The sequence below is a fragment of the Balaenoptera ricei genome, chromosome 6, assembly GCF_028023285.1.
Source record: "Balaenoptera ricei isolate mBalRic1 chromosome 6, mBalRic1.hap2, whole genome shotgun sequence".
Lineage (NCBI taxonomy): Eukaryota > Metazoa > Chordata > Mammalia > Artiodactyla > Balaenopteridae > Balaenoptera > Balaenoptera ricei.
In genome coordinates this window covers 115,346,690-115,404,367 of record NC_082644.1, presented here as the reverse complement: position 1 = coordinate 115,404,367, position 57,678 = coordinate 115,346,690, and the positions used below count along the sequence as shown (strand labels likewise).

At 51.5% G+C, this 57,678-nt stretch overlaps 3 protein-coding genes across 6 annotated transcripts; 2 read left to right on the top strand and 1 right to left on the bottom strand.

The window, feature by feature from the left end:
• Positions 1-574: 574 nt before the first annotated feature.
• On the top strand, positions 575-5,759 carry PTGES2 (prostaglandin E synthase 2). The gene is made up of 7 exons (XM_059925716.1): positions 575-1,068; positions 2,253-2,450; positions 3,135-3,193; positions 3,565-3,714; positions 3,983-4,183; positions 4,504-4,621; positions 5,091-5,759. Exons 1-7 carry the CDS (start codon positions 799-801, stop codon positions 5,211-5,213), a joined length of 1,119 nt encoding a protein of 372 aa, XP_059781699.1. The 5' UTR covers positions 575-798; the 3' UTR covers positions 5,214-5,759.
• An 8,463-nt stretch (positions 5,760-14,222) lies between these two features.
• SLC25A25 (solute carrier family 25 member 25) lies at positions 14,223-48,204 on the bottom strand. Of its 3 annotated transcripts, none has more exons than XM_059925713.1 (10): positions 47,859-48,204; positions 22,242-22,368; positions 22,063-22,150; positions 20,969-21,080; positions 19,596-19,754; positions 17,826-17,978; positions 17,378-17,485; positions 17,111-17,278; positions 16,390-16,540; positions 14,223-16,278 (listed from the first exon to the last, which is right to left on the bottom strand). In XM_059925713.1, exons 1-10 carry the CDS (start codon positions 48,111-48,113, stop codon positions 16,094-16,096), a joined length of 1,506 nt encoding a protein of 501 aa, XP_059781696.1. In that variant the 5' UTR covers positions 48,114-48,204; the 3' UTR covers positions 14,223-16,093. The 3 variants fall into 3 exon arrangements, with proteins under 3 accessions (XP_059781696.1, XP_059781697.1, XP_059781698.1); XM_059925714.1 differs by lacking the exon at positions 47,859-48,204 and adding an exon at positions 24,999-25,272; XM_059925715.1 differs by lacking the exon at positions 47,859-48,204 and adding an exon at positions 23,568-23,693.
• A 1,053-nt stretch (positions 48,205-49,257) lies between these two features.
• On the top strand, positions 49,258-53,797 carry NAIF1 (nuclear apoptosis inducing factor 1). Of its 2 annotated transcripts, XR_009503897.1 has the most exons (3): positions 49,258-49,821; positions 51,473-51,998; positions 53,218-53,797. XR_009503897.1 is itself a non-coding variant. In XM_059926583.1 (2 exons), exons 1-2 carry the CDS (start codon positions 49,311-49,313, stop codon positions 51,943-51,945), a joined length of 984 nt encoding a protein of 327 aa, XP_059782566.1. In that variant the 5' UTR covers positions 49,258-49,310; the 3' UTR covers positions 51,946-53,797. The 2 variants fall into 2 exon arrangements, 1 of the variants encoding a protein (XP_059782566.1); XM_059926583.1 differs by having other exon boundaries at positions 51,473-53,797.
• Positions 53,798-57,678: the final 3,881 nt, after the last annotated feature.

Genomic DNA, 57,678 nt, shown 5'->3' with positions numbered 1-57,678 from the left:
CCGCCCACAATCTGTCCAGCCTTCAGATCCCCGCCCACTCTTCGAGCTCCACCCTTCTCCCGGCCGCCGGGAGAGGCCATCCCGGGGCTGCCCGCCGAGAAGCCTAGGTAGTTGAGCCTCGGGCCCTCAGTTTGGGCAAAGGAGCCCAACAGAGGGGCGGGAGAGCTTGGAATCCCCACGCCGCCCCATCCTGCCGCTGGGGACCTGCGGGTCGGCGACTCGGCGCCTTCGGGTGGGCGAAATAAATCTGAGACACGTGGTTTCTAAGGCCCCCTGTGTGTGTGGAAAATTTTATGGTTCGGGCCACAGAAGAAACGGTGCAGCGGTGCGGGAGGGCAGAAAAAGCCCGATTCGAGGACACCCACCTACTGTGGGTCGGGCTGGGCGGTTTCTGCGCCTCTCATGGACCCGATGCCGTGACGCTTTCCCTGATAGTCTGAAGGGTTCACTCTCTTTCGATTGGGTGCGTATTACGGATTACGCTGACGGCCACATGGCGAGCTACGTGGCCGAGTTCCTGCGTTCGTCTCCGGGTCACCACCGAGACCAGTTACATCCACACTTTAGAAGCCGGGGCATTTAGCAGACGTCCCCAGGTGTGTTTCTTCGGCTCTGACGGATGTGTGGAACTGGGCTCCGAGGACTCACGCCCAGTCCCACGAGAGCTGGCCCTCCCCACTCGGCATCACTGTCACTCCTGGCAACCTGCGGGGCGCCGGAGACCTGCTCCTTTAAGAGGAGCCTGAGCCTGGGCCATCTTTGTTTCTCGCGCCCTCCCGCTGCGCCGGCGGAGCAAACATGGCCCACGCTGTGCGGGCGCTGTGGCCCGGCGGGCGCGCTCTGACCTGGAGGCTGGGCGGTCGCCCCGCGCTGGGACTCCCCGCACAGAGCCGGGCCGGCTTAACCGGGGCGGCGGGAGGTCCGGGCCCCGCCGCCACCACCCGCAAGGGTTGCCCACGGCTCCTGGGGGCGGCGGCGCTGGCCCTGGGAGGAGCCCTGGGGCTGTACCACACTGCGCGGTGGCACCTGCGCGCCCAGAACCTCCGTGCCGACCTCTCAGCCGCGCAGGTAAGCCCGGGTCGGACCAAGCCTTGGGTAGGGGCGCTCGGGTCAGCGCCGAACTTCGGGACTTCTGGGAACCGGCGGTGTCAGGAATCGCCTCCTCCGTCCGCTCTTGACCTTGGACCAGTGACTTGGTTTTAAGCCCCCGAGCCCTCAGCGTCCTCATCTGTGAAATGGGGCGCTACTGATGCCTGCTGACTAGAATTCTCGTTGTTTCAAAGTCGTTTTCCTAACGTGTTTTAAGATTTTTTGATGGAAAGATTTGGAGATCACTGAAGAGGGAAAGCCTCTTGTACAGTGGATGGCTTTACAAACATTTTATCGTGTCCTTCCCACTGTCTCCAAATCCCGAGGTTGTGTATTTATTAGTGCTATTATTAGTGTTTTTACGGAACTGATGACCCTTAGACTCCAGGCCCTGAGACACGGAGGAACAAGGGTATGTCCCCCAAGCCGGGTGGTGGCCCAGCTGCCCTTGCGATGCTTTGTACACAGCACCAGCACCACCCCCCCACACACACCCACAGGCGCCCCCTTCCTGAACCCATGGGAACAGGAACGGTAGATGGGGAGTGGAATTCTGTGTCTCCCTGCCCGCCCACCTCCATGTCCCAGCCTCAGTCTCTCATCTCTGAACAATGGGGGAGCAGTAGTGCAGCTGTGGCTTTCAAACATGAATATGCTGCAAGCTCACGTGAGGCTCTCCTGCCCTATGCAGGCCAGTGGCCCAGATATAACGCTCCCCTCTTGTAGATTTGAGGTAGACCCCGCTCGGAAACGCTGGGCTCTGCCTCCACACCCCTTGAAGGGGTCGGGGTGGGCACTCCCAAGTTGAAACAGTTGCATCTGGGGGGGCACACCTGGCGCTGTCTGAAGTTCCCTTGGGACAGGAAGGAGAGGAGAGATGTCTGTCTAGCGTTGGACAGAGATGAGAAGATTCCTCCTACACAGAACAGACTTTCTACCTGGGGAGCCCACTGGATGGGCGCTTGGCTGTCCACTGCAGGAGCCTGTTCCCCACCTCCCTTCACCTCCCTTTCTCCCTGTCACCCACCCCCCATTCCTCCTGAAGTTCTCAGGTCATCCTAGAAAACTCTCCTGGGAAACTTTCGCTTGGGGGTGGGGCCTGGACCTGGGGGCGGGGCCTGGGCGCCAGGCCTCAGAAGCGCCCTCCTCTGCTCCTCATCCAGCTCTCCCTGTCCAGCCGCCTGCAGCTGACTCTGTACCAGTACAAAACGTGTCCCTTCTGCAGCAAGGTCCGCGCCTTTCTCGACTTCCACGCCCTGCCCTACCAGGTGGTGGAGGTGAACCCTGTGCGCAGGGCCGAGATCAAGTTCTCCTCCTACAGGAAGGTGCCCATCCTGTTGGCCCAGGAAGGAGACAGCTTGGTGAGCCTTGGGGAGCTCACCCCCTGCCCCATTGTCCAGGCTTGTCCTGGAATACCCCTGAGTTGGGCCCTGCTCTGCAGCCCTGGACGGAACTTGGGCTCTCCGGGCCTCGGCTGAGGATTATGAACCCGTGAGTCTAAGGGAGACAGAGGACCACAGAGCTTAACAGCATGGGTTCTGAAGTCAGGGTGGTCTGGGTTCACGGTGGGGCTCTGTCACTCACTGGCTGTGTGACTTGGGGCCAGTCACTTAGCCCCTCTGGGTTTGCTTCATTAATCAGCAGAGAACCATACTCTCCAGGGTGTAGGGCTTGGCTCCTAGTACGTAGCTTCTGAGTCTTCCCGGCTCCTCAGTGCCCAGGAGGCCAAGCGGGTGAGTGGGCAGGGCTCAGATCCTGGGTCCTCCCCACATTCTCCTCCCCATTAGCCACACTTGGGTCTCCCTTACTCAGGACAGGCTTCCCTGAGGGTGGGGAGTGGGTCCTGGGGGAAGGGAAAGCTCAGTGGGCATCGATTTTAGGGGTGAACCTCCAGGGACAGACAAACAATGCCCAGGTTCCACCCGACCAGTTTCTGCAGAGTGCTTGGGTGTCAGGATTAAGAGCCCCTGGTGATCCTGCCACTGGCCAGTCAGCCAGTACCCCCCGCCCCCCACAATCTTGATCTAAACCATCCTCTTCTCCAGCAACAACTGAACGACTCCTCTGTCATCATCAGTGCCCTCAAGACCTACCTGGTGTCGGGGTAAGGAGCCCCTGAGGCCCAGGCTGGCACTGCATCTCATCCCGTCTCCTATCTCAGGGAGGCCTCCCCTAGGTTCCTGCATGGGAGTGGGGTGGGGCTGCTGCTGAGATTTCCAGAATGGGCCACGGGCATCACTCTGAGACTCTCCCTTCTTCCGCACATCTCCCTCTGTTGGGGAAGTGCTTCTGGTATCTGCCCCAAGTCCCTCTTGCTGCAGGACCTCCTGTGTCACCCACAAGAGGGTGGGAAAGCTTTTGTGGGTCAGTCCTGGGGCTGGATCAGGCTGGGGTAGATATTCATCCCGAGGAGGTGAGGGCTTAGTCTCCTGGAGGAAGAGGGAGTCAGGGTGAGGCTCTGGATATCTCCCAAAGGCAGCCCCTCGAAGACATCATCACCTACTATCCACCCATGAAGGCTGTGAACGACCAGGGCAAGGAGGTGACCGAATTCTGCAACAAGTACTGGCTCATGCTGGATGAGAAGGAGGCCCAGTGGATGTATGGTGGGAAGGAGGCCAGGACGTGAGTGGGGCCGGGGCCGGCCCTGGGGATGTGGGGAGGGGCTGGCCTTCCCCAGAGGGGACCAGGCTGAGCGAGATGCTGTGAGCGGGGAGCAGCATGGGAGACCACGAGGGCTGGGGCTGAGCCACGGGCGTGACTGACTCTCCTTGAGGACCTCCTGCTCCCGTCTGTACGCTGGGCTGTCTAGATAGTGCATCTGCTCCCCCGCCTCCCAGGCCCTGGCTCAGGAAGCCCACCTGGGCTGCCTTCTGTCCCCCCTTTCCCCCAGGGAGGAGATGAAGTGGCGGCAGTGGGCAGACGACTGGCTGGTGCACCTCATCTCCCCCAATGTGTACCGCACGCCGACCGAAGCCTTGGCCTCCTTTGACTACATTGTCAAGGAGGGCAATTTCGGGACCGTGGAGGGCGCCATGGCCAAGTACATGGGCGCAGCTGCCATGTACCTCATCAGCAAGCGGCTCAAGAGCAGGTGATGGTGCACACGTGTGTGCGTGTGCGCGCATGTGCGCGTGCACCTGGGGGCCTGCCATCCCCAAGTCCCCAGCATTAGCCAAGCTGAGACTCAAACCCAGAACCCCTGATTGCCTCCCCCAACCCAGGGGAAGCAGGGCTGGCCTGGGAGTCCAGAGCTGGGTCCCTGCCTTGTACCTTCCTCTGTTTCCCTCTCCATGGTTGGGTCTCTTGTCCCGCTCCACCCCCCGAAGTAGCCTTGGCCCCCGGGCCTTCTCGCTCTCCCCACCTGTGCCAGGGTTTGGAGTTCCCCTGATGGACTTCCCCATTCCTACCCAGGCACCACCTCCAGGACGACGTGCGTGAGGATCTCTACGAGGCTGCCAACAAGTGGGTGGCAGCTGTGGGCAAAGACCGGCCCTTCATGGGGGGCCAGAAGCCGAACCTGGCTGATCTGGTGAGTGTGGTGGTGTCAGAGGGTGCACAGACCAGAGGGTGTGTCCTTGGGGTGGGGGAGGCCCAGGCAGGCAACACCTACGTCTCACAGCTCCGCCATCCCAGAGGCATCTGCCTCCACCGGTTGTCAAGGGCTTAAGGAAAACCAGTGCTTCAGGCTTCTACCCAGAAAAATTCCTGGGACAGTGTCTTGTTGGCCTGACTTCAATGCCAATCCCTGAAGCAGTCCTACAGCCAGGGTAGAATATATTGATTGCAAGGCTCTGGTCTTGGAGCGAGTGGTGGGGTCCCCTCTTCCCGAATCCTGCAGCCAACCCACACACTTCATTCAAAGCCCTGCGTGCAAAATTGGCCCATTAGTGGGTCACGGGGCTCCCAGAAAGGGGAGGTGATGGGCCCAGGGCACACACCTGGCAGAGGGCGGGGCAGGTGTGGACACCCCCTCTGTACCCGCCCCCCCCCTCCCCCAGGCAGTGTACGGTGTGCTGCGTGTGATGGAGGGTCTGGAGGCCTTCGACGACCTGATGCGTCACACTCACATCCAGCCCTGGTACCTGCGGGTGGAGAAGGCCATCGCTGAGGCCCCCCAGTGAACTGAGCACCCCTGCCGGGAGGAGGGAGGGAACAGTGGAAGACACCGGCTGTGGGGGACCAGGGCCGCTGGGCCAGCACCTGCTGATGCTGTGATACAGTGCCGCAGGGGACAGGATCATTCGACCTCTTGCCCACCCCACCCTAACTGCCCCCTCGCTTCTAACACTGGACGTCTGCTGGAGCCCTGGGGCGCTGGGGGACAAAGCCCAGGCTCAGTTTCCATTCACAAATGTACCCCCGCCCCCCGGGGCATGGAAAGCTACCTCCCTCACCAGCTGGACCCCCTCCTGGGCTTCCCTGCTCTTTAGCCTTCTCTGGGGCTCTGAAGACTGCCCTGTCTGCACCCCGTGGGTGGGAATCAGGTTGGGCTCCTGCCCTGGGCAAGGGAAGTGGGGACCGTCCGGTTTGGGGAGGCCCCATCCCTGGCTCCCCCTGGTTCCTGCTCTTCCCAGGTGTCCCCAGGACTGTGTGTCATGTTCACAATAAAGAAAAGGTTTGCTGCTCCCCGCGTGGCGGCACCATAGTGGAGGTCCGCAGCCAGTAAATACCGTTTTTCCTGTGCTTACTAGGTGTCAGGCCTGGGTGAAAGGCTCAGTGGGCTTTGTGTCCCATAACCCCTGGGACACGGCCATGGGATGTGCAGCAGGGAGGTGCAGAGATGGCCCAGGGTGCAGGTGCAGTTCTGCTCCCCACTGACCGTGGGGCTCTGGGCAGGGGCACCCCTCTCGGCCCGAGTCTCCTCATCTGTCAAATGGGCACAATGATGGTCCCCACCTCAAGGGGAAGTTGTGAGGCCTTGATGACAGGATACAGGTCAAGTGTGCAGAAGGGTGCCTGGCTCAGCAGGGGCCGGGGTTGTTCCAGTCCTGCTCTGGAGACCAGGAGACGAGGGTCCAGAGGACACAGTGCCTTCCGGGGGCCCCTCTGGCAGCAGACAGCCACCCAGGGCTTCAGATCCCAGGCCTGGCACTTCATGGTGGGAGGGGGGGGATGCTGGGACAGGGGTCTATAGAGAGAAGCGGCTCTGGGAACGAGGCAGGGCTGTGGGGTCCCTGTTCCCCTAGTTTCAGCAGATGAGGGGCACACTGGTCTGCCGAGGTGGCCCTGCAGAGGCCGGGCAGGCAGCCAGTGAGCTGAATTCTACCTCCCGGGCCCTCCCTATTGTGCAGTGACTGGGCAACCCTCTCAGAGCCTCTCAGGAGAGTTTAAATTTTTTCTTTGTTAATTTTTTTTAAAAAAAATTATTTATTTTATCTATTTATTTTGGCTGCGTTGGGTCTTCGTTGCTGCGCGCAGGCTTTTCTCTAGTTGCGGCGAGCGGGGGCCACTCTTCGTTGTGATGTGCAGGCTTCTCATTGCGGTGGCTTCTCTTGTTGCGGAGCATGGGCTCTAGGCCCGCAGGGTTCAGTAGTTGTGGCACGCGGGCTCAGTAGTTGTGGCTCGCGGGCTCTAGAGCGCAGGATCAATAGTTGTGGCGTACGGGCTTAGTTGTTCCACGGCACGTGGGACCTTCCCGGATCAGGGCTCAAACCCGTGTCCCCTGCATTGGCAGGCGGATTCTTAACCACTGTGCCGCCAGGGAAGCCCTGTTAATTTTTTTAAAACATAAAAACAATTCATGGTCTTTGGGGACTTCCCTGGCAGTCCAGTGGTTAAGACTCCGTGCTCCTAATGCAGGGGGCACGGGTTCGATCCCTGGTCGGGGAACTAAGATCTCACAAGTTGCACGGTGCGGCCAAAAAAAAGAAAAAAATTCATGGTCTTTGTATTAGCAAACATTCACATAAGGTAGAAGTGACAAACACTCTGGAGGCAGACAGTGTCATTTTGGGAGCAGTGGCCTCGGCTTCTGCAGGGCTGTCTGCCACCTGCTTGTTTTTGTTCCCATGGCGAGCATCTGTCCTTGTCACCGTGTCACACTGGCTGGGTCTTCATGGCTGCAGAGTGCTCCTTCCTCTGGGAGGAAGGAGAGAAGCTGAGGCCTGAGGCCACACCAGTCTGTGGGATGAGGAGCCGTGGAAGCTGCCTCCATGGGGCCAACAGGTGTTGAGGTCTCCCGAGTCACCGCTGTATCCAGGATGCAGTTCCCCTTCACTGATCAGCCTTTAAGTCCCAAGGCGCCTTTGCTCCAGGGACCTGCGATGGCCTGTGGACCCCAGAGCCTCCCTCAGCAGGGCAGGAACTAGGCCAGGAGCGCCACGGGGCTGCATCCCTGCCCCCCTCCCCACTTTCCCCGCTCTTCACAGATGGCCTTTTCCTTGTCACCCCCCGGGGTTACTTGGTGCTTTTCCAGCTGCTCAAGGAGGCCGACTCGCCTTTCTCTGTCTCAATCCCAAATTCCCCAAAGGGAGCATTTGATGTGACCTGCTTGGGATAAGGCGTCCACCTTCAGTCCATGGCACCGTGGCCCGGGGAGGCTCTCACGTCCCACAGCCCCACCCTGTGCTCCCTGCCCTTTCTGCTCCTACTGCTAAATCCAGTGATCGTGTCTCCCAGCCTCGGCTTCCTCTTGAGGCCTGGTCTGGCTAAGGAGACGCCAGGGGCAGGCCAGACCCCAGCTACTCATCACCACCCATCTCCTTGTTTTCACAGAGATGTTTTCTTCTGCCTTTGCATTTCTCAGAGGAGGCTGTGGTTGATGGCAGAGCCATGCTGGGGATAGGGGCCTGACTCCTGACTGGGGCTTTATCCCTGGGGCTGCGACAGGCAGAGAGGAGCCTGCCCACACCCTCCTCACCTCCACTAAATGGTCACCTTGATGAAAAGTCACCTTGATGAAAAGGACTGTGCTAACTAGACCCATTCTCTGTGACGGGCTGGAGAATGGCCAGTCAGTGCAAGGCCACCACGGGGCACTGAGTCCTGCTTCTGTCACGGAGTATTTCCCCCAGAGGTGACAACCTTGCCTCAGTTACCTTTTCCCATAACCAGCAGAGGGCGGTAGAGGATGCAAAAGCCCTGTAGGGGACGGCAACAAGACCTGGTGCTGCCACCTTGTGGCCAATTCTGGGATCGCATCTTTGGGCCATCTTCATTTTCCAGGGACTCTATTTGCCCATCTGTAAAATGGGTTTAGCATGCAAAGTGCTGAAGATGGGTAGGTAGGAAAAGTCACACCTTTCAGGGGAAAAGGCCGCAAGCTAGGAACCCTTGCCCCATCTTGGTAATGCTCGGGTCATGGCATGTGCCTGTGGGCATTGGTAGCAGCAGAAGGCCTGAGTTGGGAACTCTGCAATTGTTTGCTGTGACCTTGGGCAAACCCCATCCTTGCCCACCCATGGGCAAGCTCTCGGAGGTCAGTTACCCTTCATGGGGTTGTTGAAATCAGGGATGGGAAGGTTGCACAAAGTTGATGTGCATTGTTGATGTGTGAGGGGTGTTTTTCTGCAGCCGGTGGGGTCTGCTGTCTCTTCTCAGAACACACTCCCTGCTGTTTCCTGCTGGGCTCCTGGAGTTCACGGCCAAGTGCTCCAGGAAGTAAGAAAGGAAGAGAGTCGTGAGAATGGCGAGATCCCTCCTCCCTGGGAGTCAGGGAGGGCTCCCTGGGGAGAGCAAGCCACAGCAGGGGCTTTAAGGATTAGGATTCTGGTTTACTTTTTTTGTTAGATTATTAAATTTAAAATTTTCATTTTGATTATGCAAGTAATTGTTCATTGGCATAAATAGAGCTTGCGGATAAGCAAAAAGATGATACCAATTATTCACAGACCCATCACTGAGATTTAAAAATTTAAATATCAAAAAATTAAAAAGTTTTGAGACTTCCCTGGCAGTCCAGTGGTTAAGACTCCGCGCTCTCAATGCAGGGGGCACAGGTTCGATCCCTGGTCAGGGAACTAAGATCCCACAAGCTGCGCGGCACAGCCAAAAAAAAAAATTTTTTTTTTGGAGAATAGCCTTCTAGTTATTTTTTATGTAGTCTGCATATAGTGTGTATGTGTGTGTATATATATATATATATATATATATATATATATATATACACACACACATAAAATATGTTTATATATATAATTTATATTTTATGTACAATATTTATATCTAACAGTTAAATGGGGCCTATTTTGTGGCAAGCACCATTTTAAACACTTTACACATATTACCTCATTTTATCCTGTCAACATCCCTATGAGGTAAGTACAAATTTTCCCATTTTACAGATGAGGAAGCTGAGGCATCAGAAAGGTTAAGTGAATTGCCTGGTGTCATACAGTAAATGGCACAGGCAGGATTTGAATCGAGATCTCCTGGCTCCAGAGTCGATGATCTTAATCACAATGTCACATTACTTCTCTCTCTCTAGATACATATTTTTTAAAATAAAAATTCAGATCACACAGTAGCTCCTCAATCACATTCCAGATCAGTAACTGTTATCCCTCACCATTTCTAATGACTGTTCCACAGTATGCCATGCTCCACTGGATGACTCTTCCCTAATTTTTTTAACCAGTCCAATGGGAAGGATGTGGATGGGCAGAAGTGTCTAATGGGAAACAGGGCTGGTAGTGGGGGGACAGTGTGGTGTGGGCTGAATAATGGCCCCCAAATATATCCAGGTCCTAATCCCTGGAACCTGGGAATGTTACCTTACGTGGTAAAGACACTCTGTAGGTGTGATTAAATTAATGATTTTGAGATGGAGAGATTTTCCTGGATTATCCAGATGAGCCCTAAATGTAATCACAGTCTCTTTATAAGAGGGAGGCTGAGGGAGGTTTGACTAAAGAAGAGGAGATGTGAGAACAGAAGTGAGAGGTTGGAATGATGCCAGGAAGAGGTCGAAAGCCAAGGAAAGCAGCCGGCCTCCAGAAGCCAGAAGAGGCAAGGAAATGAATTCTCCTTGAGAGCTTCTGGAAGGAACCAGCCCTGTGGGACACCTTGATTTCGGCTCATTGAGATTGATTTTGGATTTCTGGCCTCTAGAACTGTAAGGGAATAAATTTGTGTGTGTGTGTGTGTGTGTGTGTGTGTGTGTTTGGCTGTGCCACGCAGCATGCGGGATCTTAGTTCCCTGACCAGGGATCGAACCCGTGTCCCCTGCAGTGGAAGCACAGAGTCTTAACCACTGGACCACCAGGGAAGTCCTGCTTTTGTGTTGCTTTAAGATGCCACGTTTGTGATGATTTGTAGCAGCAGCCATAGGACATTAATACAAATGGTACAGACCAGTGTAGTCAGGGAAGAGAAGCGGCTACAGGGAGCCAGGTGACCCGGGACAAGTCCCTTGCCCTGTGTCAGTTTCCTCCTCCCTAAAATGAGGGGCAGGGGTTGGGCTCTTTGGTGTAGCAGGGGGCCCCCACCCTGGCAGGCGTGGGTGGAGCCAGCTCATGGGGCTTTCACAACTGCCGTGGGGAGATAATGTTTGGTCCTCGGCCACAGGGACCCTGCTGAGCAGCGATAGCAAATGGCCCGAAAAGACTGTTCCTTTGTGCCGCTCCCCCGCCAGCCTCTGTGTTATGGGACGCTGACAGCAGGAGAGGCCTAGGCTTGCCTGGCCCCTGGGGGCTGGGGTGGGCCTCTGGCCTTCTTGTTTCCTTCCTGCACTCCTGCATCACTCCCCTCCTGCTGGCCTTCCCACCCAGCGCTGGCCAGCCTCTCCAGCCACTATAGCTGGGACTCGCTGGTCTGCTTCTGCTTCTTGGCCCTGGAGGGCAGGGACCAAGGTCCACGCCTGGGCAGAGGGGCCCGGCAGGCAGGCTGTTCCTCTTCTCACCCTTCCCCTACATTCCAACCCGCCCAGACCAGCGAGATGGGGACTGGGGGCAGCCTGGCCAGAGCTGAGGTTGAGAACAGGGCTTCAGAGTCAGCAAAACTGGTTTGAATCCCGGCTCAACATGTGCCCTCTTTTGGGGGGTGGGGGAACGCTGTGGCTTGTGGGATCTTAGTTCCCTGAACAGGGATCGAACCCGGGCCCTCAGCATTGAGAGTGGGAAGTCCTAACCACTGGACCGCCAGGGAATTCCCAACATTTGCCCTTTGTATGAACCCAGAGGAGTCCCTTCCAGCTCTGAGCTGTAAGGCAAATATTGTGCCCATCTTGCTCGTGAGGAAACTGAGGCTCAGAGAGGCATGAGGTTTGCCCAAGATCACGCCGCCAGGTGCCAGGATTCAAGCACAGGCCTGCCCCACTTTTCCCCGGTTCTCTGTGGCCTCCTGGCCAGGAGAGCAGCCAGACGCCAGGTGTCACCCACCTGAGGTGAGGCAGGGAGCACCTGCCCCTCAGTGAGGGTCCCTGCGGGTGGGTCGTGGCGTGGTTCCAGGCTGCCGGGCATGCTCTGGGGGCAGCGGCCCCAGCAGAGCCCGCGGCATCTTCACCCCCAAGCATGCAGCGCGAGTGGGGTCCTCTGACCTGCCTTCGAGGCCGCGTCACCTGCTCACGGTGAGGCCCTGGGCAAGTCCCTTCCCCTCCTGGAGTCTTAGTTTCTGCCTCTGTAAAATGGGGACATGGTGGCAGCAGTACTTGTGCCCTGTGTGTGCAGAGCCCCAGCTGGCGCTCAGCGATGGTGCTCCCATGACTTAAGAGATGAGATGAGATGAGAAGGTCTGACTTCAGAAAGGAAGCACGAAGAGGATGGGCCAGATCCCACAGTGGGAGCTGCCCCCACCCCCATCCCATGCCAGAGATCCCAGGCCTCCTCACCAGGGGAAGGAGGGAGGGGGGACTGGAATGAAAAGCATTTAGGGGAAATCACTCTGTGAGTTTGGAATCCGGGATGGGGCAGGGGAGCTGCGAGATAAAACTCTTTATTAAGGACCGGCCCTTTCCGTTTCCTGTCTCATTTCAACTTTCCAGCAGCCCTCCCAGGCTCGTCTGGAGGTAGGACGGAGGTCTGAAATGCGTCTCCCTGAGCTAAAATCAGGGTTGTCAGCAGGGGAGCGTTCCTTCCAGAGGCTCTCCGGGACTTGGTCCTTGCCTTTTCCAGTTTCTAGAGGCCGCAGCATTCCTTGACTCAGGCCTCCTTCCTCCATCTTCAAAGCCAGTGACCTCGGGCTGAGTCCTCGCCCGTCTCCCCGCCTCGCCTCTCTCCCTGCCTCTGTCTCCCACGTGGAAGGATCTTGTGACTACATTGGGTCCCCCTGGATACTCCAGGCTACTCTCCCTATTTTAAGGTCAGCTGATTAGCAACCTTAATTCCATCTGTGACCTTAATTAGCCTTTGCCATGCCACCTAATTCACAGGTGGTGGGGATTAGGACGCGGCTGTCTTTGGGAGGGGGTATAATTCTGCTTCCCACACCATAGAATATTTGGATGGGTTTTATCCGATTAGTAACTATTCTTTAAGCATGTAGTGGGTGCCGGGCACCTACTGGGAACAGCAGTGAGAAAGCCAGCAAGTACCCACACCCTCTAGTTAGCGGGGAGAAGTGCAAGGGAGAAAAACAAACGGGGTGGGAATGAGCTGGGCTGCGGGGTGCAACAGGACTGCCATTGGAAGTAGGGTGGCCAGGGACAGCCTCTGTAAGAAAGTGACATTCGATTAAAGACTGGAAGGAGGGATGAAGGAACAAAGGAAGGAGGTTGGCTTGGTGACACATCAAGAGTCACCCACCTCAGAGCACCTCCCAAAATTAACTTCTGTGCTGGAGAAGCCCCACTCCCAGCTGGAAGGAACTGAGGACCTGGGAACCTGGGACCTGGCCACCGTCCCAAGGAGAAGCCTGGATGGGGTTGGGGGGGGGAGGGGGACACGACCAACTTGACAAGACCCAATGGTTAGGAAATGGTTTATGCCTGTTACCCTGGTAACAAGCTGACGCAAGTGGCATATTAGTTTCCTACGGCTGCTGTAACAAATCACCATGAACTTGGATGGCCAAAAACAATAGAAATGAATTCTCTCACAGTTCAGGAGGCCAGAAGCCAGAAATCCAGGTGCCAGCAGGGTTGGTTCCTTCTGGAGGGTCTGAGGGAGAAATCGTTCCTGCCTCTCCCCTCGCTTCAGGTGGGTGCCTGCAATCCTTTTCTTTTTGGCCGCACCCGAGGCTTGCGGGATCTTAGTTCCCCGACCAGGGCTCGAACCTGCGCCCCCTGCAGTGGAAGCATGGAGTCTTAACCACTGGACCTCCAGGGAAGTCCCAATCCTTGGCATTTTTTGACATGTCGATGCATCACTCCAACCTCTGCCTCTGTCCTCATGTGGCCTTCTCCCTGCGTGGTGCTCTCTTGCCTATCCAGATTTCCCTCTTTTATAAAGACACCAGTCATTGGACTTAGGGCCCACCCTCACCCAGGATGACCCCATCTTGACTTGATTACATCTGCAAAAACCCTACTTCCAAATCAAGCAACATCTGAGCTTCCCAGTGAACAAGAATTTTGGGGAGACACTGTTCAACCCAGCACAAGTGGTATACGCGTTTCATGCAAGGGCACACTTCTGTGTCTCCCTACAGCCTCTGAATGCCAGAGCCCCCTGGCACGTTCCCCATACAGTCCCCCACCAGCCAGTGGCACCGAGGGCTGTCAGTGGGGGGATGGGGACTGGGGTGTCGAGTTATTTAATGAACATTTCACTGAGCACTCTGTGCACTGGGCACTGCCTTAGGTGCTAGAGGTACAACCGCAGACACATTCCCTGTTCCCAGAAAGCGAATAAAGGATGTCCAGGGGGGCCCTCCAGCATCTCTAAGTCAGAAGGATGGGCAGGAGCCAAATCTGAGGCTGGGGAGGGGCAGCCAGTGAAGTGAAGAGAGGCACAGTGGTGTCTGGAGGTGCTTCAAGCAGGAGACAGGGATCAACTCTGCTTGACATGGGCTGAATCAGGGGAGGGCTGAGGAAGGACCAGACTCACTATCTCCTGGGGCACTGGAGACCTGTCAGAGCACCCCAAATCCAATGAACATCCATTCTAAAGAGGGGGTGCCTCCAGAAGCCCAGAGTGGGTAGCTACTCTGAGGGGTAGCTTTCTCATGTTCTCTCATGAGAAAAAGGGATTTGTAGTCTAACATGTAAACAGCCCCATGCCACCCAAGCCCAGGTCAGGAAAACCATGGCTCCGTCATCAGCTCTGAAACAACTTTATTAGAAGGCTGTTTTAAATGACAACTTCCAATTCTTTCTTAATTTGCTTTGTCACCAATTCCAGTTATAACTCTATTCATATATAACAATAAAGCTTGCATTGATCTTTGCATCCTATTTAAATTGTCCTCATCAGGCCGTTCCGGTGAATGGAAGTGTGGCTGTGCAGTTGCACGCTGACCAGCATTACTGAGCAGGGGTAGCGGGGGGCCCAGGACAGAGGGAGCCCGCTTCACGGGTACAGGTGGGGAGCCGGCCGCCCTCTCCTCTGGCCCCCACCCCAAACTCACAGTGATAGGCACCTCACTGCCTTGTCTTTCAAAAAGGGTGAATAAAGAAATCCCTCCCAGTCCAAGAAATGATTTGGATTTCCATCTTCAACAGGGTTGAGATTTCCCCCACTCTTCCTGCCCCCTGATCAAACCCTCAGATCCTAAGGCTTCCTATTCCTAGGTGCTGGCCCCGCCCTGACCTGCCAAAGGACTGTCTCTCCGTGATCAGGGCCCTTCTGCCTTCTTGCCTTTCTTCTGTCACCAGTTCCGAAAGGAATTTCTTTGGACAGACATGGTGCAGCAGCGAGAAGGGTCACTCCCACGGCCCCCTTCTTCCTCTTCCCGCCCCACCTCACAGGTGTTGGGAAGGTGCAGTCAACCAGGAACATAAATATGAATAAAAAATGAACTTGAAAATGACAGGCTATTAATTAAACAAATCTATAAAAATAGTTAGGACATAACTCTGTTCAAATAAATACAAAATAAATAGGCTCCAAGCAGTGTGATACGTTGCATCAGTGGAATGTGAGGCTGGTCCCACTTTGCCCCAGTTGGGATTGGACACGAATCCCCGGGGCGTCAGAAACAGACTTTAACGCGGTCAGCCAAGCCATTGGCTCTCTTTGTCTTCCCCCTGGAAGAACAGAACTTGTACATTTGTCCAGCTTGTCTTTCTGAACAAAACCCTTTTTCCAACAATACATAATTAAGGCCTTGAACACCTTTTCCTCCTCTCACCAGGGCGTGCAGACTCAGGGCAGAAACTGCCCTTCCTGCTTCAACACAATGCCCACTGCCCTCATGCCAGCAGGGAGGGAGAGGGAGTTGGTTCTGAGCTGGTGCCAGTCCTGACAGAGGCCGGGGCCAGCTCAGAGCCCCATGAGCCCCCCAGCAGCAGGGAGCAGAGGCCCTCTGGGTTCCAGGACCCATGAAGCCATGCGCCAGGGCGCCAGGCAGCCTTGCGTCCAGGTGCCCGTCTGCGGGGCAGCTCAGAAGCCAGACTCCTCCCTCTTCCCTGCCAGTGGCTGCGCTGCCGGCTGGGAAGTCGGGCCGAGGTCAGGTAGAACTACCCTTCCCCACGGACTGGGCGGAGAGGAGCAGCGTGGCGGGGGGAGTGGGTTGCGGGCCCTCCTCCTACCGTTTAAAACAGCAGCAAGGAAAGAAGCAAGGTGGGCCCGGGGAGGACGCTCAGCAGGCCCGCAGGCGCCCCGCGCCAATGGTCCGGCTGCGAGGACGCGATGGAAGAACTAAGCCAGCCTCCCAGCCCAGCTATTCGGCAGGCAGCACAGAAAATGTCCTGTCCCCACGCACGCGAGCCTGTGTCCTGCTGAGCCCTGGACCCTGAGGAACACCCACAGGTCTTCCCTGGAATGGGCACGGGGGTCAGCCAGGGCCAGCAGGACAGACCCAGTGGGCCTGCCGGCTCTGCCCCCACCCCTGCAGGTGCATCCCAGGGTTTTCACAGCTTGGCTTAAGTCAGCTTAGTGTTGGCACATTCACAGAATGAGATGGCTACACATCCCGGGGCTGCAGGCCCAGGATCAGCGAGTCCGCGGGCAGGCTGGCCTCCCTCCCGTCACCGCGACTGCACGCCCAGGGTGATCTTCAGGTTCTCGTACACCACATAGCTGATGCTCACGGCCGGAATCACCTTCATGAAGTTGGGGGCCAGCCCCCGGTACAGGCCGAAGGCCCCCTCGGTCCGCAGGATCTGTTTGAAGAGGCTGCTCATGGTCACCTCCGGAGCGCCCTCAATGGAGGCTGCAGGGAGAGAGGTCGCCCGTCAGGGGCCCCTCGCCGGCTCCTTCCTACATCCCAACCTGCCCGGGGAGATGGGCCCCTGGGGACTGACTGGCCTAAGACCAGCCTTACCTTGGGCCTGCATCCGGGTCCTGACCAGGGCCAGTGGGTAGCTGGCCAGCTGGCCACAGGTGCTGGACATGGTGCCACAGGCCAGGAGCACAAACACGCCGGGGTCTGCGCTGTTCACTGCATAGCGCTGCAGCCAGGCATTCTTGAGTGTCTGAAAGGGCAGAGGGGGGCGGGGATGAGCCAAAGGGCCTGCAGGCCCCAGGAAGGGAGGGCTTGTGCGGCAGTGAGAGACTGGGGGGCTGAGGGGACAGTTATCGGATCCACACAGGAGGCGTTGCCCCATCACATGGGATCCGTGAGGCCACTGTAACCTGATTCACTTGGCCTGGGCCGGCCCGGGCTGGCCTGGGGCTGGCTGGGCTCCCGGCCTGCCTGCCCTTTGTTTCTGCTGTCACTGGGGATTTCTGGATAGGATGGGGAGCAGGGATGACGCAGGGGCAGCTCCTCCCTTCCCTCCCCCGAGAGCCGGACTCCTGTGCTCCAGAGTCTGCTGGGGGCCCAGGGAGCCCCCAGGGCATTGTGCTCTGTAGATCTGCCTGCCAAGCCCCCGGGGGTACAGAACCTGGGGGCTGCCAGGGGCAGGCAGTGTGATGGGAGACCCCTGCAATGGACAGATGAGTCTGGAAGGAGACAAAGGGGGACGGAGGGGTGACACATGGCCAGGAGGGGGTTTCTGAATCTCTCCTGCTGCTCAAGGGGCCTGAGTCCTCTAGGGCCTCACCTCGTAGACGGCCAGGTCTATCCCAGCGTAGGGGATGATCCCCAGCATGTTGGGAACGTAGCCTTTGTAGAAGGCGGCCATGCCCTCTCTGGCCAGGATCTTCCTGGCGCAGTCCAGCATGCCCGAGTACTGGCCTGTTTTGCGCAGGGCCATCCGGGTCTTCAGGACCTGCAGAGCCCAACGGAAGCGACGGAAGTGTGAGCCCAGCCCACTCCGCACCCTCACCTCCACACGCACTGCCCGCCCCAGGACCAACGTGGCCCTCACCTCCATCGGGTAGATGCTGCTCTGGGCAATGGCCCCTGCCAAGGACCCTGCCACAAGCCTCTCGTGAATCCTCAGAGTCTCTTGGTCACTCCCAACGAGACGCTTGATCTGGAACAGGGAGCAAACAGACTGATACCCCCCAGAGACCAGCACACCTGCTCCTGCCCTGCCCTTCCTCCCGGAGCCTGTCAGGTTTAGCCGAGACCTGGTGTCCCTGGCACTTTTGATGCTGCCCAGAAATGGAAGGAACTGGCCCCCAGTGGAACTGGTTGGTGGCAGAGCTGGGGTCAGGCTCAGGCCTTCCCACCCCCCGCCTGGCCCTGCTGTCCCTCGGGTACAAGGACTGGTTCCAGGTTCCAGGGAATCAACAGGGCAGGGACCTCATTCCAGGGGAAGCTCAGGAAGCAGCTGCTGATGGACGACTCTCCCTGGGGAGCTGGGTCCTCACCTGTTCATAGGCCATGAACTTGATGGCCGACTCGGGGGCAATTTTGAGGACGTTGATGCCATTGCCGCGCCAGAGTGATTTGGCCCCTCCTTCTCGAATCATCTGGGTGAAGCCACCCACGATGCACATGTTGTTGCTGCGGGAGGCGTGCACCTGGGGGGGAAGGACAAGCGGTCAGAAGGAGCTCAGCGGCCACAGGGCCACTGTTGCCTGACAAAGAGCCAAGATCGAGGTTGGCAGGCAGGCTCCGCCCTCGTGGTACTCTGAGGCCAGCTCGGTACCCTGAGAGTCTAACGTGGCTGCTCTAGGTCCCACTAGATTCTGCTGTGCACCTGCTGGTGCCAACCCCATGCTAAACACCTCCACAAGGACTACTTTAAAAAAAGTTGAGCTTTTTGGACTTCCTTGGTGGCGCAGTGGTTAAGAATCTGCCTGCCAATGCAGGGGACATGGGTTCAAGCCCTGGTCCGGGAAGATCCCACATGCCGCGGAGCAACTAAGCCCGTGAGCCACAACTACTGAGCCTGCGCTCTAGAGCCCGTGAGCCACAACTACTGAAGCCCGCGCGCCTAGAGCACGGGCTCCGCAACAAGAGAAGCCACTGCAATGAGAAGCCCGCGCACCGCAACGAAGAGTAGTCCCCGCTCGTCACAACTAGAGAAAGCCCATGCACGGCAACGAAGACCCAACGCAGCCAAAAGATAAATTAAAAAAAGAAAAAAAAATTGAGCTTTTTATTATGGAAAATTTTCAAACATATATAAAAGTATAGAGGATTACATAATGAGCTTCCATGAACCCATAATGAGCTTCAACCATCATCAAACCAGCCAACTGATGCCCCACCCCCCATTAATTTAAAGCACATCCCTGGCATTTTGTCATTTCACCCAAGGACAGCTTTTAATCTCTACAGCATTCCTGGGGATTCGGTTAAGAAAAACAAACTGACGAGGCAATTTGTTCGAACCCCTTAGTTTCCAGAGGAATAGAAGTCCTGGGGGTGAAGTCTGGGTCACCCAGCTGGGACGGTGGGACCCCGGGTCGGGTCCCAGGCCCAGAGCTCCTCTCCCCGAAACACTCGCCTCCCTGATTCAGCACCAGAAGGGAGTTCTCATTCTTCCATACATAGGCCTCAAACCGAGGCAGGCCCAGGGGGCGCTGAGGGGGTAAGGAAAGGATGACGCCTTTTCTGAGCAGGGTTCCTGGCACAAAAAGTGCCAGAACGCAAGTCAGGGGACAAGGGGGTGACTGGCCACTGTTCAAAAGACACTGGAGTCCACTGGTGTGTCCTCAGGCAGCTCGATTTCACAACCTTGCTCCCGACTTGGGTTCAGCATAAGCTGAACCTGCCCTGTGGACGTGGAGTCGGGTGCCCAGCCAAGGGAATGGTGTCCAGGCCAGATGAGGATCCGCTTGCACTGCCCCCCACGTGGTGGCCTATGTAAGGTGCACCTAAGGAAACAGGTTCCTGCCACACCCCAGTTCTCACTGGGGTCATCTGCCCCCAGTATGGCCCTGTAATGTGACTCCTGGCTTAAGGGCCTCAGATAAAATTAGATCAGGCCACCTAGGCCAGGATCTAATGTGCAAAAGGCCACCTAGGCCAAGATCTAATGTCACCCTTGTCTGAGCAATAATTCCAATCTGATTTACTGGGTTAGAAAAGTATGGGCCCAAAGCAGGGCCCCAGATAAGGGAGGGGAAACCAACCCACCAAAGAAACCCAAGGTGGAAACCAGGTGGCTTGGGGCCTGTTTTCCTGCGTACCTGCATGAGCACCTTGAGTCTGTCCAGGGGGGCCGTGCAGGTTCTCGATACGGCCCCCGCCCCACCGCCAGCCACCAGGTGTCTCCACCACATCCCCGTCTGCCTCTCCTCCACCGTGAACTCGTCGGGGACCGTCAGATTCTCACCCACGTCAAAGATCTGTGAGGAAGACCAACAACGATAAATCTAGCAGGCTCCCGAAGCTTGTGGCAGAACTGCCGGCAGACAGCTAGGTCCACAGCCTTCTGCCGCCTAGAATGGACCCCCTACCCCTTCGCTATGTGGAAGCAGCAAAGCTCTGAGCTGTCTGTGGCCTTGGAGAGGCCCAGGTTAGAACTGAGAGCACAGCTGGAAGAACGCAGGTAGAAAACCACGCGGACAGCCCTTTTGGGCACTGCCAGGGGCTCCTGCAAGAACAGCTTACAAAGGCATTTCAGCTGAGGATCACCAGGCTAGCTGTACTGGAAGGTTCAAGTCAGGGATAAAAATTCTTCTGAAACCCGATGTGTAACCAGATCACGTTGGCAGAACATTATGCAAGGCTTCTGCAAACACGAGAGGGTTGTGCTGCCTGTGTAATGCCCTCTCTCCCAGGTGGCCTCCTGGCTCGGCAGGCAGAGCCAGTTCTGCTCCAACCCTGGGGCTGCAGGCCAGACCCACGGGGCAGCGGCTCCTACCCACAGAGCGTCCACCTAATTTCACCCAATGAAGATGCCAGGCGTCCCCTGAGGGCACCTCGGGAGACAGAGGAGGAGGAGCACCTGTGGCCTCCTCTTCTGGAGTCGACGGTCCAGGATGGATAAGACTGCCACCAGGGGATACTCAGCAAGGACCAGCAGAAAGGGATGCTTCTGCATGAAGGGGGCTCATGGGCAGGGGGTCAACGGGGCCACTACCGGTGAGGGTGCAGAGCTCTGTGTCTTTCTGACCGGGGGTGAAAGAGCAGTGGGGAGGTATTCGTTTGCCATAGAGAGAAATGACACAAAAAATGGGGTGGCCGGGGGGAGAAACTGAAGAGCTCTGCTACTGGATCTCTACAGAGCAGCCCTCGGGAGGCTTTGGGAGAACAAGGAGGCTCGGGGAGAGGGTGCTTACAGTGGACCTTGAAGAACAGGCAGCACATGGGGACAGGAGGGCATTGTTTCTAGCAGAGGGAGCCCCGTGTTTGGGGCATGGGCGGGCCGTTCAGGTTGGCCGGCATGAGGGAGATGGAGGGAGCATGTGGAGGGCTGGCAGAGAAGTAGACAGCCCTGCCATTGAAGGGGAGGTGGGCTGGGAACCCCCACCAGGATGGGGGCTAATGCTGGGCGAAGGGGACCCCATGAACGGACGAGGCAGAAACCGCCTTCCGGCCCCGGGAGCACGGGGCTCACCGTGGAATGCTTCCAGTACAGGATGATCTCAGGGATGTTTTCCACGGGATGCAGGAGGTGATAGTCTCGCCACTCGTTCCAGTCGATGGTCATCGTGCCATTCTTGTCCATGCTGCAAGACAAATGCGTGGGTCGCCCAACTGTAAACAGGCCCCATCTGTCAGCCGCACTTCCCACCTCCAGGGGAGCCGAGGGCAGGCGCGTGGCCACCAGGAAACCACAGAAGGCGCCTCTGCCCTGGAGGAGAAAAGGCCAGGTGGCTCCACATCCCACCTGGCACAAAAACGGGATTTAAGGGCCCACGAGAACCCCGTTCTGATCAGGCACAGAGGTCAAGGAGGGAGGTGGTCCCGAGAGTGACAACGGATACTTACTAGGTGACAGGGCCCCAGAAGTGGCCCGTTCGTATTCTGACAGACAGACAAAGGAGGATGCAGAGGAGAGAGGAGAAACAACACAAATAAGTGCTCTGAGCGGAGGTTAGTGATGCAAGCACATGCCACGGCACAGCACGAGGACGCACCCTCCACGTGGAGGGGAGCGAGGGCCAGAGGCTGCCGTCCCTGACCAGCCGGCTTCGGGCCCCTGGGACTTGGGGAGGCTCGGGAGGACAGGAAGTGGCTCTGGGGCTGTTCTGTGCGAGTTCCCAGCACAACAACGATGCCAGTCCCCAGGACCACCCCTGGCCTGCGGGATGCCTTTCGGGGCAGCACATCTGAGCGTTGTGTTAAGAGGAAGTTCCCCACAGTGGAGGGCGGCCACGTGAGCCCTGCCCCTGCACGACCGGGCAGAGAAGGGTGTTCCTTGCTGGCCTTTCACCTACTGAAATCCCCCACTAGTCTTCTCTCTTAGCGGGTGGCTGGCGCTCAGGTACTCTGCCAGGTGATCTGTGATTCTACCACCAGGAGCTTACCAGGAACCCGGGGAGCGGCTGGTCTCTGGGAGGGGTTACTTATTCATCCCTTCCAACCACCAGAAGCCAAAGTTCGCGGAAACAGGGTCAATACAGTGAACGGCACGAGGGAGTGAGTCCAAGAAACTTTCTTTCGTCACACTTCTGTTAAACCAGACGCAGGGGCTGGCTACGCACTCACCTCTTGAGGATTTTTTCTGCCTGCTGTTCAGATATCTTGACTCCCAGGTCCCGCAGGGACTGCATGATCTCCTGCGCGTCGATCCGTCCTGGAACAAAAAAGGCCGTGAGCCGGGAGCCAGCCCTGCGGAGAGGCCCAGGACCGCTGGGCCCACCGCTGGCCCCGGGGGCAACGCTCACCATCATTCTTCTTGTCCAAACTCTTGAATACCAGCCTCAGTTTCTTCTCGTGATCTTGGAGATAATGGACAAACTCTTCAAAGTCTAGCTGCCCATCGAGGTCTTTGTCGCCAGCTTGTACAATTTTCTATAAAACAAAAGTGAGGTTTTGTCCTTCAGCTTTTCCGGTCCCTCGTGGTGTCCCGTTCCCAGGAAACAACTGCTCAACCGTGAACAGAGGTGGCCCCATGACCCGAGACACTTCCCCTCCTCCACTCCCAGGGCCACCACCACCTGGATCCCCTAGGGCCAGCCAGAATCCAGCCAAGAGCCTGCCGCGTTTCCCTCATGAGCAAAGAGGAAAAAGAGCCCGCAAGAGGAGCCCTTGACAGAGGCCGGCAGCGGTGGGCTTGGTATTTCCACCAGGCCAGCTGCCCGGTTCCCCTGCAGTACTGCCCCTGGTGCCAGGTCTCAGCACCACATGCTCTCTGCCCAAATGTGGGGTGGCCCTGGAGCTCCAGATTCCATCAGAAACTCTGCAGCTTGCTCTTTTTATCCCTAAAAGTGGCACTGGCCCAAGAACAATTGGGGGTGACCAGGGTAAAGGTACAGGGCAGAGCTGGCCCCTGCCAATGCCTGCTTGGCAGAAATACTGCCAGAGAGAACTCTGGAGGATGGAGAAGTGGTAAGAGCAATGGGAACTGCTCTTGGGCCTGTGCTTGATGGCGCTGCCTGTCTCTGATCTCAGGGGAGCCAGATGCTATAACCAACCTCAGCTGCCTTAACCAGGCACTGAAAAGCAGGGCAGCTCCACTTAGGAATAGTTCAGTGACCCAAGGAAGCTTTAAGAGACCCTTTCCTTGGCAGTGAGGTTCCAAAAATCTGCGCCTGCCCTTAGAGATGAGCTCTGTTCAGCAGCTGCAGTCCGTTTTGGATGCTCAGCAACTGGAACTTTTCCACAAAAGCACAAGCACTTGGTTTGTGCCCGGGGTCCTGCTAAATGCTTTATCTCTAGTAACCCGCTGAATCCTCGCAAACAGCCCTAGGAGGTGGGTACTATCATTTCCCCCATTTTCCAGAGAAGGAAACAGAAGCTCACGGAGGTTTAGTAATTTATCCAAGGTCGCACAGCTAGGGAAATGGTGGGCAGGATTCAAGCCAGGCCTGTTGGACTCCAGAGCCACCTCCCTATAGGGTCTGCTGCCATTCTAAAGGTTAATCTCAAGAAGGTGGGGAACATACATGAGTCACTCCAACCCAGCAACACCCCAAAACCAGGACCAAAAATCTCCTAAGGAAAAAGGTTATAGTCTCCCTGTGTTGCCCAATTCTCTCAGCAAGAAATACCGTCACTATCCACAAACCAATGTGGGTTTCAAAGTCTTCTGAGCCAGTGGGTTTGGAAATTGATGGACCATTGGCTAGCTGGTCCTCTCCAGATACTGTGTCACCTAACATGATCCAAAGAACAACTCAGGGAGGGTGTGGCTGGAATGTGAGACAGAGGCTGGCACGTGTTCTATCAGCTGTCTGGAGTTATGTTAACTTCCTGCAGACATTTGTGCTCTCCACCAAAATACAGATTACATATAGGTTAGCACCCTAGATTTATGAGGGGAGCGGAAATAGAATCTGCCTGTCATTTAGAGAGGAGGCGAACACTAGGCACGAAGCTCGTTGGTATCTGGGTTGCTCTGGCACCAACGCGATCCGTGTGCCTTGTTGGGGTGGGTGCCCGTGATACAGAAAACTCAAGGACATGCTCATGCAGCTGATTTCAAAATATTCTAAGTCGTTGCTTCTACCTCAGTCCTGTCTCCTTCCTAGGATATGCAAATCACCACGCCCTGCACACCATCTGACCTTCACTGCCCTCGTGAGCACTGGGGGACAGCACAGGATCTGATTAATGGAGAAGTTGGGGTGTCCCTTTAGGAGGCAGGCGACCCCCTCAGACTCTGTAGCTGTTTCCCCATATTTAAAATAGTAATGGGGCTTCCCTGGTGGCGCAGTGGTTGAGAGTCTGCCTGCTAATGCAGGGGACACGGGTTCGAGCCCTGGTCTGGGAAGATCCCACATGCCGCGGAGCAACCGGGCCCGTGAGCCACAACTACTGAGCCTGCGCATCTGGAGCCTGTGCTCCGCAACAAGAGAGGCCACGATAGTGAGAGGCCCGCGCACCGCGATGAAGAGTGGCCCCCGCTTGCCGCAACTGGAGAAAGCCCTAGCACAGAAACGAAGACTCAACATAGCAATCAATCAATCAATCAATCAATCTTTAAAACAGTAATGATTTCTGCTGCCTCCTGCTCCAAAGAGACGCCTAGGAAGGTCCCCTCACCCCTGCCCGTTGGTTTGTTTCACCCAGGGCACAGCCCTGTCACCTCCAGCCTCCGCAGCCACGGTTCCAACTCCTGGGCCTCCAGTGAGGGGCCTCTCCCCTCCCCTCCTGCCCCCCAGCTCACAGAAAGCAGCTAGACTGTGCCCCCACTTCCTGGCCCTGCACTGCTTAGAACCCCGCCCTCCGCAAGAAAATTCCTTTCCATCTCCCACAAGTGCCTTCCCTATAATTCCAGCCTTCCTTGGAAGTCACATGAGAGCCAGTCACTCCCGTGACGTTCGTAGCCCTTTAGCCGCCTATAGTTATGCAACAGCTGGGGAAAAAACTGGCACGCTTAGAAATGGGGGGGGACCTTTGAGGTATGTGGACCCTCTACCAGCTCATCCATTCACTCAACCAACACTGATGAAACGCCCGCTGCCTTCCGCGGTACAGACCTGCTTCCACTGGCGGTAGGTGGAGAACTCCTGGGAGGGGATAAAGACACTGAGTTTGAAGATGGACTTCAGCTCGGCGGGAAGCCCCTTGGACTCGAAGTACTGGAACTCGGTCTGGGCCTCCCCGATGAGGGGCACGTACAGGCACAGGCAGAGCATGCTGGCGGGAGCTGTTTCAGGCGGCGTGGATCCCGGGGAATGCTGCCGGGCCCAGCACACTTGCACAAGGTACGCTGGGACGCAGCTGTCATTGGCTGCCTCCGCCCTGTCCTTTCACTTAATTGAAAAAAGTCTGCTCACTGTACCTCCCGCCCACAGCCAATGAGCACAGAGCCTGGCAAGGAGGCGTGCGTTGCCCGAGTGCAGAGGGATAAAGATCCGGACTGACGTCACCTGCTCCCCAGTTAACCCTTCGGAGACGGGCAGAGCATTCTGCCCTGCCCTGGGACCTGCCCCAGAAACCTTCACCCTCTGGCTGCCAATCCCTCCAAACAAATAGCCTTTGGCCTGTTTTCCCACAAGGTCCCCAAACGCGTCACACAATACAGTGGTTTCTCTCCTTGGTAAATCATTCCCAGCAGAAAAATAAGTGGAGGTAGAGAATGAATCAATGCTCACCTGAAACGGCCCCGTTTCGCTGTGAGGGTAGAAGTCAGTGGTGGGCGGGGGGCGGGGAGTAGTCCTGGAAGTAGCCCCTTGGGGGTGGGGAGGGGTCTTTCACTTGCAGGGGAGCTGCCCCTCAGCCGGCTGCCTGGGCCACACGGTCTTCCAGGCACAGCTCTGGCTGGCTCTAGTGACCTTCCCCAGGCCACCCTGCACATGAGCACCCCCTCCCCTGTAGGCTTTGCCTGGGGACCCCACAAGCACCGAGAGGCTGAAATGATGGGGGCAGGAAGAGGACATTCTAGGCCACAGGTCATTGTGCCGGGGCACTCCGGAGCAGCACCAATCTGGGGTCAGCCTGGGCCTCACTTAAGATCCACGGACGTGGTCTTCAGAGCCCACATTCATCCAGGACACTCTAAAGTTCAGTGCATCGGAGCTTTCTGGCCTACAACTGTGCTGCTCATTACCTTTATTTTATTTTATTTTGCCACGCCACGCAGCATGTGGGATCTTAGTTCCCCGACCAGGGATCGAACCCGCGCCCCCTGCACTGGAAGCGTGGAGTCTTAACCACTGGACTGCCAGGGAAGTCCTCAATTTTAAATAAACTAAAATTCAATGAAAGTAAAAATTCATTTCCTTGGTCGCATGGCCACACGTTATTTCCATCATCACAGAAAGTTCTACTGAGCAACACTGCCCTAGAATGTCCCTTTTAGGTGAGGATGAGAGGAAACTTCAGGTCTTGGAGAGTCAGGATCTGATCTTTATTTAAGGGCCATCCTGCCATCTCCACCTCATTCCTTCCCAAGGAAGGTGTCAGATTCGTGCTGCAGAGGAAGAGCCCACGTCACAGAGATGATAAAGGAATCCGTCTCGCCGTGTTCCATCTACAGTGCACCACTTCCTAATATAGACGAAACCTCACGACCAGGATGGATTAAAAACAGATGGATATCATTTGGGGATCCACCAAAGTAAAAGGAACTTCCTAAATTCACTAAAAAGCTTTTGGTTAAGAACTTGAAAAAGGTTCTGAAAATAAGATGCTGATGCTTATATACATCATTATGAAACAGATTTTAATAACTTTTATGATATTTCAGCCCTTCTAAAAGAGATCTGATGGTGAGTCTGTAAAAACAGGTCTTGGGCTGTTTCATCCATCCACTAGGGAGGATCCGATGAGGTATCCAGAGGCAGCTCAGGATTATTCAGGCAAATTCCTGCCCAGCCTCCACCTAAATCCATGATTCTCAGCTGTCTCTTAAGCTACCCAATCCAGAATGTCCTGCTTTAGGGCTATTTTTACGTACATCTTATCTCTACTGCTGGGGTCCTGAAGGCAGGGCCTTTGTACCTCACGGAGGTGCTTGACATAAGCAGTTTCTGAATGAATGAATGAATCGTGCTTGGCAGGCCTCTGAGACCCCAAAAAACAAATATGACCACTCTTTATGAAGACCGTAGGTTTGGTTTCCCAAGTGCCAGCAAATAGAGTCCTCAGGGTATTTTGTCCACCTCAACTCAACAAGATACTGTATTATTATTTTTATTTTAAAGGAAGTTCACATTTATAAATAAAAGAGCTGAATTTTAAATGCTGATCTTCCTTTTTAAAATTATTCATGATTGCTTCTGAAACGAAAATAAATTACACAGATCTGTTGAAGTGTCTCATTTCAATGACAACTGCAGTCCTTCCAATACAAAATGGCAAATATTTTGACTGAATAAATAAGTTGTTCAATTGGAGATGTTCCTTTCCTACTAAACTATGTTTTTCAAATAATGTTGGTAAACATAATTGTACCATTGAGGGGTTTTTTTGGGTACCATTGAGTTGTATGATGTATTTACAAGACAAATCTGAGAAGAGATCTGAAAACAATACCAAATGAAAGTGAAATCAACACTCAATATATAAGGAACAATTATTAAAGCATTATCAAACAAGGGCAACTATCTTCTAGAATAAACAGAATGGAATGTCCTTGAGTATAACAGAGCTCATTACTCTACAGACCAATGGTATCACAGGGCCAGGAAATGTTCTCGGAAGAGTTCTGCACATGCTTGTCAAGACGTTATTTTACAATGCTTACATTAATTCTATTCCAATGTTAATCTTAAAAAAGGGCTCCAACGTATTTCTATTTTGCAACTGTGTTTGAGTCCAACAGAATGTCTTCATTGGACAAACGTAAACTGGCGTTTGCTTATTTATTTAAACCACCCATCTTCCTGAGTTGCATAGGTCACGCAGAACTCTGTTGTCACACAGAAACCTTTACTTCTCAGTTGAGCCAATCTCCAGGCACCTGGTGTCCAAGGCAAATGCTCTCTCCCTGGAATTACAGACACTGGGCCCCAGAGGGGCCCTGGGGTCATCTCTGAATCTCTGAGATGAAGAAACAGACCAGGAGAGGCCACCTGGTTTGCCCGGGCCCCAGAGCCAGCTGGCGGAGGCTCACCCAGAGCCTGGCTCCTGTTACAATGGCCACTTAAAACAGCATCCAAGCCTGACACTGCCATAAAGAGATTTTAGAATTCAGCTTCCAAAGAACACTTGTCAGCCTGACCCTGAGAATTACAGTGAGCAGTACCTCACATGGGAAGGCAGCAGTTGCGGGGGAGTAATTTTAGCCTTAGCTAAAAAAACCCACAAAAAACTGTATGTGTTACAGCTCTGAACACATACGTGAGAAATACAAATAAGGAAGAAGAATATGGTAGGGCTCAGGACTTCCCTGGCGGTCCGGCGGATAGGACTCCGCGCTTCCGCTGCAGGGGGCACAGGTTCTATCCCTGGCTGGGGAACTGAGATCCCGCATGCCACGTGGTGTGGCCAAAAAAAAAAAAAAAAAGTTCATAAAGCAGGGCTTGTGCTCCGTTCCTGATGTTTCACACCAGCTCCCGGTGCTTTTGGATCCCCGAGTAAAGTGCTCTCTCCCTCTCCTGCCATCGACACGTCTTCTCTGCTATCTTTACCTGTTCTAATTTTGTGACCCAGATCTACTTTTGTTTCCTTTCTTCCAATGTCCATTCCTGTAACAACTAGTACTCAGAAACAATGGCAGCCACTCCAGATGCCTTAGAATTCAGTGGCATTCGATTTCCCTTAATCTGCTAAGTAGCAGTTCCTCTCACAAGCATCTTCTCACCCTCAGATCTGCACATGCCCCCACCCCACCAGCTTTCCTTGTCCTACCACTGTTTCATGCCAAAGATTCCCATAAGTGCCGGAATACCATGAGTAAGAACAGGGCAGGTAGAGTACCTCTGGGAGTGCGGCATTAGCTCATACAGTATTTCCACCGCCCCCCCGCCCCCCGCCAATGACTCAGACCAAGCGAAAAATATTAATATATTGCCAGCAACCAAGCTATTCTAGCCCCACCCACCCGTAAGGCCCTCGAGCCTCATTTGCTGCTGTAGCGGTAGTGTCATTTGATGATCGGGTTGCCATGACAGCCCAGTGGAGCCGGTTTCCAATGAAACCTGCCTGCACTTGGCAATTAGACACACAATGAGCAAAATTCTCTGAGCTTCTGAGAAGACGGCCCCTCAGGATTTGAAAGCTTGAATGCCGCTCAGGGCACCTCCCACTCCAGACTAATGGCTTTCTTCTCCAACTGCAGATCGACTGTAAGACAAAGATAAAGGGGGAAACTGGAACAGTTCCGACAATAAAAGCTTGCCGGAACCTGACTCACCAGCAGACATATTTAAGAGAGAAGTGAGAGTCGAACAAAGTAGCGCCACTGGGAAACTGAGAAGGCTGAGAACCAAATTGAATGTCTCTACGAGGTTTCCATGAGGTTGTGGCAGCGTCTGCCGGAGAGAAATGGCGAGCCAGGTCCCACCGGCCCGCGATCCCAACCTCCAACCCCTACCTTCCAGAGCAGCTGCGCTGGAAAAGGACGCACGCTGCTGAAACACTCTTCCAGTTCTTAGTCTGTCTGCCTTTAAAGGGTCCACACCGCCCAGATGTGCTTTCTTGCTTGTTTCAAACCAAACCAGCTGACGCACCTCCCTCTTGGGGCTCCCCACACCCCCAGGCAGCTGATCCATCTCCCTTCTGGGGAGAAGTGTCAGTGAGAGGTGTGGGTCTCAGGTTCAGCCTGCCTTGCTCCCGATTCTGTAGGCCAGGAGAGAAGCCGTTCAGAACAGTCCTGATGCCAGGCCAGCCCAGGGGGAGGGCTGGCAAGAGGTGCCAGTCGGTGTGAGTCTGGGAAGTGGAGCAGTTAATTATTAAAGTCAAAAGAGGGTGAATTTAAAAGGAGCCAGCCAGCCCCTTAAGCCCTTGGCCATAAGGCAAGCAGGTCTGGAGATAAAAGTTCCTCACAATAGATAACGCCACGGCCATTTCCGAGCTCCTGTGAAATGATCAAAAGGTAGAAAGCGACACCTGTCACATCTCAGGCACAGTACAGATGCCGAGACCCCTGTCGCCCCGGATGAGCCCATCACAGACTAAGGATTCTCCTCAATGCTTAACCTGAAACCACTGCAAAAGTTGTTGCATCAGAAGTCCCTCCCACTTAGCAAAGGAAAAATGAACATCCATTTCTTAAATGCAGTAGTTCAATTCAGCAGAACCTTTTGTGGACTCTACAGTGTGCCACACACAGGGCACAATCTCCTTCCTTTTTCCAGTTGATTTTTATCCTGAGAAAGGAGAAAAGATTCAAAATAACCAAGCCTCAGGAGGTGAACAAGGTTCTTCTACCACAGGCAGGAGAAATCACAGCCAAATAGCCTTTCTGTTCTAGTCCTGAGAACTCGACTGGTCCCATTAAAAACGGCTTTCTTAAGGGAAGGTGAGGGCAGTACATGGCAAAGTTCCAGGTAGACTGAAATGAAATCTCACCTCTACCCCTTCTTAACTGTTTAATCCCTGGCAAATTACTTAACCTTTCTGCACCTCAGTTTCCTCATCTGTGAAATGGGGGTGCTACCACTTACCCTGGTTCTTGTGAGCTTCAGATGACATAACCCACGCTCAGGGCACGAGATGGACGGAAGGCCCCGGCGCTCAGCAGACCCGCAGACCCGTGAGGAGCACCGGCCTCCGTGCACTGAGACTCCAGCCTCCACTCTGCCTCATCGCTCCCTTTCTCCCAGAAAGAAAGGCAAGATGGGTCCCCTGCCTACCAAGGCAGAGGGTCTGACCTTTGGGATGCAGGGCAGGCTGGTCCTCCCCAGCTCCCGGCAGCTGGCTTCACCTTTGAAGGTTTGCTCTGTTGCCCGCTGAGCTCTGTCCTCCCTGTGCTGTTTAAACAGGCTAAGACCGAAGACACGGTGTAACTGTTTGTCCCTGCCTTTCAAATGGCTTTCTGGGGCCAAAGAGACAAATCCTAAGGTAAATAAATCTTCCATTGCATTCAACCTTCCTTCTTCAAATGGCCGCACTGAAGTGGTCACAATAGGGTAATAAAGCTTTTGCAGTGGCCACAGAAAGATTCTGGACTGGAGTTGGGCTTCTTCATTGTCTAACACTTCTCCCCAGGCCCCCGGTACCAAACGGATTCATTCATAAGTCCTCTCTTCCTCCCCCACACTCCAGCTTTTTCCAGGAAAATGATCCTAGGCTAGCCCCTAACCTAGGAGGTCCTCTCGACGTTGCCATTACCTTTGGAAACTGCTCTGCGGGTCCGACCACCAGCAAGATGGTGGGTCTCTTTTCCGTGGCCTCAGCCCTTCCGTCCTGTTTCCCCAAAAAGCTTGGCATCTGGGCTCCCCGCGCCGGAGCCGGGGTGCCTCTGACTTCATTCCCGCTCCCCTCTCTGGAGCCTTGGCACCTGGCCCTGGGGAAGAAGCTAGACAGAAAATGCCACAGCATCTGCAACATCACGGCTTCCTCCCCACGTCGCCGACGGTGACCGTTCACTTTTGAGGAGGGATGTGACCACAATACCAAGGGTCTCTGGCTACACAGCTGCTTGGAAGACTAGCCTGGGGAGTTGTAAGGCTGGCAGCTCTGTATGCAGTGGCTGTTTCCTGCCTTCTCAAATTTGCTAGCACTGCTGTCGTGCCTGGCCTGAGAAGCAGCTCACTCTGAAAGCCCCGCCGGGTTGCTGACAACGAGAGAGCAGCTGGAGCTTCTTCAATAAAAACTCACTTTTGCAGGTGGACGGTGATCAAATGCTTGGCTTTCTGAAAAAAGGAAAAAGCGATAGCCCAACAGACCTCTCCCGGAGGCAGAAGCAACTTCGAGCTCCCAATTATTCCGCTGTCCTCGCTCAACTAATGATCATCACGCAAGTGAGGAGCCGAGCATCCAGCCTGCATTCTCACTGCAGCAGGGCGCGGCCAATCACCTCTGCCGACACTACCGAGTTCATTATCCCCACCAGCAACATCCCTCCAATCACAGCCGGCCGATTCCCTGCATGCAGCCGGCAGTTCTGCAGGGAGGTGCCCGCGGTAACCTCCAGAGGAGCTTCCAGTCTCACAGAATCCACCTTGAGCTGGCTGGTCCTCAAGAGTCCAACTTCCTTCTCTCCACCTGGCTGTTTCCGGGATGACATTCCCCATCAAGTTTAGCACAATCAAGAGATCCTGGCAACACTTCCTAAGACATCTAGCAACACTTTCCCTTGTTCCATTATCCCATTCTCTGCAACTGTGTGTAACACAATGCACACCATATCACAGCCACTTCTCTGTGTCTCGCTCTACAAGATGAACTTCCTGAGGACAGGGACCAAGTCACAGATCCTTCTACCCCTAGTACCCAGAACCAGGCACAGATGAAGTCTGTGGACTGAAATGAGTAAATGATCATGAATAAAAGGGAATTAATCTTTGGTCATTTGTTTCTTTTTTTTTTTTAAAGGAATTCCTTTATTTTTATTATTTATTTATTTATTTATTTATTATTTGGCTGTGTTGGGTCTTCGTTTCTGTGCAAGGGCTTTCTCTAGTTGCGGCAAGCGGGGGCCACTCTTCATCGCAGTGCGTGGGTCTCTCACTATCGCGGCCTCTCTTGTTGCGGAGCATAAGCTCCAGACGCGCAGGCTCAGTAGTTGTGACTCACGGGCCTAGTTGCTCCGCGGCATGTGGGATCTTCCCAGACCAGGGCTCGAACCCGTGCTCCCTGCATCGGCAGGCAGATTCTCAACCACTGCGCCACCAGGGAAGCCCCCTGGTCATTTGTTTCTTAACTTACTGGAAGACAAATGCAGTGCCGGGTCATCCCTCACAAAGGTAACCCTTTGATATGGTGTTCACAACCATTATTTTAAAAACAAACACAGCATGAAAAAAGTTTAATAGACTGTGTTGGGGAGGGTATGGACAAACATATACCCTCATACGCTGCTATGAGAGTGTAAATCAGTATAATCTCTCTGGAGAGCAATTTAGTCACAGCTACCAACATATCAAAAGCACAAACGCTCTGACATAGCAATTCCGCTTTTAGTGATTTATCCTGCAGATATATTTGCACATGTGGGAAATCACATATACATATGTGATATATATGGGATACATACGTGTGATAAAATATAAGGATATTTTTTGCAGCCTGATTTACAATAGCACAGGTTTGGAAACAATGTAAAGTTCTTTAGAAGGGGAGTAGGTCGTAAATTAATGCACAACCACAATGGAGCCCTAGGCCGCTGTCAAAAAGAGTAAGGCAGCTCTACACCTACTATTATGGAATGACTTGAAAATATCTTGTTAGATGAAAAGAGCAAGGTGCAGAAGAAAGGGGATAGTTTGCTGCCATCTATTTCTAAGCTTGTGTACGTGAAGAATCTCTCTGGAAAGACAAACTAAAATTGAAGAGACGGTTTGGGGTGGGGTGGGGGTGGGGAACTTGGGGGTTTGAAGGAAGAAAGATAGATGGGAGGTTTATTTTCATTGAATATCCTCTTATATCTGGTGAAACCAAATCATGAGTATGTATGACCAGGCACACATGTGTGCATACATACAACCGTTATTTAAAAAGAAAACACGACAAGGGAAAGCAAGACAGCATGCTTGTTTGAAAGCTGAGGAGCCTGCATCAGTTGCCCTCTCACTGGATATACAGAACAACTTTACCTGGAAGCAGTTTCGTGTGTTGATTAAGTGTCTAGTCTTTGGAGCCAGACCCCAGGTTCAATCCTGGCCATCACTTACTGGCTGTGTGATCTTGGTCAAGTTACTTTACCTCTCTGTGCTTTAATAGCCTCATGTGCAAAATGGGGATAGTAACAGAACCGTATCATTACTTCACAGAGTCGGTTAAAGACTACATGAAATAATGTACAAAGCTCTTAGAACAGTACATATTAGCTATTTTATCTAGAAAATGATTGTGAGGGACTTCCCCGGTGATCCAGTGGTTAAAACTCCACGCTTTCACTGCAAGAGGCATGGGTTTGATGCCTGGTGGGGAAACCAAGATCCCCCATGCTGTGCGGTGCAGCAAAAAAAAAAAAGAAAGAAAAAGAAAAGAAAATGATTGTGAGTTCAGGGTCTTCCCTGGTGGCATGGTGGTTAAGAATCTACCTGCCAATGTAGGGGACATGGGTTCAAGCCCTGGTCCAGGAAGATCCCACATGCCATGGAGCAACTAAGCCAGTGTGCCACAACTACTGAGCCTGCGCTCTAGAGCCCGTGAGCCACAACTACTGAGCCTGTGTGCCACAACTACTGAAGCCTGGGCGCCTAAAGCCCGTGCTCCACAACAAGAGAAGCCAATGCAATGAGAAGCCCGCACACTGCAACAAAGAGTAGCCCCTGCTTGTAGCAACTAGAGAAAGCCCACGTGCAGCAACAAAGACCCAATGCAGCCATGAAAGAATGAATGAATGAATAAATAAATAAATAGAAAATGATTGTGAGTTCATAGAAATAAATAGTTTTAATACTAAAGAAGAGCCAGTCCAGAGCAAAAATCCCTATATAAATAAATAATCCTTTAGTGAAAATTAATCTTTTTTTAGGCACTGAAAATCTGGTGAGTTGGGGGAGATGGTGATGTTTTAGGCCCCCATCTACAAACGTGAGATAAATCCCTTATTGAGTAGGTTACTGGCTTTTCATTTAATGGACTACTCTGTACCACGGAACTGAGTTATGAACTCAGGGGGGGTTCTAGCCAAGATGGAGTAACAGGAACCAATTTAACTTCCTGCCTGTAGCAACTTAAATTTCTGAAAAAACAAATTAAATTTCTGAAACCCAGTGATAAAAAGGAAAATCTTAAAAGCACCTTAAGAAAAAGACCCATTACTTACAGAAGAACAAAAACAAGAATGACAGGGGGCTTTCTATCAGAACCTGTTAATCCAGAATTTTATACTTAGAAAAATACCTTCCAAAAGGAAGGCAAAATATATGAGAATGGTTTTCAAGACACTGGACATTAGGCAACGAAGGGCAGTGATTCCTGAGATTTCTAAACATATGAGCCCCTCAACTGCCCAAGCTTCCTACCTGGAGTTTCCAGGCTATGGTGCAGAGAGTGGGTACCCAGCAGAGCCCAGTAGTCTCCCTATGTTGAAGAGAAGGAGCTGGGAGGCCAGGACAGCTAGAGTTTGCAGGACAGAGTACCAGAGAAGATGGAGCTACACAGAGAGCAAGCTCTGGAGCTCTGCTGAGGGCCCCCAAAAATCAGAGCAAGTGAGTATGAGGAAAACTGCCTGTGGGTGGGGAAGGAACCAGCCAAAGGCATCACAGGGCTAAGAATAGTTCCTGTTCCCACCAGCTGGAGTGGAAAACCTCATAATATAGGAAGGTTCCTCAGAGGGTTTTGCCTCAGTAGTGGGGCAAAACTGGCCCTAGACTAAATGCTGTTCTTGCCTGACTAACAAAGCTTTAAAAAGCAGGCTCGGAAAGGGTCAAACTGTTTCCGAATAACCGCATCCCAGAATAAAGCTCAAGAATATTTATAGGAATACAAAGATATCCAAGATAAAAATCCCATAAAAAATTAACAGCCTAATGCAAAGAAGCAGGAAAACATGACCCATGATGAGAAGAGAAATCAGTCCATTGAAACTGATCCAGAAATCACATGTATGATAGAATTAGTACACAAGGATATTACAAGTCATAACTGTATCCTACATGCTCAAGAAAGATCAAGAACGTTAAATAGAGACATTGCAGATACTCTAGAAGAAAACTACAATGTCTGAGACGAAAAACACACTGGATGGTTTTAATAGCAGATTAGACAATGCAGAAGAAAAGATTAATGAACTCGAAGACACAGCAATAGAAACTTTCCAAAATGAAACACAGAGAGAAAAAATAAAACAATACAAAAAAATGAAAAATGCATTAGTGAGCTGTGGGAGAACTACTAATAGACTAATATACACCCAGCTGAAGTTCATGGAGGTGGGGACAGAAAAAATATTTAAAGAAATAATGGCCAGATTTTTTCCAAATTTATTAAAACCTACAGATCCAAGAAGCTCAGCAAACCCCAAGCATAAAAAACATCAAAACAAAACAAAACAAAACAAAAAACTATACTCAGGCACATCACAGTTAAATTTCTGAAAACCAGTGATATAAAGGAAAATCTTAAAAACGCCTTGAGAAAAAGACCCATTACTAACAGAAGAACAAAAACAAGAATGACAGGCGGCTTTCCATCAGAAACTGTTAATCCAGAATTCTATACCTAGAAAAATACCTTCCAAAAGGAAGGCAAAATAAACACTTTTCAGACATACAAAAGCTGAAAGAATTTACCACAGGCAGATCTGCATTAAGAGAAGTGTTAAAGGAGTCCTTCAGACAGAAGAAAAATGATAACCAGATGAAGAATGGAATGAAAGGAATGAAGAGCACTAGAAATGGTAATTGTGTGGGTAGATAGAAAGAACTTTTTTCTTATTATTTAAATCTCTTTCAAAGATAAGTGACAGTTGGGACTTCCCGGGTGGTGCAGTGGTTAAGAATCCGCCTGCCAATGCAGGGGACATGAGTTTGATCCCTGGTCTGGGAAGGTCCCACATGCCATGGAGCAACTAAGCCCGTGAGCCACAACTACTGAGCCTGCGCTCTAGAGCCTGTAAGCCACAACTACTGAGCCCACGTGCCACAACTACTGAAGCCTGCATGCCTAGAGCCCGTGCTCTGCAACGAGAGAAGCTACCGCAATGAGAAGCCCGTGCACCGCAATGAAGAGTAGCCCCCACTCGCCGCAACTAGAGAAAGCCCGCACGCAGCAACGAAGACCCAACACAGCCAAAAATAAATAAATAAATAAATAAATAAATAAATTTAAAAAAGAGATGTGACAGTTTAAAGCAAAAATAAAACAATGTATTGTGGGTTTATAACATACGTAGAAGTAAAAATGTATGAGAACCATTGCACAAAGGCTGGGAGGAAAGAAATGAAAGCATACTGTTTAAGATTCTTAAACTATTTATAAAGTGGTATAATATCAGTTGAGGTAGGCTGTGATAAGTTAAAGATGTATACTATAATTCCGAAAGCTACCATTAAAGAGAGAGAGAGTTATAGCTAGTAAGCTAACAAAAGAGACAAAATGGAATGATAAATAATATTCAAGTGACCCAAAAGAAGGCAGAAAGAGAAAGGGAACACAGAACAGATGGCGCACATAGAAAACAAACAGTGAGAAGGCAGATTTACACCCAACCAAATCAATAACAACAGATGTAAATGGTTTAAACATCTCAAGTCAAAGGTAGAGATTGTCAGGTTGGATAAGAAAAGCAAGATCTAGCTATACGTTGTCTATGAGAAACACACTTTAAATATAAAGATACAAGTAGGTTAAAAGTAAAAGAATGGACATAACAATCCTAAATGTTTTGGGACCACATTACAGAGCTTCAAAATACTGGAAGCAAAACCCAACAGAACTGCAAGGAAAAGGAGACAAATCCACAATTATAGTCAGATCTTAACACCCTCATCTCAGTAAATGGTGGAACAAGTAGGCAGAAAATCAGTGAGGACATGGAAGACTGGAACGACACTAGCTATCTACCAACTTGACCTAACTGGTCTTTATAAAACACCTCACCGAACAAGACTAGAAAGCACATTCTTTTCAAGTACACACAGAACATGTTCTGGCCCATAAAACAAGCCTCATTAAATTTAAAAGGATTCAACTTGTACATTTGTCAAAAAATGTTTTTTGACCACAGTGGAAATTAACCTAGAAATCAATGACAGAAAGGTATCTGGGAAATTCCTAAATATTTAGAGACGAAATAACACAATTCTAAATCATCCATGTGTCAAAGAAGAAATCAAAAGAGAAATTAGAAAGTATTTTGAATGGTGTGAAACCACAACACAGCAAAACTTGTGGGATGCAGCCAGAGCAGGACTTAGAAGGGAATACCTACATCAGAAAAGAGAGGTATCAAATCAATGACCTCAGTTTCCACCACAAGAAACCAGAAAAGAACAAATTAAACCCAAGCTCAGCAGAAGAAAAGAAATAATAACTAGACGAGGAAGAGACCAGGCCTTATTTATCCTAAAATCTCCCTTGACCAGCACTTAAGACAGCGATCAATGAAAATCTGTTCAATTTGCATACTTTGCCAATATTTTTATTTTAAAGCACCTTTGATTTCCTTGTGGGTTAACGCAGTACATCTCTTTCCTTACACCACAGCATTGCCTAAACCACCAATATCTGGTAGAGATCATTAGTTTCTTTTGCTATTACTATAATACAACTCCACCTCACTTAACTTTCTTGGGTATGAGGGACCACCCATATCCAGAGACAGGGCTGGCAAGTATAACCCTCCAGTATCTGTAGATTTATAAACAGCCACAGAACCTGGTTAAGCTGAGGGTAATCACCTGCAGAAGCAACCCACTCTTCCAAGAATCTAGAAAATAGAGACTTGGGGATAAAACTGTGTCACAGGATCTCCCCTACTTTTCAGAGAAAACAAATTCTAATGGAATGAACCCCCGGCGGGAACCCATTCCAAATTATCCTGATGAATTGCCCAGGGTATAAAAGCCCCTGGGACATCACACAGAAGGACAACTGGAGATTCCCGAGGGCATCTTATAACAGGGCAGAGAGCTCTCCCCATGTCCGTTGTTTACAAGTTTCACTACCTACTACCCATCTATCTATCTTAGAATTACAATTAGCATTCAGAAGAGATGTTGTCAAAGGGAAGACCACTAAGACTTTCTTTTTTAACTGAAAAATGAAGTCAGATTTTATTTGACAGAGAGCCAAATGGATTTGATTTGAAAATGAAGACTGCCTTGGCCAATAGGTTATATGGAAGGCATTTTCCATAAATTGCATGAGTCAAATCTGCAAAACTCTAAGGTTTTGATCAAAACCAAAACCATCAAACTAAAACATTTAAGGCAGATACACAGTATGCCAGAAATTATATCCTCTGAAGCTATTAAACTTATGACAAAAATTTTTAGATGTCAACTTAACGTGCAACGGGGTACACTGTTTTTTAAAATCCTTTTCGGGGACTTCCCTGATGGTTCAGTGGTTGAGAAACTGCCTTCCAACGCAGGGGACATGTGTCCAATCCCTGGTCGGGGAACTAAGATCCCACATGCCGTGGGGCAACTAAGCCCACACGCCGCAACAAAGATCCTGTGTGCCGCAATGAACACCCGAAGCAGCCAAATAAATAAATAAATAAATATTTAAGAAAAAAAAAAAGAATGAAAGAAAAAAATAAAATCCTTTCGGATGGTACAGGAGCAAAAGAGTTTGAAGGATCTCTTTATACGTTGGTAGTAACAATTTGTTATTTCAAAGGCACCACTGTGGCAGCTGACTATCCTTCTCTGAAATGAGTCAACTGGAGAATTTAAACACTTTGATCCTGGGTGCTGTCCTGTGCCGTCCCATGGCAGCAGGGGTTTCAGGATGTCAGGCAGGACTATTAAACAGCCTCGTGCCCTCGACTCAGCCCACAATTAGACAATGAAGAGGAGCCAGGCACCAGCCTCATTTGGCACTGAAGACGACAAAACTGCAGTAATGAAAAAGGTGAAATCCCCTAATCTATTTCCATTTTAGGAAGTAAACCCAGAAAATCTAGCTTTGGCCAAAACTCCCTGAAGGGGACTCCTGTGACTGTGGAAAAGAGAAGTGCCCCACAGAGAAAACAGTCTCTTGGACGCTTATTTATTCCTGGTGAAAAGCCAGTCTCCATTGAGGTCCCAAGTTCAAGGTCAATGCCCGCTAACAAAGATGTCTTTTTCTTTTCTCTAAAAGAAAGTTAGGGGCTTCCCTGGTGGCGCAGGGGTTAAGAATCCGCCTGCCAATGCAGGGAACAGAGGTTCGAGTCCTGGCCTGGGAAGATCCCACATGCCGCGGAGCAACTAAGCCTGTGCGCCACAGCCACTGAGCCTGTGCTCTAGAGCCCACGAGCCACAACTACTGAAGCCTGTGTGCCACAACTACTGAAGTCCGTGCGCCTAAAGCCCGTGCTCTGCAACAAGAGAAGCCACTGCAATGAGAAGCCCACGCACCGCAACGAAGAGTAGCCCCCACTCGCCACAGCTAGAGAAAGCCCGCGTGCAGCAACGAAGACCAAAGGCAGCCAAAAATAATAAATAAATTAAATAAATAAATTTTTAAAAAATAAAAGAAAGTTAGGGGTGTACAAAATTAACCTGATTTTAAGTATAGGATTTTGAGATGTAGCACGTAAATTAAAGATCTGTAGAAACAAGAGACCGCTAGAAACACAGCATAATTTCTCTTCTTTTTCTGCTCTTATAGGAGCCTGATTCTCCTTTCAGATTAGATAGATGCCAAGGGGGGCAGGGGGAGAATATGGTATCGAGGCCGGCATGTAAACACCCAATCACCTTAAATGATCAGAATTTCCCAACCAACCCAAAATTGACCAGTGGGAGCCAAACCACTGGTACATGTTCAGCCTACTTGTGGCAGCCACGCTTTCCTTATTCGCTCTTTCTCTGCTTCCACGTGAAAAGGCAAACTAGCAGATTTATTATTAAAGCAACACTAAATGTTTGTGGTTTCTTAAAGCTGATTTCAGGATCGCACTCTAAAACTGAGATCATCTGAATGAGTGAGAATGGAGCTGTCACCAGCTGCTTACTCTGTCCTGGGGGAGGACCTCTGAGAGAAGAGCCCAGACACAGGCATGAAGCCCACCGGATGGACAGCTGCCTTCAGCAAATATACATCAGAGCTGCTCAGGGTGTGAAGGGCAGCTGGGAGAATTCCGTGTAAGAATGACTGGTTTATATCGTCAGCACTTAGAAACAATTCAGAAAAGGCATTTTTTTAGCTGTAGAACTATTTACTAGATCCTATTTTTACTGCTTATATAGGTTAAAGAAGAGACTCTAGCAAAAAAAAATACATCCAAGACATAAAGGAAAAAAGGAAAAAAGTTAACCACGTCCATAAATGCATCACTAAAGGCTTTTAAAAGAATGTAATCTCTCCCTGTACTGCTTCTGTAAGACCCTGGACAAGTCATTTAACCAGAAGCAACGGTGGGGAAAGGCCAACAGGATGGTGAAGGTGGGCACAGTAGCGGGTTGGTTTTAACCAACAGGACTCTTCAACTGTGTCATACCAAAGACAAGGATTCAACACTTTGTGCTTATTCTGGGTGATCTAAAACCATTCTCTGCCCTTTTTCCCCCCTTTTTTTCCATCACTGGCATTTCAAATTTTTTTTTATTTTTTATTTTTTGCGAGTTTTCTCACACAATGGAGGTGGTTTTCCCTGTGTTTGGTAAGAAGAGTCACATCAGACTCCAGCCCAGGAGGAGGGAGGGCTGGAGGAAAGGAGGCACGAGGCCAGGGGTAGATGGAATGTGGAAAGCTTCACAAAGCAGCAGCAGAAACAGGGACAGCCACCGGCTCCAGTTTCCCCTGGACCCTGGGAAAATAAGCCATGACTCACCTCCTTTTCAAGCTTCCTGGCCAAGAGTTTAAAGCAGATAAGAAGCTCCTTCTGTCCTACCTTTGTTATTCATTTATTTTAAAGGAAGGCGCACTTTAAGACAACAAATTCTTTTTTTAGGTATTGTGTTGAGTCTTTTATAGCCCAGAGCATACCTATCATTTCAGGCCCTGTTTCCTGAGCACCATCGGGGGTCTTAAAACGCTCAGCTGGTGTCATGGCACAGATACTTCCTTGTCACAAACTGTGAAAATAAAGGTCTCAAAGTTTTTATATTATTATTATTATTTACTTTTATTTTTTATTTTTTTTGGCTGTGTTGGGGCTTCGTTGCTGTGCGCGGCCTTTTCTTTTTTTTGCGGTGAGCAGGGGCTACTCTTCATTGAAGTGCACGGACTTCTCATTGTCGTGGCTTCTCTTGTTGTGCAGCACGCAGGCTTCAGTAGTTGTGGCGCACGGGCTTAGTTGTTCCACGGCATGCGGGATCTTCCCGGGCCAGTGATCGAATCCGTGTCCCCTGCATTGGCAGGCGGACTCTTAACCACTGCGCCACCAGGGAAGCCCAGGCCTCAAACTTTTAAGGATTAGTTAAGTACCTCCAGCCACGGAAGGAAGGAGGCAGTGTACGTTGAGCTAAATTGGGCAGAGTCCAAATCCTGGGTTCTGCCACTGCCTTTGCTTTCAACCAGCCTCAGGCCCACTTCTACACACTAACGAGGTGAGTGACATAATCTCCAAAGGTTTTAATTAAGCTCTACTTGAAGCTTCCATTTTCACAACCTCAAAGTGAACTCCATATTTGAGAAAAGACCATCTATGGCTCATGAAACGGGCAACAGGCTGACAAGAGCAGTGCTCAAGGGGGCCCATTTCCATCCAGGGAAACATTTGGGCCAAAGACATCATTGGGTGTAGAGTGACATGACCACTTCTTAGAAATCTCCTGCCACTGGGGTTTCCTTTTCTTTTCTTTTTTTTTTTCTGTTTTAATCTTCCTAAAAGCTATAGGGCCCAGGCTTTCCGCAGCCCTGTCAGCTGACAGGAGACTGTGCTCTCCCTGGGTGCTACACACCGTTTATTACTGACACACCCTTTATTACCCACATCCCCCAGAACTTCTCCTTCTTTCTAGTCCACTTTTCACCTTAGCAACCTAAGAAAAAAATGTAGAGGATATGACCAACTGTGGGCATCTTATTTTCAGACTCGATGGGGGAAAAAGTCACTTTGTATTGAACCGTGTCCCAGGTTCTTTATGTACTTCTTCTAATTCAATCCCACAAAAACCCACTGAAGTAGGTATTCCTACCACCAGGATAAGGAGGCTGATAAGACTTGGAGAGGTTGGGTAACTTGCTCAAGGTCACACAGCTCGCAAGCAGCACAGACAATACTTGAACCCAGGTTTATACCACAAAGCCTGTACTGGGTTATTTAAAGAAGTCTTACTGAGATATAACTTGCATACCATACAAATCACCCATTTGAGTGTACAATTTGATGGCTTTTAGTATATTCATAGATACGTGCAACCACTACCATGGTCAATTTTAGACCATTTTCATCACCTCAGAAAGAACCCTTGGGCTTCCCTGGTGGCACAGTGGTTAAGAATCCGCCTGCCAATGCAGGGGACACGGGTTCGAGCCCTGGTCTGGGAAGATCCCACATGCCGCGGAGCAACTAAGCCTGTGCGCCACAACTACTGAAGCCCGCGTGCCTAGAGCCTGTGCTCCGCAACAAGAGAAGCCACCACGATGAGAAGCCCACGCACCGCAATGAAGGGCAGCCCCCCGCTCACCGCAACTAGAGAAAGCCCGCACGCAGTAACGAAGACCCAACACGGCCGAAAATAAATAAATAAAATAAATAAATTAAAAAAAAAAAAGAACCCGCCCCCAAAAAAAGAAACCTCAGACCAATTATTAGTTATCCCCTTCCTAGGTCTCCGTTCCCCTCTGCTCCCAGGCCAAGGCAACCATTAATCTACTTTCTGTCTCTACAGCTTTCCCTATTCTGAACTTTCATAGAAAATGGATCATGTAATATATACGGTCTTTTGTGACTGGCTTCCTTCACTTCGTGTAATGTTCCCAGGGAAAATCTGTAGTCTTAACTCCAGGGCACACTGCCTCAGGGAAGGGACCATGGAGTGTGGATAGCATACCATGGAAGAAGTGCATGGTGAAATCTACTGCTTTGGCAGCAGCAGAGATCACAGGAGGATAGCTGTTTTCAGATAAGACAGCTGTTCTCAAGGACCCTTGGATCACGTTTCTGGGCTGTTCCTGAAGGTACCCTTGGGGCAAATGGGTAGCAGATGCAAGCAGACGGACTTCAGTCTGATCTAAGAAAGAACTCACAAGGGCCCCGACTAGGTCCACAAAGGAATGGGCTGGGCGACCCTCTGTGAAGGATGCCACAGGAAGAATGCCTCCCACACTGGGTGGGAGGCTGGCCTATGATGGTCAGTGACCCGTCCGAGACTAAATTCTTCGGTTCTGCCAAATTCACACTGGTAGAAGAAATGGTTAACAAATGAAAAGTCTGCTCAGATTTAGTTTAATGAGACTAGTCCTCTCTGAGTACAGTTTTGTTCACTGAACTCATCCCGCGGCTGTGTACTCAGCTGGACTAGAAATGAATACCAGCAAAATATCTGTTCTTCTCATTCCCCCGTGGTTTCTGTGCGGCTTCAACAATTGATGGCTCTTTGAACATCAAAGGAATTCATCCACTGAAGGTCCAGACCAGGCCCACTCTGGTATATTCTTATTTATTACTCAGTCTTAGGATCAGGGTACTTGGCTCCACCTTTCCAGATATCAACTAATTTTTTAAAAAATATTTATTTATTAGTTATTTTGGTTGCGCCGGGTCTTAGTTGCAGCACGCGGGATCCTCGTTGCGGCATGCGGGATTCTTAGTTGTGGCATGCAGACTTCTTAGTTGCAGTATGCGGGATCTTTCAGTTGCGGCATGCGTGCAGGATCTAGTTCCCTAACCAGGGATCGAACCCGGGCCCCCTGCATTGGGAGTGTGGAGTCTTACCCACTGGACCACCAGGGAAGTCCAGATATCAACAAATTTTTTAAAATATCCTCTAGTTGACTTGATGATAATTCCTCCAAGCCAGGAATTTTACAATACAACACAATCAGTTTAATATGTGAACTCCATCCAGTCTGCAAAGAGCATTTTTCTTTTTCTAATGTGTCATTCTATTATACCAAATTACGCCTGCCCCTTTTCTACGGAAAAGGCTCTTTTTCTGTAGACTGTCTTACCTAAGTCCAGCTACTTATGCAAATACCTGCCCCACAAATGGCCAAACACTGAAAAGGTATAGAGTTCAACAGTACTCTCTGATTAAGCAATACCAACTTGATATTAATGACCTTCCATTCGATTATTTCAGGTCAACAGAGACTGCCTCCTATACACTGCTCTCGTCAAGGAGAGAAGTAGGGCAGGGCAGATTCTCATTTTTGACAGGATAATCTCTGGATAATCCTGAAACCTATTTTGGGAATAACTGATGTGGTTCTAAAAGGATTGCTCCTCAAGTTCTCCCCAAAGCCCAGTTTGTGAGGCTCAAACTAGATGGCGCATATGCAACCTCAACCCCTCCATCTTCTAGAATCCTCACCTGCATCAAACACCAGCCCCTTAGGAGAGCCCCACAAGCCTCAGCTGAAGGAACAACTGCTGACATGTAACACAGCTTGTGTTCTTTCCCTAATTGGCTGCCTGAGTTCTAACCTATGTTTTAAATTTGTTTTCAGACGGAGATTTTGTTTGGTCACATGAAAATGCCTTAAATAGGCAATGCTATAATTAGCTCTAGCTGAAGTCTCATCTCCTAAAGTTGCTACTGTTGTCATCATCTTTTTTCTGTCTTTAATAAACTCTTCCCTTCTTTTGTCCCAGGACAGGCTTCTTGCTCACATGCCCTTTACAAAGAAAATTTCTCTGGCTGGCTGCCATTGGTTTCTCTGCCCACTGCCATTTTAAGTAAATTTTTCTCGACTGTCCCAATTTCTTCTGAAACAAAGGCAGATGCCAAAAATTGCTGGTTCTTTTCTAAAGAAAACTTGACCCAGTGGTGGTTAGCTGGTGAGAGGCTTTGTGTAGTCACAAGGCCTTGGTTCACCCATCACCCACTGATAAGCCCTCACAGCTGATTCCTGTGCAAACCCTAGCTCCTCAGACTGGTCCTGTGGGTTACATGAAGCAGCTACCGAAGTTTGATGTTGTGTTTTTCAATGCCTATTCCCATGGCAGATAACCCATTTTGAACTGAAGGGCCCCCAAATTCTCTTTTGCCTTTGCTACTTCTGCAAGACTGCAGCACTACTTTTTCTGCATGTAGCTAATACTGATACTATGGCAACAGGAAGTGGTATGGGGTTCGTGAGGCAGGGTGTCTTCCTGTTGCCCAGCTATTCACAAAAAGGCCGGTTCTCTCTCTAATACTTAAACCATTCGCCACAGACTAGCCTGTGCTCCACCACAGGTAATAAACAAATAAAATGGATCATTCCCAATCTCTCAAAGCCGTATAATTTCACATTCATAAGCTGAAAGTAGAAGTAGTCCATACTAAAGCCATACACCGAAAGGATAAAAAAGAATTGTTTCAGATGATAGAACTTAGTCACAGAGTTAAAGATTTTAGAGCTAATGTGACCCTGACGGGCTAGGCTCCCTTTGGTTAATCTAAAAGGTTTCCTTTCAATACTGGAAAGAAAAATGATCACTTTCTCCTTATTTGCCCTTAGAAATTTACTGCCAAAAAAATGGATTAGGATCAATATCAGATGTGCCATGAACTGAAAAAACACTGTGACTCCAGGTGAGGCACAAAGCATGGTATAAACACTGAATACAGTCCCGTAGCCAAGAGCCCTCGATACGCCTGGTGGCATATGCCAGGTGGGTAGGTTCATAAAAGCAGAAAGGCTCTCCTAGGCCCACACCTCCCTAAGCCCATAAGACACAGACCCTCTGAGTTTAGCCATCCTATCTTTCCAAGTGACTTATTCATCAGTTATGGATTGGAAAATATCCAGCTCACAACACCATTTTGTGTAAAACTCACTTGAAAAGATTTAAAAAAAAACTTGTCTCTAAGCCTGTTGGACTTAACCCAATGATTCTACCTTGCCCAGTGTTAACCTTGGTCTTCCTAGGCTTATCCTAAGTAGGTTAAATAGCTTGGATGTTGATCCAAGATATTCTGGACATGAGTTAAAAATTTTATGTACACCTACCCAACAAACTAATTGGTTTAACTCACTGCCGTTTTACCAAAAATTTTTTTCACACTTAGCTATGAGATTCTGTAATTGTGGTATGTACAAACGGACCAAAGGAACTAACTTAGAAGAGAAACAATTTACTTAAAATACTCAGTAGTCTTCCTCCAGGTTATAAATCAGGCTAAGCCACAATAAATAAAATACTTGGAAAAGGTCAGCTACAGCTACAAAGTCAGATAGGAAAACATACCATGAGAGACAGAAAGGGAAGAAACAGCCTCTGCTTGAGGTTTTTATACACAAAGGACAGCATATCTTTGTCCCCTCTTCTCCCTTGGCCAGGTGCCCACTCCAGGACAAGGGGAACAAAATCCCCTCCTAGGTGGGCCACACTTTCACTTTTACGAAGAATTTTCCCCTAGATTCTTTCATTCTAATCTGCAACCCTGTAAGAGATCACGATCCCATTTTCTGGATAGGCATGTCAATGGGGATGAGTCTAACCCATGAGAACTGTCAGTTCTCACCACCCACATGTCATGATCTGCCTGAAACCTCAGTTCCCATTTCTTCCAACTCCCACATGCTTCTGAGAGGAACCAGATCAGGGCCCACCACTGGCATGGAAACGAGAGGGGAGGGAGGGGTGCTCCTGGAGGAGGATGGATGAAACCATTAATGATGGGTAGAGGGGAGCATCAAAGCTTAGTCCTGAGGTCAGAAGGTGACATAAGCCGGACTCTTGAGACTTGGCCTTCTACTTTGGGGAAAGCCCCATCAAAAAGGGGCTTTTCTATCATCAGAATGCCCAGAAGGTGCCCACCTGTACCCAGGGAGAGCCTTTCCCCCTGGTCCAAGCGCCCACAGAGGCCAAGAAGGAGCTCTACTCCCCACAGGGCATAAATGGGGTGTCCGTCTGTCACTCAGGAGGTCCCAGCCAGTCCGAGAGGCCGTCCACCAAGCCTGCCAAGCTCCAAGGTACTGCCAAAGAAGCCGGTCGTGCAGACCAGGCCTGTCACCTGGACCTCCCGGAGGTGCGGGGGCGCGAAGGGGTCCCCTCCCCGCCCATGCGGACGGTACGTGTTGCCCACCTGGAGCTCGCCCTCTGTGCGGTGCAGTCCCAGGCGCCGAAGTCCCACGGCCAGGTCGTTGACACATAGGCCGCCGTCGCGGTTGACGTCGAGAGTCTGGAAAAGGCTCCAAAGGCGCAGCCGGTGGTCCGGGCCCCCGCAGACGGCGCCGCCGCAAGGGTCCACGGACGCCGGCGATGAGGCGGACGACGAGGCGGTGGCGGCGGCGTCCGGCGGCGGGGAAGCCACGCAGCGGCACAACACACTGCTCACCATCGGGCGTGAAGCAGGGGTGACGGGCCGGCGGGGAGAGCACGGAAGACACGCCGGTGTCCTCAGTCCACTAGCGCGGGCTCCGAGGTGCCGGCAAGCTGGCGGGACGGTCAGCTTCCGGGAGCCCCGCCCCGCCGCGCGCCGCCTGGATGGCCGCGCCCCCAGGCACGACGCCGACCAGTCACAGACCCGGAGAGCCACCCGGAGGGGCGGAACCTTCCACCGAGGACTGCCCACGCAGCCCTTAACTACCCGAATCAATGGAGAGGGCGGGGCGATCCCGGCTCAGCCTGCGGCCATTCAAACTGAGGGAGGCGGGGATTGGCTGAGCCGGGCCGGAGAGAGGAAATTACGGTGCGATAGGCAGAAGTCATGTGATTGGCAGGCGGAAGGCCCCGCGTCCTATTTCCATTGAGAAACGCTGTTTAGACGGCGAAATCGTAAGGATGGGAGGGGCCGTCGTGTAAGGAGAGATCGCAATCTCCGGTGGGAAGTAGGATTTGCGTGAGGAGCAACTGTGAGCTGCGGTTGCAAGGCAGAGTTTGCGCCATTGGGTGGAACTGAAAATTAAATGGCTAACGGCTCAAGACCGAAAGCACTAGGAATCCTCAGGAAGCCGGGTTTTGGTAATCTAACTCTCTAAAACCACCAATAAAATAGCTGAATTTAACGGCGTAAAAGTCGTAATACTGATGATTGAACGACAGGACGACTTTCCAATGGAAGTGAGTAAAGGCTAGGTTGGGTGGAGCGCTCTGTAGCGACAGACACACCTTTAGACCAATGATCAGGCCAATTCCAGTAAGTAGGCATGCTCTTTAGCTGAGCGACAGATCGAAAGAACCAGTGATCGACGTGATATCTGAGCCGCGACCAACTGGGAGGGCGGGTCCCCCTGGAGAAGGGCTGGGAGGCGGGAAGAGGGGAAGTGGGCGGATCTCCGCACATCCCGGCGGAAGAGGCAGATTCAGGAAGCCATTACGCAGCTGGCTGGCAGCAGCTGGGCCGGTCGGGGCTGGGCCCTACGCACTTTGCGTAGCAAGGGGGGTTACCAAAGGCCTGGTACTTGGCCTTGGACAAGGCCGGCCTATCCCCTGTGGGGGGGGGGGTGGGTGAGGAGCAAGGCTGAGGAAGGCGAGAAGGGGAATTGGGGCAGTTAGGGAATTATAGTTTCTTTAAAAAGCAAGGTGGGGAGAGGCCATGGCCGTCCCAGCCAAGAAAAGGAAGATGAACTTTTCTGAGCGAGAGGTGGAGATCATCGTGGAGGAGTTGGAACTGAAGAAGCACCTGCTGGTGAACCACTTCAACGCTGGGGTCCCTCTGGCTGCCAAGAGTGCGGCATGGCATGGCATCCTGAGAAGGGTCAATGCCGTGGCCACCTGCCGCAGGGAGCTGCCTGAGGTCAAGAAGAAGTGGTCTGACCTCAAGACCGAGGTCCGTCGCAAGGTTGCCCAGGTCCGGGCGGCTGTGGAGGGTGGCGAGGCCCCAGGGCCCACTGAGGAAGACGGAGCTGGTGGGCCTGGGACAGGTGGTGGCAGTGGCGCTGGTGGCCCAGCTGTAGCCCCCGTACTGCTCACCCCCATGCAACAGCGCATCTGCAACCTGCTGGGTGAGGCCACCATCATCAGCCTGCCCAGTACCACAGAGATCCACCCCGTGGCCCTTGGACCCACGGCTACTGCAGCCGCAGCCACGGTCACCCTGACACAGAGTGAGTGACCTCTCCCACCCAGTCTGGCGTGCCTAAATGGGAAGGGCCAGCAAGAGCTGGGGCAGCCCAGGGAAGGTTGGCTGCCAAGGGTCAAAGGTCAGATGGGAGTCTTGGAAGACCATGAGGCCTTCCAAGAGATCCCCAGACAGAAGTGATCCTGTTCTCTCTGGGACTTCCTCAGCACGCAGTCTGGACTTCTGGCGGGCTGGCTTGCTCTCCACTGTTTTGCCACCATTCATGTCCATGACTGAACTTTGTGGTCCTTGAAGACAGAGACCATGTTTATATCTCCACAGGACTTAACACAGGGCCTAGCACCTAGTAGGCAGTCAGGACATGTTTGTTGAATGAATAGGTAGGTGGACATCGATTCTGGACAAAGACATTCTGGTTTTCAGTGTGGTGAACATTCATCAGGCACTGCTGAGGAACCTCATGGTTCCAGGTGTTAATCTACCCTTCTGTTCGCTCATCAACCATTAGGGCAATTCTGTGCCAAACCCTGGGCTCGGCACTGGGATTGCCAAGGTGTTTAAGAGATAGGCCGGTTATATTCTAGTAGGACAGATAAGACGAATATATGAATAACTGCCCTGTCAGTTGGGAGAACCTAAGGACTCAGAAGAGAAAGGGGGCTTCCTGGTGGGGTTGGGGGCACACAGTGGATGTTGACATTAAAGGGTGGAGAAGACTGACCTTTTCCACATGCTTGGAGGCCCAAACAGTCCAGCTAGAATGGCTTCAAAGGTTCTCGGCTATGAATGACAACGAAACTGGTTGGTTGGACTTTTTAGTTCGGATAAAGGTTTGCAGCAATGACTGTTAAGTGCTCTCTGTGATGGGCTGGGAACTGTTTCGATCAGTGATTCTCAGTGGGGCTTGGGGGCATTGGGTGTGTGAGTGTGAGTGCCATAACCCCACAGTGTCATATTTCTCAAGGATATGGAGGTGGGAAAGGGGATCAAACACTGGGCTAAATCAGTTGCTATTCTGGAAGAGGAAGGACCTTTAGGTATTCCATTGACCAAGGTGGTCAAGGAGACAGGGAGGCATTTATTGGGCACTTTGGCTACTGCCTTCCCACTCCCACCTCCTTTTCTGCTTGGCCGTAAAAGACATGGAAGTCAAGAAAGCACTGAAGGAGGCTGGACCAGTGGGGCACTTTGGGGAGCATGTGGCCCTGCCTTTATTAGCCAGAAGCAGCTCAGTGGGGTGATTATGAACACATTGGACTCTGGTATTGGGGGGAGACCTGCATTTCTTCCTGGACCTGATGAATCAGCTGACCTTAGGCAAGTCATTCCATGTTTCTGAGTCTACCTCCTTCTCTCTGAAAATGAATGTGACAGTATCTACCTCTTGGTGTCATTATGAGGATTCATGGAGCTAATGAGTGCAAAGGGTTAGCACATAGTAGGTGCTCTACATTTTTTGCTAGTCTTACTATTAGCATCTTTGCTTTTGCCAGATCTGGGGCTGGCCCTTTGGTTATTAAGTAAATTAAGATTCTAAACCCCTTAGATTCTAGATTTATATATGAAAGGCTGTAAAGCCAGGGGAGGGCTTAATGGCCTCCTCCCCACCCCACATGGCCAGCCTCACTCTTGCTAGAAGGTGACCTGCCACTGCCTTTGCTCTTTCTTCCCCACAGTCCCCGCAGAGACTGCCTATCACACGCTGGAGGAGGGAGTGGTAGAGTACTGCACGGCCGAGGCCCCCCCACCCCTGCCCGCGGAGGCCCCCGTGGAGATGATGGCCCAGCATGCCGACCCCTCAGTCAAGCCGCAGGCGCTCAAGAGCCGCATAGCCCTCAACTCAGCCAAGCTGATCCAGGAGCAGCGGGTCACCAACCTGCACGTGAAGGAGATTGCCCAGCACCTGGAGCAGCAGAATGACTTGCTACAGATGATCCGCCGCTCCCAGGAGGTGCAGGCCTGTGCCCAAGAGCGCCAGGCTCAGGCCATGGAGGGCACCCAGGCGGCCCTGAGTGTCCTCATCCAGGTCCTCCGGCCCATGATCAAAGATTTCCGCCGCTACCTGCAGAGCAACATGCCCAACCCCACCACTGCCTCCGACCCGGGACAGGTGGCCCAGAATGGGCAGCCAGACAGCATCATCCAGTGAGGGCAGGGGTCGAGCCAGCCTTCCGCTGTGAATGGATGACACCACGTGGTCTTGTAAGTGGCTTGTGTGGTTGGCCTCAGTCTAGGCCTGGCCATGTGGACGGCTCCCAGTTGGACAGACATTTAGGGGTCCACTGTTTCTGAGAAATGAAGGAGACTGGGAAGAAGAATTTGTTGGGTTCCTGGGACCCAAACTCTCTTCCCCCTACCCCTTGAGCTGTCCTGCTAAGAACCTGAAGATTGGATAGGTGGGGGTCAGGTGCTGGTAATGGGACCCATGTTGTCATGAGCCAGAGCTTGTGACATGACCCAGACTTGGACTAGGACATCTGTCGGCCCTCACTGGGGACCATCTCACAGCTTGGGGGTCTGTGCGGAAATACCCGCCCCCCGCCCAGGTGCCATCCTTTGGAGTAAGATAACATCAGTGGTGCTGGCAGTAGCACAAAAATATCTTCTTCCTCCCCTTGGGAGGCAGAGTGACAGCTGGGCCTGAGGAGGAAACCCCACCCTTTTCTCCTTCTCACTGTGCCTCAGTTCTCAGGGGACTCTAGTTAGTGCCGTGCTGTCCCCCCAACCCCACTGCACCCGGGCACAGCAGGGGCCCTGTTAGTGCCCTGGGCTGCCCCTGCAGGACACCCAGGCTGCAGCCCGTCGGGCTCAGGAGTTCTGTGTGTGGTGGGGACAGCTTGGCCGCCATCTGGTCTTCCACTGCGTCCCCGGGCAGCCCTTTGGTGGTTTGTCCGAACAGCTTTTGACTCAGGTCAAGCATCAGGCTTTGGGTGCTGTAAATTTTACTTACTGCCCCACGGCAGTGGGTCTGAGGCGACCTGTTGGCTTCTTCCAGAAGGCTTGCTGCAAGCCAGTTGTATTTATTCTGTCCATGAACCCCTCTGGGAAGGCTTCCGAGGGCAGCTCTGGCCACGCCCTGCCTCCTTTCCTCTCTACTGACTGTGCATTTCCAAAACTCAGTGCAGAAAACAGCCTGCTCAGCGTCACACCCTGGACTCCCTTCTCACAGTATTCAGCGCCTTGTGTTCTTGTGAGACTCCCACTGACTGGTTAGGTGACTCTGAAGGCCTGATTGGCCCTGAATGTATGCAGTGGGAGAGTTGAAACTGACCTAAGAAGTGGGACCTTGGACTTCTGTGCTCGGGGAAGAGCAGACCGACCTTGGAGTGCCGAAGGAGGTGGTGTTCCCTGTTCTGTCTTGATGCTTCCTCCCCATTTGTAAGGACTTTACCCAGATGGCATTTGTCTGTTTCATTTTCAGAATCGCCATCAATTACCAAGACCCTTGCATCTTTCCCGATCATTTCCCAAGTTTGCCATTTTGCTGCCGAGGCCTTGGCCACACGTGACCGATGGTTACAACTCAAGGCTCCAGATCTCAGCTAAACAACAAAGGTGCTGCCCTTCTGGGCACGTTAAGAATCGCTCGGCTCCACTGTTGCAATTACGGGAAGATGCCCCCAAAGATGGTTGGGAGGTGACTGCTTTACCACCATCCTCTCTGCGGCAGACATGTGCAGTGCCAGCTACAGAGCAGTGGAGAGGAATCAGGCTGGTGAGGGAGTTGGGTGGCAGAAGGAAAGGTCTTCTCAGTGTGGCTGGAGAGCAGCAGCCCCTGGCAGCCCGGGTGCCCTCCCTCCATGGAGCCTGATGGCCTCATCAGGGTAGCTTCGGGGACTTCCTGAGGGTTTGCAGCTTGGTTTGGTTTTTCTCTGGGGTTGGCAATCTGAGCCAGTATTGTGTCTGTTCCAACTGGGTATAAAGAGGGAGCTTGGATCGCTTCAACTGACTGGTTCTTTCCAGATCATAATTTTAAATTAAAGAAATATCACTTTTTTTGATATACATGTCTGTGTCTTCACTGGTTATATATAGAAGAGATAGGGGCTGGCAGAGAGCAGAGGCTCACAGGTCAAATCCGGCCCCCCCACCTGTCTTTGTAAATAAAGTTTTACTGGAACACAGCCATACCCCTTCTTCTGCTTAATGTCTGGCTGTTTTTCTGCTACAATAGCAGAGTTAAGTAGTTGTGACAGAGCATCTGGCCCACAAGCCAAAAGTATTTACTCTCTGGCCCTTTCCGGAAAAGGCTGCCTATCCCTGGTTTAGGGCAGTGTCTCAAACTCTGGATGAGAATTACATGGGGTGTTTTTAATATAACCAATCCCTGGCCTCATCTAAAACCTAGACGAGACTCCTGGAGGGAGAGCTCTAAGAATATGCATGGTAAACAAGTTCTCTGGGTGATTCTGATATTTTCTGAAGGTTAAGATCTTTGGCTCAGAGACTGGAAGACAAACTCAGCTGGAATCAGGATAATGCCCCAGGGAGGGCTGGTTCTCAGGAGTTTCTGTTCAACAGTTGAGCAGTCCTGCTAAGCAGAGATTCTCACTTGAGGTTGGCCTTCATTCTGGAGGGAGCCCAGCCTTTCTGGACACAGTTATCACTCTCTCCAATATTTAGTGATAATAAAAACTGACAGTTACCGAGCCCAGGTGTTATAAGCATTACCTTATTGACTTCTTGCAACTGCCCCATGAATTAGGTACTAATGCTGTTCTCAGTTGACAGATAAGGCCACTGAGGATCAGAGAGGTTGAACAATTTGCCTAAAGTCGCACAGCTATCTTATACCCTGGGGTGGCCCATCTCTTTAACCACTGTTCTTTTTTTTTAATTTATTTTTTAATTTTTATTTTTGGCTGCGTTGGGTCTTTGTTGCTGTGCCCAGGGTTTCTCTAGTTGCGGCAAGCGGGGGCTACTCTTTGTTGTGGTGTGCGGGCTTCTCATTGCGGTGGCTTCTCTTGTTGCGGAGCACAGGCTCTAGGCACGTGGGCTTCACTAGCTGTGGCACGCGGGCTCAGTAGTTGGGGCGCACGGGCTTAGCTCCTCCACAGCATGTGGGATCTTTCTGGGCCAGGGCTCGAACCCATGTCGCCTGCATTGGCAGGCGTATTCTTAACCACCATGCCACCAGGGAAGCCCCTAACCGCTGTTCTTAACTTTTACTACTCTGACCCTGCTGCCGGTGAGATGTGAAATCACTTAGAGATGATTTGAGCCTGATCTTGAGTTTCTAGGTCAGATGAGAAGGCCCAAGAGGCAGCTTGTGTTATTGTTCTTCCTGGCACTTGAAAGGGAACACAGTGACTTCTACTTTTTGTAGGCTTTGCACTTATTCATATAATAGGGAGAAGCGTGGTTTAACAGAATTAAACCCACTGCACCTCAGTGGTGCTGGTGGAGAATGGTCACTTATACGGGGCTGATTTATTTGGAATCCTACCTGAAGTGTGGAGTTTTGTGTAAGTGAAATCCTCCAAGCCACTGAAGCTTGCTACTTCAAGTATTGAAACCTTTTACTTTTTTTTTTTTCCCCACGCCGCGTGACATGTGGAATCCTAGTTCCCCAACCAGGGATGAACCCACACCCCATTCAGTGGAAGCGCGGCGTCTTAACCATTGGACCACCAGGAAAGTCCCAAAACTTTTTACATTTTTAAAAAAAATTTATTTATTATTTATTTATTATTTATTTTTGACTGTGTTGGGTCTTCGTTTCTGTGCGAGGGCTTTCGCTAGTTGTGGCAAGCAGGGGCCACTCTTCATCGCGGTGCGCAGGCCTCTCACTATCGCGGCCTCTCTTGTTGCGGAGCACAGGCTCAGTAGTTGTGGCTCACGGGCCTAGTTGCTCCGCGGCATGTGGGATCTTCCCAGACCAGGGCTCAAACCTGTGTCCCCTGCATTGGCAGGCAGATTCTCAACCACTGCGCCACCAGGGAAGCCCACTTTTTACATTTTTGATGGAAGTCTCTCAAAAAGATTCCCTTTGTGAGCTGTATTTTATCCAGCTGTTGCTTATTCAATAGAGTTTGTACAGCAGGTCTGGAGAGGCAGTGCTTCTGCGTGGAGAGCCCCTGTGATCAGGCAGGTTTGGGCCCGAGATCAGCTCCACCCCTTATTCACTGCATCTCTGAAGTTTTCTGGGCCTCGGTTTTCTCAGTTCTAAAATGGGGATGATGAGGACTTCCCTGGTGGTCCAGTGGTTAAGACTCTGCACTTCCACTGCAGGGGGCACGGGTTCGATCCCTAGTCAGGGAACTAAGATCCTTCATGCAGCGCAGCCCAGCCAAAAAAAAATAAATAAACTTAAAAAAAAAATAAATTGGAGATGATGAATAATAGTCCCTACTTGACAAGGGTGTTATGAGGTGTTATAATTTATTGAGCACTGACTATGTCCAGATACTGTTCTAAGTACTGTGTGTACTAACTCATTTCATGAGATCATGTACGTAAAACACTTAGCATGAGCCGAGGAGGACATAGCATGTGCCCAATAAATACCGGCTGCTGCCGTTGTTATTACAGTATCTGGTACTCCAAAGAGCTAACCAGTGCATCTTTCTTTCTTTCTTTCTTCCTTCCTTCCTTCCTTCCTTCCTTTCTTTCTCTTTCTTTCCTCCTTCCTTCCTTCCTTTCTTTCTTTCTCTCTTTCTTTCTTCCTTCCTTCCTTCCTTTCTTTCTTTCTTTCTTTCTGTTTCTTTCCTCCTTCCTTCCTTCCTTCCCTCTCTCTCTTTCTTTCTTTTTCTTTGGCTGCACTGTGCGGCATGTGGGATCTTAGTTCCCTGACCAGGGATCGAACCTCTGCCTCCTGCAGTGGAAGCTCAGAGCCCTAACCACTGGACCACCAGGGAAGTCCCTAGTGCGTCTTTTCTTGACATCACAATGGGAGCTCTGTCAAAAGTGGCTCGGACAGATTACAAAAGATGCACAGGGAGCAGAGAGTAGGAAGGATTGACGGTAGAGTGGGGCATGGGAACCAAGGCCAGTGCGGGGGAAGGGCTGCACACAGGAGCCTCTGGCTACAAGGACTCTGAAAGAGGTGGGTTGAACAAGTTGTCAGAGCTGAGATGCAGGAATTCCCTGGCGGTCCAGCGGTTAGGACTCAGTGCTTTCTCAGCCAAGGGCCCGGGTTCAATCCCTGGTCGGGGAACTAAGATCCCGCAAGCCGTGCAGCGCAGCCAAAAACAAAAAAAAGAGCTGGGATGCCGTGTGTCACAGTAGGCAACAAGCCCAAATGAGAGTAACAGTCAAGTTTTTAATCACTTACTGTGATGATATAAGCAAGAGGGGAAAGTGCCAGCTCTCCCAGTGTTGCATTTTTCCCCATGGGACAGTGCTGGGCAGGGTCAGATGTGTTGCAGATGAGGAATCATTTCACTGTTGAGGGAAGCCCCTGCTTTATGGACTTGTGTGTGTGTTGGGGGAATGAGAGCAGGAAGGGCCAGGAATGAAAAAGTACGGAGTCAGAGCAAAGTGTCTCCCCCTCCTCCTGATATGAAGGTCTTGGCCGAGGCAACTGAGGCCTCAGAATGGAAGCTCCTGGGCTAGGAATGCACCTTTGCATAAGAGCACAAGAGGCCTTCCACATAAAGCCTTTGAAATGGCCTGTGATTGGGCCTGAAAGATCACACATGGGTTTTTGGCCAGGAGCTAGACTCCTCACAAGTGTGTCCCAGGTCTTTGGAGTCAGCCTGCTTCTTACTGGCTGTGTGCACTGGCATGAGGTCATTTACTTTCTCTAAGCCTTGGCTTCTTTATCTAAAAATCCTTCTCTAACGAGGTTGATATGAGAAGTTAACAAGTTAATGCTCAAAGAATACTTAGCACAGTGCCTGGCACGTAGTAGGTGCTAAATAATGGTAACTGCATCAGTGAG

Excerpts from the sequence above, each read along its gene's own strand:
- PTGES2 (XM_059925716.1), top strand. The coding sequence starts at position 799 with ATGGCCCACGCTGTGCGGGCGCTGTGGCCCGGCGGGCGCGCTCTGACC. Across the intron at positions 3,194-3,564 it reads AAGACCTACCTGGTGTCGGG|GCAGCCCCTCGAAGACATCA; the intron begins GTAAGGAGCCCC and ends TATCTCCCAAAG. Across the intron at positions 4,184-4,503 it reads AGCAAGCGGCTCAAGAGCAG|GCACCACCTCCAGGACGACG; the intron begins GTGATGGTGCAC and ends ATTCCTACCCAG.
- SLC25A25 (XM_059925713.1), bottom strand. The coding sequence starts at position 48,113 with ATGGTGAGCAGTGTGTTGTGCCGCTGCGTGGCTTCCCCGCCGCCGGAC. Across the intron at positions 22,369-47,858 it reads GCACAGAGGGCGAGCTCCAG|AAAATTGTACAAGCTGGCGA; the intron begins GTGGGCAACACG and ends TTTGTTTTATAG. Across the intron at positions 19,755-20,968 it reads TGTACTGGAAGCATTCCACG|ATCTTTGACGTGGGTGAGAA; the intron begins GTGAGCCCCGTG and ends TCTTCCTCACAG.
- NAIF1 (XM_059926583.1), top strand. The coding sequence starts at position 49,311 with ATGGCCGTCCCAGCCAAGAAAAGGAAGATGAACTTTTCTGAGCGAGAG. Across the intron at positions 49,822-51,472 it reads CACGGTCACCCTGACACAGA|TCCCCGCAGAGACTGCCTAT; the intron begins GTGAGTGACCTC and ends TCTTCCCCACAG.